Genomic DNA, 71,813 nt, shown 5'->3' with positions numbered 1-71,813 from the left:
AGTCAGCATCTCACCATGCGGTGTCGCTAACGGCACGCCCAGCGTGAACAGGTGCCTGGAAGTAAGGCCCTGATTTGCCGTGCAGAAGCGGAGGCGTGCAGCAGTTTCCATGAGGCGGTGGCCTCTGCTCTGGGTAACTTCCACGGCAGCACAGTTTTCTGGACACCTAGGAGGCTAGCGTGGGCACCCTGCTCCCGGCAGGAACACTGAGTACCCCCAGGCCCACCTGGGTCTGCTAAGCAACATCCAGACCCGTAGTCCTTTAGAGCCCCTCTGTGTATGCCGAGCGTAGGGAAACGCACTGCACTCTCTTTGGGAGCAGCTTAATTTCCTCAGCACTCGCACACGTTCACGAACACCGTTGTGGCACGTCCCTCATGGCGTCGAAGTCTGACGCATTGCCCGAGTCTGAGCTGAACTCAGAGTAACCCTCGGCTTCGCATTCCACCCAGGAGCTCCTTCATGAACTCACCGTGCCTCCCAGAGATAGTGGGTGTGTGTTCTTACTGCCATTTAAGACAGTCCTGCTCTTCCTGTGACACTGCAGGCTTTTGGGTAGCCACAGGCCCAGAGGAGCAGCTGCGGCGTTCCTTGGTTGAGGCAGTTCGCTTGATGCAGAACACCCTACTTGGAGAAGTTGATTCAGGGGAGGAAACACAGGGTACCCCGTGTGTCTTTAGACTTGTTAGAAACCACAGGGGTGTATGCTGCGTGTGCCCATGGAAACGGGGGCCTGGTGGAACTAGCCTTGCTGTCCCATTTTGAAGGCTGCATTCATGCTGCCTTGAAGCTACCTGACATTCCCTGCTCTTGACAGGCCTGTCAACCCTGTAAGAATGCTTCGCGGAAAAGTATGAGTCTGTTCTGTCTGAACCAGGTGCTTCCGTGGCCGCGGTTATGGTCCGCCTGACAAGCTCTAGCGCTATACGGAATCTCAACGTGAAAACTTGCCTCCAGGTTAGGCCCCTAGTAGCCGTGCAGAAAGGGAAGCGGGCAGCTGTTTCCATGAGTTCTTAGTCGCTTATATGCTTTATGTGAAAGGAAGTACACTTTTGAGGACTCGTAGGCCTCTCGGGTATGCATTACTTTCCCTCCAAGTTCACTGAGTACCTCCAGACCCCCGTGGGCCGGCTGAGCCACTTCGAGACCCATTGCTTGATCCCGCCGAGACCCTCTGTGCCTGCCGAGGGATGGGCAGCACACTGTACGTTCCTTGAGGAGAGCTACATTTCCAGAGTCCTCGAACAGCCTCAGGACAACATTTCTGGTGAGTCCGACTGTGTCATGGCCCTTGTGTGAGCTGCCATGAGAAAACAGTGTGCTTTGAATACTTCGAGGTCCTCGTACCCGAACTCCCTCTGCTCGAGGAGAAAGTCAGCATCTTACCGTGCGGTAGTCGCTAACGGCACACCCAGCAGTGAACAGATGCCTGGAAGTAAGGCCCTGACATTGCCGTGCAGAAGCGGAGGCGTGCAGCAGTTTCCATGAGGCGGTGGCCTCTGCTCTGGGTAACTTCCACGGCAGCACAGTTTTCTGGACACCTAGGAGGCTAGCGTGGGCACCCTGCTCCCGGCAGGAACACTGAGTACCCCCAGGCCCACCTGGGACTGCTAAGCAACATCCAGACCCGTAGTCATTTAGAGCCCCTCTGTGTATGCCGAGCGTAGGGAAAGGCACTGCACTCTCTTTGGGAGCAGCTTAATTTCCTCAGCACTCGCACACGTTCACGAACACCGTTGTGGCACGTCCCTCATGGCGTCGAAGTCTGACGCATTGCCCGAGTCTGAGCTGAACTCAGAGTAACCCTCGGCTTCGCATTCCACCCAGGAGCTCCTTCATGAACTCACCGTGCCTCCCAGAGATAGTGGGCGTGTGTTCTTACTGCCATTTAAGACAGTCCTGCTCTTCCTGTGACACTGCAGGCTTTTGGGTAGCCACAGGCCCAGAGGAGCAGCTGCGGCGTTCCTTGGTTGAGGCAGTTCGCTTGATGCAGAACACCCTACTTGGAGAAGTTGATTCAGGGGAGGAAACACAGGGTACCCCGTGTGTCTTTAGACTTGTTAGAAACCACAGGGGTGTATGCTGCGTGTGCCCATGGAAACGGGGGCCTGGTGGAACTAGCCTTGCTGTCCCATTTTGAAGGCTGCATTCATGCTGCCTTGAAGCTACCTGACATTCCCTGCTCTTGACAGGCCTGTCAACCCTGTAAGAATGCTTCGCGGAAAAGTATGAGTCTGTTCTGTCTGAACCAGGTGCTTCCGTGGCCGCGGTTGTGGTCCGCCTGACAAGCTCTAGAGCTAAAGGGAATCTCAACGTGAAAACTTGCCTCCAGCTTAGGCCCCTAGTAGCCGTGCAGAAAGGGAGGCAGGCAGCTGTTTCCATGAGTTCTTAGTCGCTTATATGCTTGATGTGAAAGGAAGTACACTTTTGAGGACTCGTAGGCCTCTCGGGTATGCATCACTTTCCCTCCAAGTTCACTGAGTACCTCCAGACCCCCGTGGGCCTGCTGAGCCACTTCGAAACCCGTGGGTTGCTCCCTCGGAGGCCCTCTGTGCATGCCGAGTGATGGGCAACACCCTGTACGTTCCTTGAGGAGAGCTACATTTCCAGAGTCCTCGAACAGCCTCAGGACAACATTTCTGGTGAGTCCGACTTTGTCATGGCCCTTGTGTGAGCTTCCGTGAGAAAAGAGTGTGCTTTGAATACTTCGAGGACCTCGTACCAGAAGTCACTCTGCCTGAGGAGAAAGTCAGCATCTCACCATGCGGTGTCGCTAACGGCACACCCAGCGTGAACAGATGCCTGGAAGTAAGGCCCTGATTTGCCGTGCAGAAGCGGAGGCGTGCAGCAGTTTCCATGAGGCGGTGGCCACTGCTCTGGGTAACTTCCACGGCAGCACAGTTTTCTGGACACCTAGGAGGCTAGCGTGGGCACCCTGCTCCCGGCAGGAACCCTGAGTACCCCCAGGCCCACCTGGGTCTGCTAAGCAACATCCAGACCCGTAGTCCTTTAGAGCCCCTCTGTGTATGCCGAGCGTAGGGAAACGCACTGCACTCTCTTTGGGAGCAGCTTAATTTCCTCAGCACTCGCACACGTTCACGAACACCGTTGTGGCACGTCCCTCATGGCGTCGAAGTCTGACGCATTGCCCGAGTCTGAGCTGAACTCAGAGTAACCCTCGGCTTCGCATTCCACCCAGGAGCTCCTTCCTGAAGTCACCGTGCCTCCCAGAGATAGTGGGCGTGTGTTCTTACTGCCATTTAAGACAGTCCTGCTCTTCCTGTGACACTGCAGGCTTTTGGGTAGCCACAGGCCCAGAGGAGCAGCTGCGGCGTTCCTTGGTTGAGGCAGTTCGCTTGATGCAGAACACCCTACTTGGAGAAGTTGATTCAGGGGAGGAAACACAGGGTACCCCGTGTGTCTTTAGACTTGTTAGAAACCACAGGGGTGTATGCTGCGTGTGCCCATGGAAACGGGGGCCTGGTGGAACTAGCCTTGCTGTCCCATTTTGAAGGCTGCATTCATGCTGCCTTGAAGCTACCTGACATTCCCTGCTCTTGACAGGCCTGTCAACCCTGTAAGAATGCTTCGCGGAAAAGTATGAGTCTGTTCTGTCTGAACCAGGTGCTTCCGTGGCCGCGGTTGTGGTCCGCCTGACAAGCTCTAGAGCTAAAGGGAATCTCAACGTGAAAACTTGCCTCCAGGTTAGGCCCCTAGTAGCCGTGCAGAAAGGGAGGCAGGCAGCTGTTTCCATGAGTTCTTAGTCGCTTATATGCTTTATGTGAAAGGAAGTACACTTTTGAGGACTCGTAGGCCTCTCGGGTATGCATCACTTTCCCTCCAAGTTCACTGAGTACCTCCAGACCCCCGTGGGCCTGCTGAGCCACTTCGAAACCCGTGGGTTGCTCCCTCGGAGGCCCTCTGTGCATGCCGAGTGATGGGCAACACCCTGTACGTTCCTTGAGGAGAGCTACATTTCCAGAGTCCTCGAACAGCCTCAGGACAACATTTCTGGTGAGTCCGACTTTGTCATGGCCCTTGTGTGAGCTTCCGTGAGAAAAGAGTGTGCTTTGAATACTTCGAGGACCTCGTACCCGAAGTCACTCTGCCTGAGGAGAAAGTCAGCATCTCACCATGCGGTGTCGCTAACGGCACGCCCAGCATGAACAGATGCCTGGAAGTAAGGCCCTGATTTGCCGTGCAGAAGCGGAGGCGTGCAGCAGTTTCCATGAGGCGGTGGCCACTGCTCTGGGTAACTTCCACGGCAGCACAGTTTTCTGGACACCTAGGAGGCTAGCGTGAGCACCCTGCTCCCGGCAGGAACACTGAGTACCCCCAGGCCCACCTGGGTCTGCTAAGCAACATCCAGACCCGTAGTCCTTTAGAGCCCCTCTGTGTATGCCGAGCGTAGGGAAACGCACTGCACTCTCTTTGGGAGCAGCTTAATTTCCTCAGCACTCGCACACGTTCACGAACACCGTTGTGGCACGTCCCTCATGGCGTCGAAGTCTGACGCATTGCCCGAGTCTGAGCTGAACTCAGAGTAACCCTCGGCTTCGCATTCCACCCAGGAGCTCCTTCCTGAAGTCACCGTGCCTCCCAGAGATAGTGGGCGTGTGTTCTTACTGCCATTTAAGACAGTCCTGCTCTTCCTGTGACACTGCAGGCTTTTGGGTAGCCACAGGCCCAGAGGAGCAGCTGCGGCGTTCCTTGGTTGAGGCAGTTCGCTTGATGCAGAACACCCTACTTGGAGAAGTTGATTCAGGGGAGGAAACACAGGGTACCCCGTGTGTCTTTAGACTTGTTAGAAACCACAGGGGTGTATGCTGCGTGTGCCCATGGAAACGGGGGCCTGGTGGAACTAGCCTTGCTGTCCCATTTTGAAGGCTGCATTCATGCTGCCTTGAAGCTACCTGACATTCCCTGCTCTTGACAGGCCTGTCAACCCTGTAAGAATGCTTCGCGGAAAAGTATGAGTCTGTTCTGTCTGAACCAGGTGCTTCCGTGGCCGCGGTTATGGTCCGCCTGACAAGCTCTAGCGCTATACGGAATCTCAACGTGAAAACTTGCCTCCAGGTTAGGCCCCTAGTAGCCGTGCAGAAAGGGAAGCGGGCAGCTGTTTCCATGAGTTCTTAGTCGCTTATATGCTTTATGTGAAAGGAAGTACACTTTTGAGGACTCGTAGGCCTCTCGGGTATGCATTACTTTCCCTCCAAGTTCACTGAGTACCTCCAGACCCCCGTGGGCCGGCTGAGCCACTTCGAGACCCATTGCTTGATCCCGCCGAGACCCTCTGTGCCTGCCGAGGGATGGGCAGCACACTGTACGTTCCTTGAGGAGAGCTACATTTCCAGAGTCCTCGAACAGCCTCAGGACAACATTTCTGGTGAGTCCGACTGTGTCATGGCCCTTGTGTGAGCTGCCATGAGAAAACAGTGTGCTTTGAATACTTCGAGGTCCTCGTACCCGAACTCCCTCTGCTCGAGGAGAAAGTCAGCATCTCTACCAGTGCGGTATCGCTAACGGCACACCCAGCAGTGAACAGATGCCTGGAAGTAAGGCCCTGACATTGCCGTGCAGAAGCGGAGGCGTGCAGCAGTTTCCATGAGGCGGTGGCCACTGCTCTGGGTAACTTCCACGGCAGCACAGTTTTCTGGACACCTAGGAGGCTAGCGTGAGCACCCTGCTCCCGGCAGGAACACTGAGTACCCCCAGGCCCACCTGGGTCTGCTAAGCAACATCAAGACCCGTAGTCCTTTAGAGCCCCTCTGTGTATGCCGAGCGTAGGGAAACGCACTGCACTCTCTTTGGGAGCAGCTTAATTTCCTCAACACTCGCACACGTTCACGAACACCGTTGTGGCACGTCCCTCATGGCGTCGAAGTCTGACGCATTGCCCGAGTCTGAGCTGAACTCAGAGTAACCCTCGGCTTCGCATTCCACCCAGGAGCTCCTTCCTGAAGTCACCGTGCCTCCCAGAGATAGTGGGCGTGTGTTCTTACTGCCATTTAAGACAGTCCTGCTCTTCCTGTGACACTGCAGGCTTTTGGGTAGCCACAGGCCCAGAGGAGCAGCTGCGGCGTTCCTTGGTTGAGGCAGTTCGCTTGATGCAGAACACCCTACTTGGAGAAGTTGATTCAGGGGAGGAAACACAGGGTACCCCGTGTGTCTTTAGACTTGTTAGAAACCACAGGGGTGTATGCTGCGTGTGCCCATGGAAACGGGGGCCTGGTGGAACTAGCCTTGCTGTCCCATTTTGAAGGCTGCATTCATGCTGCCTTGAAGCTACCTGACATTCCCTGCTCTTGACAGGCCTGTCAACCCTGTAAGAATGCTTCGCGGAAAAGTATGAGTCTGTTCTGTCTGAACCAGGTGCTTCCGTGGCCGCGGTTGTGGTCCGCCTGACAAGCTCTAGAGCTAAAGGGAATCTCAACGTGAAAACTTGCCTCCAGGTTAGGCCCCTAGTAGCCGTGCAGAAAGGGAGGCAGGCAGCTGTTTCCATGAGTTCTTAGTCGCTTATATGCTTGATGTGAAAGGAAGTACACTTTTGAGGACTCGTAGGCCTCTCGGGTATGCATCACTTTCCCTCCAAGTTCACTGAGTACCTCCAGACCCCCGTGGGCCTGCTGAGCCACTTCGAAATCCGTGGGTTGCTCCCTCAGAGGCCCTCTGGGCATGCCGAGTGATGGGCAACACCCTGTAAGTTCCTTGAGGAGAGCTACATTTCCACAGTCCTCGAACAGCCTCAGGACAACATTTCTGGTGAGTCCGACTTTGTCATGGCCCTTGTGTGAGCTTCCGTGAGAAAAGAGTGTGCTTTGAATACTTCGAGAACCTCGTACCCGAAGTCACTCTGCCTGAGGAGAAAGTCAGCATCTCACCATGCGCTTTCGCTAACGGCACACCCAGCGTGAACAGATGCCTGGAAGTAAGGCCCTGATTTGCCGTGCAGAAGCGGAGGCGTGCAGCAGTTTCCATGAGGCGGTGGCCACTGCTCTGGGTAACTTCCACGGCAGCACAGTTTTCTGGACACCTAGGAGGCTAGCGTGGGCACCCTGCTCCCGGCAGGAACCCTGAGTACCCCCAGGCCCACCTGGGTCTGCTAAGCAACATCCAGACCCGTAGTCCTTTAGAGCCCCTCTGTGTATGCCGAGCGTAGGGAAACGCACTGCTCTCTCTTTGGGAGCAGCTTAATTTCCTCAGCACTCGCACACGTTCACGAACACCGTTGTGGCACGTCCCTCATGGCGTCGAAGTCTGACGCATTGCCCGAGTCTGAGCTGAACTCAGAGTAACCCTCGGCTTCGCATTCCACCCAGGAGCTCCTTCCTGAAGTCACCGTGCCTCCCAGAGATAGTGGGCGTGTGTTCTTACTGCCATTTAAGACAGTCCTGCTCTTCCTGTGACACTGCAGGCTTTTGGGTAGCCACAGGCCCAGAGGAGCAGCTGCGGCGTTCCTTGGTTGAGGCAGTTCGCTTGATGCAGAACACCCTACTTGGAGAAGTTGATTCAGGGGAGGAAACACAGGGTACCCCGTGTGTCTTTAGACTTGTTAGAAACCACAGGGGTGTATGCTGCGTGTGCCCATGGAAACGGGGGCCTGGTGGAACTAGCCTTGCTGTCCCATTTTGAAGGCTGCATTCATGCTGCCTTGAAGCTACCTGACATTCCCTGCTCTTGACAGGCCTGTCAACCCTGTAAGAATGCTTCGCGGAAAAGTATGAGTCTGTTCTGTCTGAACCAGGTGCTTCCGTGGCCGCGGTTGTGGTCCGCCTGACAAGCTCTAGCGCTATACGGAATCTCAACGTGAAAACTTGCCTCCAGGTTAGGCCCCTAGTAGCCGTGCAGAAAGGGAGGCAGGCAGCTGTTTCCATGAGTTCTTAGTCGCTTATATGCTTTATGTGAAAGGAAGTACACTTTTGAGGACTCGTAGGCCTCTCGGGTATGCATTACTTTCCCTCCAAGTTCACTGAGTACCTCCAGACCCCCGTGGGCCGGCTGAGCCACTTCGAGACCCATTGCTTGATCCCGCCGAGACCCTCTGTGCCTGCCGAGGGATGGGCAGCACACTGTACGTTCCTTGAGGAGAGCTACATTTCCAGAGTCCTCGAACAGCCTCAGGACAACATTTCTGGTGAGTCCGACTGTGTCATGGCCCTTGTGTGAGCTTCCGTGAGAAAACAGTGTGCTTTGAATACTTCGAGGACCTCGTACCCGAAGTCACTCTGCCTGAGGAGAAAGTCAGCATCTCACCATGCGGTAGTCGCTAACGGCACACCCAGCAGTGAACAGATGCCTGGAAGTAAGGCCCTGATTTGCCGTGCAGAAGCGGAGGCGTGCAGCAGTTTCCATGAGGCGGTGGCCTCTGCTCTGGGTAACTTCCACGGCAGCACAGTTTTCTGGACACCTAGGAGGCTAGCGTGGGCACCCTGCTCCCGGCAGGAACCCTGAGTACCCCCAGGCCCACCTGGGTCTGCTAAGCAACATCCAGACCCGTAGTCCTTTAGAGCCCCTCTGTGTATGCCGAGCATAGGGAAACGCACTGCACTCTCTTTGGGAGCAGCTTAATTTCCTCAGCACTCGCACACGTTCACGAACACCGTTGTGGCACGTCCCTCATGGCGTCGAAGTCTGACGCATTGCCCGAGTCTGAGCTGAACTCAGAGTAACCCTCGGCTTCGCATTCCACCCAGGAGCTCCTTCCTGAAGTCACCGTGCCTCCCAGAGATAGTGGGCGTGTGTTCTTACTGCCATTTAAGACAGTCCTGCTCTTCCTGTGACACTGCAGGCTTTTGGGTAGCCACAGGCCCAGAGGAGCAGCTGCGGCGTTCCTTGGTTGAGGCAGTTCGCTTGATGCAGAACACCCTACTTGGAGAAGCTGATTCAGGGGAGGAAACACAGGGTACCCCGTGTGTCTTTAGACTTGTTAGAAACCACAGGGGTGTATGCTGCGTGTGCCCATGGAAACGGGGGCCTGGTGGAACTAGCCTTGCTGTCCCATTTTGAAGGCTGCATTCATGCTGCCTTGAAGCTACCTGACATTCCCTGCTCTTGACAGGCCTGTCAACCCTGTAAGAATGCTTCGCGGAAAAGTATGAGTCTGTTCTGTCTGAACCAGGTGCTTCCGTGGCCGCGGTTGTGGTCCGCCTGACAAGCTCTAGAGCTAAAGGGAATCTCAACGTGAAAACTTGCCTCCAGGTTAGGACCCTAGTAGCCGTGCAGAAAGGGAGGCAGGCAGCTGTTTCCATGAGTTCTTAGTCGCTTATATGCTTTATGTGAAAGGAAGTACACTTTTGAGGACTCGTAGGCCTCTCGGGTATGCATCACTTTCCCTCCAAGTTCACTGAGTACCTCCAGACCCCCGTGGGCCTGCTGAGCCACTTCGAAACCCGTGGGTTGCTCCCTCGGAGGCCCTCTGTGCATGCCGAGTGATGGGCAACACCCTGTACGTTCCTTGAGGAGAGCTACATTTCCAGAGTCCTCGAACAGCCTCAGGACAACATTTCTGGTGAGTCCGACTTTGTCATGGCCCTTGTGTGAGCTTCCGTGAGAAAAGAGTGTGCTTTGAATACTTCGAGGACCTCGTACCCGAAGTCACTCTGCCTGAGGAGAAAGTCAGCATCTCACCATGCGGTGTCGCTAACGGCACACCCAGCGTGAACAGATGCCTGGAAGTAAGGCCCTGATTTGCCGTGCAGAAGCGGAGGCGTGCAGCAGTTTCCATGAGGCGGTGGCCTCTGCTCTGGGTAACTTCCACGGCAGCACAGTTTTCTGGACACCTAGGAGGCTAGCGTGGGCACCCTGCTCCCGGCAGGAACCCTGAGTACCCCCAGGCCCACCTGGGTCTGCTAAGCAACATCCAGACCCGTAGTCCTTTAGAGCCCCTCTGTGTATGCCGAGCGTAGGGAAACGCACTGCACTCTCTTTGGGAGCAGCTTAATTTCCTCAGCACTCGCACACGTTCACGAACACCGTTGTGGCACGTCCCTCATGGCGTCGAAGTCTGACGCATTGCCCGAGTCTGAGCTGAACTCAGAGTAACCCTCGGCTTCGCATTCCACCCAGGAGCTCCTTCATGAACTCACCGTGCCTCCCAGAGATAGTGGGCGTGTGTTCTTACTGCCATTTAAGACAGTCCTGCTCTTCCTGTGACACTGCAGGCTTTTGGATAGCCACAGGCCCAGAGGAGCAGCTGCGGCGTTCCTTGGTTGAGGCAGTTCGCTTGATGCAGAACACCCTACTTGGAGAAGTTGATTCAGGGGAGGAAACACAGGGTACCCCGTGTGTCTTTAGACTTGTTAGAAACCACAGGGGTGTATGCTGCGTGTGCCCATGGAAACGGGGGCCTGGTGGAACTAGCCTTGCTGTCCCATTTTGAAGGCTGCATTCATGCTGCCTTGAAGCTACCTGACATTCCCTGCTCTTGACAGGCCTGTCAACCCTGTAAGAATGCTTCGCGGAAAAGTATGAGTCTGTTCTGTCTGAACCAGGTGCTTCCGTGGCCGCGGTTATGGTCCGCCTGACAAGCTCTAGCGCTATACGGAATCTCAACGTGAAAACTTGCCTCCAGGTTAGGCCCCTAGTAGCCGTGCAGAAAGGGAAGCGGGCAGCTGTTTCCATGAGTTCTTAGTCGCTTATATGCTTTATGTGAAAGGAAGTACACTTTTGAGGACTCCTAGGCCTCTCGGGTATGCATTACTTTCCCTCCAAGTTCACTGAGTACCTCCAGACCCCCGTGGGCCGGCTGAGCCACTTCGAGACCCATTGCTTGATCCCGCCGAGACCCTCTGTGCCTGCCGAGGGATGGGCAGCACACTGTACGTTCCTTGAGGAGAGCTACATTTCCAGAGTCCTCGAACAGCCTCAGGACAACATTTCTGGTGAGTCCGACTGTGTCATGGCCCTTGTGTGAGCTGCCATGAGAAAACAGTGTGCTTTGAATACTTCGAGGTCCTCGTACCCGAACTCCCTCTGCTCGAGGAGAAAGTCAGCATCTTACCGTGCGGTATCGCTAACGGCACACCCAGCATGAACAGATGCCTGGAAGTAAGGCCCTGACATGCCGTGCAGAAGCGGAGGCGTGCAGCAGTTTCCATGAGGCGGTGGCCTCTGCTCTGGGTAACTTCCACGGCAGCACAGTTTTCTGGACACCTAGGAGGCTAGCGTGGGCACCCTGCTCCCGGCAGGAACCCTGAGTACCCCCAGGCCCACCTGGGTCTGCTAAGCAACATCCAGACCCGTAGTCCTTTAGAGCCCCTCTGTGTATGCCGAGCGTAGGGAAAGGCACTGCACTCTCTTTGGGAGCAGCTTAATTTCCTCAGCACTCGCACACGTTCACGAACACCGTTGTGGCACGTCCCTCATGGCGTCGAAGTCTGACGCATTGCCCGAGTCTGAGCTGAACTCAGAGTAACCCTCGGCTTCGCATTCCACCCAGGAGCTCCTTCCTGAAGTCACCGTGCCTCCCAGAGATAGTGGGCGTGTGTTCTTACTGCCATTTAAGACAGTCCTGCTCTGCCTGTGACACTGCAGGCTTTTGGGTAGCCACAGGCCCAGAGGAGCAGCTGCGGCGTTCCTTGGTTGAGGCAGTTCGCTTGATGCAGAACACCCTACTTGGAGAAGTTGATTCAGGGGAGGAAACACAGGGTACCCCGTGTGTCTTTAGACTTGTTAGAAACCACAGGGGTGTATGCTGCGTGTGCCCATGGAAACGGGGGCCTGGTGGAACTAGCCTTGCTGTCCCATTTTGAAGGCTGCATTCATGCTGCCTTGAAGCTACCTGACATTCCCTGCTCTTGACAGGCCTGTCAACCCTGTAAGAATGCTTCGCGGAAAAGTATGAGTCTGTTCTGTCTGAACCAGGTGCTTCCGTGGCCGCGGTTATGGTCCGCCTGACAAGCTCTAGCGCTATACGGAATCTCAACGTGAAAACTTGCCTCCAGGTTAGGCCCCTAGTAGCCGTGCAGAAAGGGAAGCGGGCAGCTGTTTCCATGAGTTCTTAGTCGCTTATATGCTTTATGTGAAAGGAAGTACACTTTTGAGGACTCGTAGGCCTCTCGGGTATGCATTACTTTCCCTCCAAGTTCACTGAGTACCTCCAGACCCCCGTGGGCCGGCTGAGCCACTTCGAGACCCATTGCTTGATCCCGCCGAGACCCTCTGTGCCTGCCGAGGGATGGGCAGCACACTGTACGTTCCTTGAGGAGAGCTACATTTCCAGAGTCCTCGAACAGCCTCAGGACAACATTTCTGGTGAGTCCGACTGTGTCATGGCCCTTGTGTGAGCTGCCATGAGAAAACAGTGTGCTTTGAATACTTCGAGGTCCTCGTACCCGAACTCCCTCTGCTCGAGGAGAAAGTCAGCACCTACCGTGCGGTATCGCTAACGGCACACCCAGCATGAACAGATGCCTGGAAGTAAGGCCCTGACATGCCGTGCAGAAGCGGAGGCGTGCAGCAGTTTCCATGAGGCGGTGGCCTCTGCTCTGGGTAACTTCCACGGCAGCACAGTTTTCTGGACACCTAGGAGGCTAGCGTGGGCACCCTGCTCCCGGCAGGAACACTGAGTACCCCCAGGCCCACCTGGGTCTGCTAAGCAACATCCAGACCTGTAGTCCTTTAGAGCCCCTCTGTGTATACCGAGTGTAGGGAAACGCACTGCACTCTCTTTGGGAGCAGCTTAATTTCCTCAGCACTCGCACACGTTCACGAACACCGTTGTGGCACGTCCCTCATGGCGTCGAAGTCTGACGCATTGCCCGAGTCTGAGCTGAACTCAGAGTAACCCTCGGCTTCGCATTCCACCCAGGAGCTCCTTCATGAACTCACCGTGCCTCCCAGAGATAGTGGGCGTGTGTTCTTACTGCCATTTAAGACAGTCCTGCTCTGCCTGTGACACTGCAGGCTTTTGGGTAGCCACAGGCCCAGAGGAGCAGCTGCGGCGTTCCTTGGTTGAGGCAGTTCGCTTGATGCAGAACACCCTACTTGGAGAAGTTGATTCAGGGGAGGAAACACAGGGTACCCCGAGTGTCTTTAGACTTGTTAGAAACCACAGGGGTGTATGCTGCGTGTGCCCATGGAAACGGGGGCCTGGTGGAACTAGCCTTGCTGTCCCATTTTGAAGGCTGCATTCATGCTGCCTTGAAGCTACCTGACATTCCCTGCTCTTGACAGGCCTGTCAACCCTGTAAGAATGCTTCGCGGAAAAGTATGAGTCTGTTCTGTCTGAATCAGGTGCTTCCGTGGCCGCGGTTATGGTCCGCCTGACAAGCTCTAGCGCTATACGGAATCTCAACGTGAAAACTTGCCTCCAGGTTAGGCCCCTAGTAGCCGTGCAGAAAGGGAAGCGGGCAGCTGTTTCCATGAGTTCTTAGTCGCTTATATGCTTTATGTGAAAGGAAGTACACTTTTGAGGACTCGTAGGCCTCTCGGGTATGCATTACTTTCCCTCCAAGTTCACTGAGTACCTCCAGACCCCCGTGGGCCGGCTGAGCCACTTCGAGACCCATTGCTTGATCCCGCCGAGACCCTCTGTGCCTGCCGAGGGATGGGCAGCACACTGTACGTTCCTTGAGGAGAGCTACATTTCCAGAGTCCTCGAACAGCCTCAGGACAACATTTCTGGTGAGTCCGACTGTGTCATGGCCGTTGTGTGAGCTGCCATGAGAAAACAGTGTGCTTTGAATACTTCGAGGTCCTCGTACCCGAACTCACTCTGCTCGAGGAGAAAGTCAGCATCTTACCAGTGCGGTATCGCTAACGGCACACCCAGCGTGAACAGATGCCTGGAAGTAAGGCCCTGATTTGCCGTGCAGAAGCGGAGGCGTGCAGCAGTTTCCATGAGGCGGTGGCCTCTGCTCTGGGTAACTTCCACGGCAGCACAGTTTTCTGGACACCTAGGAGGCTAGCGTGGGCACCCTGCTCCCGGCAGGAACCCTGAGTACCCCCAGGCCCACCTGGGTCTGCTAAGCAACATCCAGACCCGTAGTCCTTTAGAGCCCCTCTGTGTATGCCGAGCGTAGGGAAACGCACTGCACTCTCTTTGGGAGCAGCTTAATTTCCTCAGCACTCGCACACGTTCACGAACACCGTTGTGGCACGTCCCTCATGGCGTCGAAGTCTGACGCATTGCCCGAGTCTGAGCTGAACTCAGAGTAACCCTCGGCTTCGCATTCCACCCAGGAGCTCCTTCATGAACTCACCGTGCCTCCCAGAGATAGTGGGCGTGTGTTCTTACTGCCATTTAAGACAGTCCTGCTCTTCCTGTGACACTGCAGGCTTTTGGGTAGCCACAGGCCCAGAGGAGCAGCTGCGGCGTTCCTTGGTTGAGGCAGTTCGCTTGATGCAGAACACCCTACTTGGAGAAGTTGATTCAGGGGAGGAAACACAGGGTACCCCGTGTGTCTTTAGACTTGTTAGAAACCACAGGGGTGTATGCTGCGTGTGCCCATGGAAACGGGTTCCTGCTGGAACTAGCCTTGCTGTCCCATTTTGAAGGCTGCATTCATGCTGCCTTGAAGCTACCTGACATTCCCTGCTCTTGACAGGCCTGTCAACCCTGTAAGAATGCTTCGCGGAAAAGTATGAGTCTGTTCTGTCTGAACCAGGTGCTTCCGTGGCCGCGGTTGTGATCCGCCTGACAAGCTCTAGAGCTAAAGGGAATCTCAACGTGAAAACTTGCCTCCAGGTTAGGCCCCTAGTAGCCGTGCAGAAAGGGAGGCAGGCAGCTGTTTCCATGAGTTCTTAGTCGCTTATATGCTTGATGTGAAAGGAAGTACACTTTTGAGGACTCGTAGGCCTCTCGGGTATGCATCACTTTCCCTCCAAGTTCACTGAGTACCTCCAGACCCCCGTGGGCCTGCTGAGCCACTTCGAAACCCGTGGGTTGCTCCCTCGGAGGCCCTCTGTGCATGCCGAGTGATGGGCAACACCCTGTACGTTCCTTGAGGAGAGCTACATTTCCAGAGTCCTCGAACAGCCTCAGGACAACATTTCTGGTGAGTCCGACTTTGTCATGGCCCTTGTGTGAGCTTCCTGTGAGAAAAGAGTGTGCTTTGAATACTTCGAGGACCTCGTACCCGAAGTCACTCTGCCTGAGGAGAAAGTCAGCATCTCACCATGCGGTGTCGCTAACGGCACACCCAGCGTGAACAGATGCCTGGAAGTAAGGCCCTGATTTGCCGTGCAGAAGCGGAGGCGTGCAGCAGTTTCCATGAGGCGGTGGCCTCTGCTCTGGGTAACTTCCACGGCAGCACAGTTTTCTGGACACCTAGGAGGCTAGCGTGGGCACCCTGCTCCCGGCAGGAACCCTGAGTACCCCCAGGCCCACCTGGGTCTGCTAAGCAACATCCAGACCCGTAGTCCTTTAGAGCCCCTCTGTGTATGCCGAGCGTAGGGAAACGCACTGCACTCTCTTTGGGAGCAGCTTAATTTCCTCAGCACTCGCACACGTTCACGAACACCGTTGTGGCACGTCCCTCATGGCGTCGAAGTCTGACGCATTGCCCGAGTCTGAGCTGAACTCAGAGTAACCCTCGGCTTCGCATTCCACCCAGGAGCTCCTTCCTGAAGTCACCGTGCCTCCCAGAGATAGTGGGCGTGTGTTCTTACTGCCATTTAAGACAGTCCTGCTCTTCCTGTGACACTGCAGGCTTTTGGGTAGCCACAGGCCCAGAGGAGCAGCTGCGGCGTTCCTTGGTTGAGGCAGTTCGCTTGATGCAGAACACCCTACTTCGAGAAGTTGATTCAGGGGAGGAAACACAGGGTAACCCTGTGTCTCTTTAGACTTGTTAGAAACCACAGGGGTGTATGCTGCGTGTGTCCATGGAAACGGGGGCCTTGTGGAACTAGCCTTGCTGTCCCATTTTGAAGGCTGCATTCATGCTGCCTTGAAGCTACCTGACATTCCCTGCTCTTGACAGGCCTGTCAACCCTGTAAGAATGCTTCGCGGAAAAGTATGAGTCTGTTCTGTCTGAACCAGGTGCTTCCGTGGCCGCGGTTGTGGTCCGCCTGACAAGCTCTAGAGCTAAAGGGAATCTCAACGTGAAAACTTGCCTCCAGGTTAGGACCCTAGTAGCCGTGCAGAAAGGGAGGCAGGCAGCTGTTTCCTTGAGTTCTTAGTCGCTTATATGCTTTATGTGAAAGGAAGTACACTTTTGAGGACTCGTAGGCCTCTCGGGTATGCATCACTTTCCCTCCAAGTTCACTGAGTACCTCCAGACCCCCGTGGGCCTGCTGAGCCACTTCGAAACCCGTGGGTTGCTCCCTCGGAGGCCCTCTGTGCATGCCGAGTGATGGGCAACACCCTGTACGTTCCTTGAGGAGAGCTACATTTCCAGAGTCCTCGAACAGCCTCAGGACAACATTTCTGGTGAGTCCGACTGTGTCATGGCCCTTGTGTGAGCTTCCGTGAGAAAAGAGTGTGCTTTGAATACTTCGAGGACCTCGTACCCGAAGTCACTCTGCCTGAGGAGAAAGTCAGCATCTCACCATGCGGTGTCGCTAACGGCACGCCCAGCGTGAACAGATGCCTGGAAGTAAGGCCCTGATTTGCCGTGCAGAAGCGGAGGCGTGCAGCAGTTTCCATGAGGCGGTGGCCTCTGCTCTGGGTAACTTCCACGGCAGCACAGTTTTCTGGACACCTAGGAGGCTAGCGTGGGCACCCTGCTCCCGGCAGGAACCCTGAGTACCCCCAGGCCCACCTGGGTCTGCTAAGCAACATCCAGACCCGTAGTCCTTTAGAGCCCCTCTGTGTATGCCGAGCAAAGGGAAAGGCACTGCACTCTCTTTGGGAGCAGCTTAATTTCCTCAGCACTCGCACACGTTCACGAACACCGTTGTGGCACGTCCCTCATGGCGTCGAAGTCTGACGCATTGCCCGAGTCTGAGCTGAACTCAGAGTAACCCTCGGCTTCGCATTCCACCCAGGAGCTCCTTCCTGAAGTCACCGTGCCTCCCAGAGATAGTGGGCGTGTGTTCTTACTGCCATTTAAGACAGTCCTGCTCTTCCTGTGACACTGCAGGCTTTTGGGTAGCCACAGGCCCAGAGGAGCAGCTGCGGCGTTCCTTGGTTGAGGCAGTTCGCTTGATGCAGAACACCCTACTTCGAGAAGTTGATTCAGGGGAGGAAACACAGGGTACCCCGTGTGTCTTTAGACTTGTCAGAAACCACAGGGGTGTATGCTGCGTGTGCCCATGGAAACGGGGGCCTGCTGGAACTAGCCTTGCTGTCCCATTTTGAAGGCTGCATTCATGCTGCCTTGAAGCTACCTGACATTCCCTGCTCTTGACAGGCCTGTCAACCCTGTAAGAATGCTTCGCGGAAAAGTATGAGTCTGTTCTGTCTGAACCAGGTGTTTCCGTGGCCGCGGTTGTGGTCCGCCTGACAAGCTCTAGAGCTAAAGGGAATCTCAACGTGAAAACTTGCCTCCAGGTTAGGACCCTAGTAGCCGTGCAGAAAGGGAGGCAGGCAGCTGTTTCCATGAGTTCTTAGTCGCTTATATGCTTGATGTGAAAGGAAGTACACTTTTGAGGACTCGTAGGCCTCTCGGGTATGCATCACTTTCCCTCCAAGTTCACTGAGTACCTCCAGACCCCCGTGGGCCTGCTGAGCCACTTCGAAACCCGTGGGTTGCTCCCTCGGAGGCCCTCTGTGCATGCCGAGTGATGGGCAACACCCTGTACGTTCCTTGAGGAGAGCTACATTTCCAGAGTCCTCGAACAGCCTCAGGACAACATTTCTGGTGAGTCCGACTTTGTCATGGCCCTTGTGTGAGCTTCCGTGAGAAAAGAGTGTGCTTTGAATACTTCGAGGACCTCGTACCCGAAGTCACTCTGCCTGAGGAGAAAGTCAGCATCTCACCATGCGGTTTCGCTAACGGCACACCCAGCGTGAACCGATGCCTGGAAGTAAGGCCCTGATTTGCCGTGCAGAAGCGGAGGCGTGCAGCAGTTTCCATGAGGCGGTGGCCTCTGCTCTGGGTAACTTCCACGGCAGCACAGTTTTCTGGACACCTAGGAGGCTAGCGTGGGCACCCTGCTCCCGGCAGGAACCCTGAGTACCCCCAGGCCCACCTGGGTCTGCTAAGCAACATCCAGACCCGTAGTCCTTTAGAGCCCCTCTGTGTATGCCGAGCGTAGGGAAACGCACTGCACTCTCTTTGGGAGCAGCTTAATTTCCTCGGCACTCGCACACGTTCACGAACACCGTTGTGGCACGTCCCTCATGGCGTCGAAGTCTGACGCACTGCCCGAGTCTGAGCTGAACTCAGAGTAACCCTCGGCTTCGCATTCCACCCAGGAGCTCCTTCCTGAAGTCACCGTGCCTCCCAGAGATAGTGGGCGTGTGTTCTTACTGCCATTTAAGACAGTCCTGCTCTTCCTGTGACACTGCAGGCTTTTGGGTAGCCACAGGCCCAGAGGAGCAGCTGCGGCGTTCCTTGGTTGAGGCAGTTCGCTTGATGCAGAACACCCTACTTCGAGAAGTTGATTCAGGGGAGGAAACACAGGGTAACCTGTGTCTCTTTAGACTTGTTAGAAACCACAGGGGTGTATGCTGCGTGTGTCCATGGAAACGGGGGCCTGGTGGAACTAGCCTTGCTGTCCCATTTTGAAGGCTGCATTCATGCTGCCTTGAAGCTACCTGACATTCCCTGCTCTTGACAGGCCTGTCAACCCTGTAAGAATGCTTCGCGGAAAAGTATGAGTCTGTTCTGTCTGAACCAGGTGCTTCCGTGGCCGCGGTTGTGGTCCGCCTGACAAGCTCTAGAGCTAAAGGGAATCTCAATGTGAAAACTTGCCTCCAGGTTAGGACCCTAGTAGCCGTGCAGAAAGGGAGGCAGGCAGCTGTTTCCATCAGTTCTTAGTCGCTTATATGCTTTATGTGAAAGGAAGTACACTTTTGAGGACTCGTAGGCCTCTCGGGTATGCATCACTTTCCCTCCAAGTTCACTGAGTACCTCCAGACCCCCGTGGGCCTGCTGAGCCACTTCGAAACCCGTGGGTTGCTCCCTCGGAGGCCCTCTGTGCATGCCGAGTGATGGGCAACACCCTGTACGTTCCTTGAGGAGAGCTACATTTCCAGAGTCCTCGAACAGCCTCAGGACAACATTTCTGGTGAGTCCGACTTTGTCTTGGCCCTTGTGTGAGCTTCCGTGAGAAAAGAGTGTGCTTTGAATACTTCGAGGACCTCGTACCCGAAGTCACTCTGCCTGAGGAGAAAGTCAGCATCTCACCATGCGGTGTCGCTAACGGCACACCCAGCGTGAACAGATGCCTGGAAGTAAGGCCCTGATTTGCCGTGCAGAAGCGGAGGCGTGCAGCAGTTTCCATGAGGCGGTGGCCTCTGCTCTGGGTAACTTCCACGGCAGCACAGTTTTCTGGACACCTAGGAGGCTAGCGTGGGCACCCTGCTCCCGGCAGGAACCCTGAGTACCCCCAGGCCCACCTGGGTCTGCTAAGCAACATCCAGACCCGTAGTCCTTTAGAGCCCCTCTGTGTATGCCGAGCGTAGGGAAACGCACTGCACTCTCTTTGGGAGCAGCTTAATTTCCTCGGCACTCGCACACGTTCACGAACACCGTTGTGGCACGTCCCTCATGGCGTCGAAGTCTGACGCACTGCCCGAGTCTGAGCTGAACTCAGAGTAACCCTCGGCTTCGCATTCCACCCAGGAGCTCCTTCCTGAAGTCACCGTGCCTCCCAGAGATAGTGGGCGTGTGTTCTTACTGCCATTTAAGACAGTCCTGCTCTTCCTGTGACACTGCAGACTTTTGGGTAGCCACAGGCCCAGAGGAGCAGCTGCGGCGTTCCTTGGTTGAGGCAGTTCGCTTGATGCAGAACACCCTACTTGGAGAAGTTGATTCAGGGGAGGAAACACAGGGTAACCTGTGTCTCTTTAGACTTGTTAGAAACCACAGGGGTGTATGCTGCGTGTGTCCATGGAAACGGGTTCCTGCTGGAACTAGCCTTGCTGTCCCATTTTGAAGGCTGCATTCATGCTGCCTTGAAGCTACCTGACATTCCCTGCTCTTGACAGGCCTGTCAACCCTGTAAGAATGCTTCGCGGAAAAGTATGAGTCTGTTCTGTCTGAACCAGGTGCTTCCGTGGCCGCGGTTGTGGTCCGCCTGACAAGCTCTAGAGCTAAAGGGAATCTCAACGTGAAAACTTGCCTCCAGGTTAGGACCCTAGTAGCCGTGCAGAAAGGGAGGCAGGCAGCTGTTTCCATCAGTTCTTAGTTGCTTATATGCTTTATGTGAAAGGAAGTACACTTTTGAGGACTCGTAGGCCTCTCGGGTATGCATCACTTTCCCTCCAAGTTCACTGAGTACCTCCAGACCCCCGTGGGCCTGCTGAGCCACTTCGAAACCCGTGGGTTGCTCCCTCGGAGGCCCTCTGTGCATGCCGAGTGATGGGCAACACCCTGTACGTTCCTTGAGGAGAGCTACATTTCCAGAGTCCTCGAACAGCCTCAGGACAACATTTCTGGTGAGTCCGACTTTGTCTTGGCCCTTGTGTGAGCTTCCGTGAGAAAAGAGTGTGCTTTGAATACTTCTAAGACCTCGTACCCGAAGTCACTCTGCCTGAGGAGAAAGTCAGCATCTCACCATGCGGTGTCGCTAACGGCACACCCAGCGTGAACAGATGCCTGGAAGTAAGGCCCTGATTTGCCGTGCAGAAGCGGAGGCGTGCAGCAGTTTCCATGAGGCGGTGGCCTCTGCTCTGGGTAACTTCCACGGCAGCACAGTTTTCTGGACACCCAGGAGGCTAGCGTGGGCACCCTGCTCCCGGCAGGAACACTGAGTACCCCCAGGCCCACCTGGGTCTGCTAAGCAACATCCAGACCCGTAGTCCTTTAGAGCCCCTCTGTGTATGCCGAGCGTAGGGAAACGCACTGCACTCTCTTTGGGAGCAGCTTAATTTCCTCGGCACTCGCACACGTTCACGAACACCGTTGTGGCACGTCCCTCATGGCGTCGAAGTCTGACGCATTGCCCGAGTCTGAGCTGAACTCAGAGTAACCCTCGGCTTCGCATTCCACCCAGGAGCTCCTTCCTGAAGTCACCTTCCTGAAGTCATCAAAAACTTTCCGTTTTGATTTTCCTATATTCAGATTTTGTACTTTTCCTTAAGTGGATTGGAAATTTATATTTTCCTCAATAATTTTCTGTAATAATTTTCAAGAATTTTTTACTAGAATTACTAGAGTAACAATTCTATTGACTCTTTTCTATCTGATAATAAATATACTGTCTAATGGTACATCTTTTTAATGTTGTTGTGTTTCCTCATATATTTCGTGTTCATCAGTAGTGGGTCCATCTTAGACTCTCCCCTGAGTCTGCTGTGAATGACTGCTTGGAGGTTGAGATATAATGTGTCACAGATGATATTCTGGCTCGTTTACAGTGAGAGCGAAGAATGGAGGAGAGAGGCATGTTCTCGGGGGAATGCCTGGGTGGCTATTCCTCTGGGTGTGGGTTCTTCCTAGACATCATTAGCATCCCAGGCCACGGTCTCTTGTTCCACACAGTCTCACAGGAGACTGCCTTGTCTGATCTTCCTGGTCATTGGTGTGTGTGCGTGTGTGCGTGTGCGCGCACGTGTGCCTACATATGTGCCTGTGCACGCATACCCACAAAAGACTACCCACAGAGTTTTCTCTGCTGTTGGACTGTATCTCATATTCATGTTAATTGCCCCTGAATTCTTTTTTTGTGCTCAGACTCCATCACCTTTAGGCAAGCATCCTCTTTTTACAACATTGTTTTCCCATGAATCTACGAACAATCAGTGGCATAAACTGGATGGTAAAGGGCACAATCAGAATCCAAGTGTGTGAATTTGTGAATTCTCCCAGTAACTTCCCCTTCAGATCCGCTCAGTGGACTAACTCAGTCCTGCCTCTCATATGAAATCTCAATGAGGTTCAACAGCATTTTTTTGTTATTTTTGCCTAATAAAATAATTCTTTGATTCCAGGTAACTAAAAACCTAAACTGAACTAATAATGAGATGACCACTATCAAACTCTAAACCAATTAAATTTTCTGTTATGCTCTAACCTAGATTGTCTTGGATGCTACAGATACACGTTCTAGCAATGAAATCTTCTGATTTTTTTTTAAAGGAGCAAATTTTTGTTTTAATATTTATTTTTTATTTATAATATTTATTTATAATATTTATTATTTATAAAAAATAAATATTTATTTATTTTGGCTGCTCTGGTTGTGGCTTGTGGGATCTTTGCTGTGGCATGCGGGCGCTTAGTTGCAGCGTGTGGGGAGTCCCACCTTCTGGGTGTTATACAGTTCCCAAAATGACCTTTCCTTTTCTAACTAGCATTTGCACATTCTTTAGAGACCTTGACCTGCAATTCCTAGGACTATGGGACAGAAATCTCCTTTAGCTGGCCTCTTGAAACTTCTCCCCTCCCCTGGGCTTTTGACAACCTATCCTTTTGTTTGGGATCGTTTATACTTTTCAAGTGGTTCTTCTTGGGCAATTTCCCTTTGAGGGCAACTCTAGAAACTCCCTCATCAGCCCACATCTGGTTCCCAGGGAAACAGGTCATCTGTAGACAGTAGCTTTCTCTTAACCTTCTTTCTCTTTTCTCTGCCAACTCGGTCAATCGTCATGAAAATTCTATTGTAGAAGTTAAACACCTGTCTGCACATCTCAAGTTCCAGAGAACGTCAATCCAATCTTTCTGAGTGCTTTAGAGATTGCTTTTGGTGTGTACTGTGCTCTTCCTTCCAAAACCCCTCCTTCTCTCATAGAGACCTTGATCAGTATTTCCAAGGGATTCTCCTCTAGAGGCCTCTTCCACATCAATTCTCACTGTAGGACGGTGACAAGCAACAGATGGCAGAACACATTTTATAATTTCTTAGTATGCTCTTCATGCAAGATCTAACATCACATTTTAGATTGTAAATATTTTTGACAATTATTTTCTCTTTGTCTCTATTTGAAAGAGACTGGTTTTCAACTTTTATTACATTTGTCTAAAGTTTCAATCTGATCTTGTCTTCTACATACCTAGTAGGAATCTTCATACTATTTTCTATTAAATTAAGAGGTACTTTTCTTATTTTTCTGCCCAGTTATGATTCATAAACTAAGTACCATATCAAACATTTCTAAAGATCTAGAACACAAATGAAAAACTAAAAGCATGGATTCAGTCCACAATTTGAAAATGGAAGTTTTTGAGTAGTTTTATTGCTCACAGAACGTGTTACTTTAGCTGCCATCCAGCTACATCTTTTAACCAGACCAGCCATATCTCAAAACATTCAACTGTATAGATAAAACCCCTTTGTTAAACGTACAATATTCTTTATAGAGTTTCTGTGATGCTCCAGGCACTCTTCCAATGTTCTAATGGTCAAGGAAATGGCAAAATATCATGGATATAGATAGATAGATGATAGATAGATGATAGATGAACAGAGATAGAGCTGCAGACAAACATGGATATCATTAAATAAGGGAGGATTAATGAAATAATATGGAATCACAACATAAGGAAACCAAAGGGCATATACGTGTGTTTGTGTGTGAGCAGCGTGAAGTATAATATGTCTGCCTAAGACATTACTCTTCAGTTCTTGACACTTGGTCTTGGGTCAAGTGTTCATCCAGGTCATTTTATTTCTAGTTGAATCAGAATTCTGTAAGCACTGCCAAGTTTGGAAAGGTGCCATAACTTGAAGCTGTCAGAGTCAGTGCTATAGATTGTCCTTTAGCCATGGCAGTGAAATCTGCTGCCATATGGCATTCTCATATTTTCAGATGGTCATTCAAGACATTAAGTGAAGACCTTGATATTTTGTCTATTTTCTAAAGAACCAGATATCTTACAACCATGTCACGTATACTTTAATTGTCCCTGAGCATTCTGTAAAATTTCTTCATCATTTTCCTTTTTCAGTTGATGCTTTGTTCTGCTTTGTTCTGCTGGTGTTGTTTCAATATTATATCACAGGTGATGTAATATCTAATAGGCTGCAGTGCTTCCTATTGTATTATTATGTTATGCACAAAGGGGCTGCCCAATTAAAGCATAGTGATTCCATTAAAAAATATTGCCTACTTGCCCAACCATTTGAAAACATTTCTTGGAAATAGTGTGAAGGTTAGAACTAAGGCAGAAATTGGTTCTCCAGAAGCTATTTTTGGCTTCAAAATTTCTTTTTTAAATGGAAAGCAAGCTTTTAGTGACTCAGCCTCATCTTTATGCTTAGAATTAGGAAAATAATCCTCACCTTTCCAGTCTGACAGCTGTAATCAGTTGCCAGGTATCTGTACCATAGAAAGTTGGTATGTGAAGACCTACATGTCAATGAGGGCCCAAAGAAACCACTTACCCATTCCGGAATAAGGGCACTCCAGGAAAGCTGGTGAGTGGCTATTTCCAATTCTAAGTCTCTTTTCATATAAAACAATAATGATAGTACTAAATTAAGCATCTCAAGTCCCCTTGCTATAGTGCTGAATTGCAATGAACCTGGCTTCGGTGCCTGTGGAGTGATGGCATTCCCCAATCTCATTACTGGAAACTCTGCCTTTTCAGTCAACATTTAGTGGAGCATGCAATGTTGCAGGTAGAATTTTCTTTCTGTTTAAATAATGACTAACAGCAAACTGGAGTCCTCTTTATCTGGAGGAGGATGGATAGGGACATTCATTCATTTTTGCATATATTGGACAAATTTTCCTAAGTACCTGTTCTATGCCAACATGACACCCTTTGCTAAGGGAGACAAGAACAGTATCACTCATGATCCCAAGAGTAGAGATGCTTGTATTGAAAGGTTCAATTTTATCTGAAGTTTCCCTTAGCTTCATTTCTTATTAAGCAACAGTAATACCAGACACCATTTTTGATTACTTACTATGTTCCAGGCACTGTGTTAAGCACTTCCTAAATCAGCTCATTGATTGCATTATTATTTTTGCATAAAAACACCATTTTACATATTCAGAAACTCTGAGAGTGGTTAATATCTTGCTCAAAGTAACATAGCCAACAAGTGAAATAATATCGTAAAGCAATATCACAGTTAGCAAGTAAAATAATAGATCCAGGACCTCAATTCAGATTCATTTCACTCCACTGTCACTTATCTTAATTTCTATTCTATACTGCCTTCAAAGCACTATATCGAAATTGAAGTTCTTGCATCTTCAAAGTAAAGCAGAAGTCAAAGTAAGTAAGGGAAAGGATCAGTTAGAAACACCATAAAGCCAGCTTCTACATCAGAAGCCCAGGAAACATCGTACATTATTCTCTCCTCATTCCTCACATGTAGCTCTTTTGCAAGTGTTTGTGCTCTTACACCTGCTTCCTGACATGTTTCTCTGTCTCAGATTTTGTCCCAATAATCTATCCCCTGAATTATCACATGATGATCAACCTAATATCCAAATCTGACATGTCACCCTTATATGGAGAACTTGGTAAAGGCCTTCCATCATCTGATCCGATGCCCCACATAAAGCATGGGATGTAGCCCCTTATGCTTCATCTCCTGCCATACCCTTGCTTCCCAGTAGAGTCCTTGGTGGTACAAGAGTATGTATATTTTTCTGCACACATCATTCTGTTCCATACATCCTTTTTTTTTTAATCAAATATGTGCTTCCTTTCTCCTTGGATGCTTAAGTACCTCTCTACATTTCTAATAACCCAGCACACATTTCTATCTTAGCACTTCCCATATGAGATTAAATATAACTATTTTTGTGTTCTTTCTCTCCCATCAACCTGGGCTACTTCAGTGCTCAGGCCATGTCTTTTTCATATTTGAACTTTCAGTGCTTAGTCAAGGGTCTAACAATAGATGTTTATTAAATGAAGTAAGTCAAACTGACAACAAAAGCAAGCAAGCAACAAAAAATCAAGAGATATTCCTCGTTTTTCTAGTGGAACATAGGAACTGCTTTGGCAAATAAATTTGGTGAAAAATCAAAAGATCCAGGTATTTCTCTCAGGTTTCCCACAGCTTTACATTCATTCGTTATGTAATTTCAGACCAACCACTTCATGATTTGAGGTGAATCTCAATTTCTTAATTAGTTAAATGGTTGCACTGGCTCACCCTTGGGCATCATTCCAGATGTAAATTCTATGGCTACCATTCTAACTTCCCTGCAAACTAGAAATGACATTTCAGATGCCTGGAAGTAAGGCCCTGACACGCCGTGCAGAAGCGGAGGCGTGCAGCAGTTTCCATGAGGCGGTGGCCTCTGCTCTGGGTAACTTCCACGGCAGCACAGTTTTCTGGACACCCAGGAGGCTAGCGTGGGCACCCTGCTCCCGGCAGGAACACTGAGTACCCCCAGGCCCACCTGGGTCTGCTAAGCAACATCCAGACCCGTAGTCCTTTAGAGCCCCTCTGTGTATGCCGAGCAAAGGGAAAGGCACTGCACTCTCTTTGGGAGCAGCTTAATTTCCTCAGCACTCGCACACGTTCACGAACACCGTTGTGGCACGTCCCTCATGGCGTCGAAGTCTGACGCATTGCCCGAGTCTGAGCTGAACTCAGAGTAACCCTCGGCTTCGCATTCCACCCAGGAGCTCCTTCCTGAAGTCACCGTGCCTCCCAGAGATAGTGGGCGTGTGTTCTTACTGCCATTTAAGACAGTCCTGCTCTGCCTGTGACACTGCAGGCTTTTGGGTAGCCACAGGCCCAGAGGAGCAGCTGCGGCGTTCCTTGGTTGAGGCAGTTCGCTTGATGCAGAACACCCTACTTCGAGAAGTTGATTCAGGGGAGGAAACACAGGGTACCCCGTGTGTCTTTAGACTTGTCAGAAACCACAGGGGTGTATGCTGCGTGTGCCCATGGAAACGGGGGCCTGCTGGAACTAGCCTTGCTGTCCCATTTTGAAGGCTGCATTCATGCTGCCTTGAAGCTACCTGACATTCCCTGCTCTTGACAGGCCTGTCAACCCTGTAAGAATGCTTCGCGGAAAAGTATGAGTCTGTTCTGTCTGAACCAGGTGCTTCCGTGGCCGCGGTTATGGTCCGCCTGACAAGCTTTAGCGCTATACGGAATCTCAACGTGAAAACTTGCCTCCAGGTTAGGCCCCTAGTAGCCGTGCAGAAAGGGAAGCGGGCAGCTGTTTCCATGAGTTCTTAGTCGCTTATATGCTTTATGTGAAAGGAAGTACACTTTTGAGGACTCGTAGGCCTCTCGGGTATGCATTACTTTCCCTCCAAGTTCACTGAGTACCTCCAGACCCCCGTGGGCCGGCTGAGCCACTTCGAGACCCATTGCTTGATCCCGCCGAGACCCTCTGTGCCTGCCGAGGGATGGGCAGCACACTGTACGTTCCTTGAGGAGAGCTACATTTCCAGAGTCCTCGAACAGCCTCAGAACAACATTTCTGGTGAGTCCGACTGTGTCATGGCCCTTGTGTGAGCTGCCATGAGAAAACAGTGTGCTTTGAATACTTCGAGGTCCTCGTACCCGAACTCCCTCTGCTCGAGGAGAAAGTCAGCATCTTACCGTGCGGTATCGCTAACGGCACACCCAGCGTGAACAGATGCCTGGAAGTAAGGCCCTGATTTGCCGTGCAGAAGCGGAGGCGTGCAGCAGTTTCCATGAGGCGGTGGCCTCTGCTCTGGGTAACTTCCACGGCAGCACAGTTTTCTGGACACCTAGGAGGCTAGCGTGGGCACCCTGCTCCCGGCAGGAACCCTGAGTACCCCCAGGCCCACCTGGGTCTGCTAAGCAACATCCAGACCCGTAGTCCTTTAGAGCCCCTCTGTGTATGCCGAGCGTAGGGAAACGCACTGCACTCTCTTTGGGAGCAGCTTAATTTCCTCAGCACTCGCACACGTTCACGAACACCGTTGTGGCACGTCCCTCATGGCGTCGAAGTCTGACGCATTGCCCGAGTCTGAGCTGAACTCAGAGTAACCCTCGGCTTCGCATTCCACCCAGGAGCTCCTTCCTGAAGTCACCGTGCCTCCCAGAGATAGTGGGCGTGTGTTCTTACTGCCATTTAAGACAGTCCTGCTCTTCCTGTGACACTGCAGGCTTTTGGGTAGCCACAGGCCCAGAGGAGCAGCTGCGGCGTTCCTTGGTTGAGGCAGTTCGCTTGATGCAGAACACCCTACTTGGAGAAGTTGATTCAGGGGAGGAAACACAGGGTACCCCGTGTGTCTTTAGACTTGTTAGAAACCACAGGGGTGTATGCTGCGTGTGCCCATGGAAACGGGGGTCTGGTGGAACTAGCCTTGCTGTCCCATTTTGAAGGCTGCATTCATGCTGCCTTGAAGCTACCTGACATTCCCTGCTCTTGACAGGCCTGTCAACCCTGTAAGAATGCTTCGCGGAAAAGTATGAGTCTGTTCTGTCTGAACCAGGTGCTTCCGTGCCCACGGTTGTGATCCGCCTGACAAGCTCTAGAGCTAAAGGGAATCTCAACGTGAAAACTTGCCTCCAGGTTAGGCCCCTAGTAGCCGTGCAGAAAGGGAGGCAGGCAGCTGTTTCCATGAGTTCTTAGTCGCTTATATGCTTGATGTGAAAGGAAGTACACTTTTGAGGACTCGTAGGCCTCTCGGGTATGCATCACTTTCCCTCCAAGTTCACTGAGTACCTCCAGACCCCCGTGGGCCTGCTGAGCCACTTCGAAACCCGTGGGTTGCTCCCTCGGAGGCCCTCTGTGCATGCCGAGTGATGGGCAACACCCTGTACGTTCCTTGAGGAGAGCTACATTTCCAGAGTCCTCGAACAGCCTCAGGACAACATTTCTGGTGAGTCCGACTTTGTCATGGCCCTTGTGTGAGCTTCTGTGAGAAAAGAGTGTGCTTTGAATACTTCGAGGACCTCGTACCCGAAGTCACTCTGCCTGAGGAGAAAGTCAGCATCTCACCATGCGGTGTCGCTAACGGCACACCAAGCATGAACAGATGCCTGGAAGTAAGGCCCTGATTTGCCGTGCAGAAGCGGAGGCGTGCAGCAGTTTCCATGAGGCGGTGGCCTCTGCTCTGGGTAACTTCCACGGCAGCACAGTTTTCTGGACACCTAGGAGGCTAGCGTGGGCACCCTGCTCCCGGCAGGAACCCTGAGTACCCCCAGGCCCACCTGGGTCTGCTAAGCAACATCCAGACCCGTAGTCCTTTAGAGCCCCTCTGTGTATGCCGAGCATAGGGAAACGCACTGCACTCTCTTTGGGAGCAGCTTAATTTCCTCAGCACTCGCACACGTTCACGAACACCGTTGTGGCACGTCCCTCATGGCGTCGAAGTCTGACGCATTGCCCGAGTCTGAGCTGAACTCAGAGTAACCCTCGGCTTCGCATTCCACCCAGGAGCTCCTTCCTGAAGTCACCGTGCCTCCCAGAGATAGTGGGCGTGTGTTCTTACTGCCATTTAAGACAGTCCTGCTCTTCCTGTGACACTGCAGGCTTTTGGGTAGCCACAGGCCCAGAGGAGCAGCTGCGGCGTTCCTTGGTTGAGGCAGTTCGCTTGATGCAGAACACCCTACTTCGAGAAGTTGATTCAGGGGAGGAAACACAGGGTAACCTGTGTCTCTTTAGACTTGTTAGAAACCACAGGGGTGTATGCTGCGTGTGTCCATGGAAACGGGGGCCTGGTGGAACTAGCCTTGCTGTCCCATTTTGAAGGCTGCATTCATGCTGCCTTGAAGCTACCTGACATTCCCTGCTCTTGACAGGCCTGTCAACCCTGTAAGAATGCTTCGCGGAAAAGTATGAGTCTGTTCTGTCTGAACCAGGTGCTTCCGTGGCCGCGGTTGTGGTCCGCCTGACAAGCTCTAGAGCTAAAGGGAATCTCAACGTGAAAACTTGCCTCCAGGTTAGGACCCTAGTAGCCGTGCAGAAAGGGAGGCAGGCAGCTGTTTCCATCAGTTCTTAGTCGCCTATATGCTTTATGTGAAAGGAAGTACACTTTTGAGGACTCGTAGGCCTCTCGGGTATGCATCACTTTCCCTCCAAGTTCACTGAGTACCTCCAGACCCCCGTGGGCCTGCTGAGCCACTTCGAAACCCGTGGGTTGCTCCCTCGGAGGCCCTCTGTGCATGCCGAGTGATGGGCAACACCCTGTACGTTCCTTGAGGAGAGCTACATTTCCAGAGTCCTCGAACAGCCTCAGGACAACATTTCTGGTGAGTCCGACTTTGTCATGGCCCTTGTGTGAGCTTCTGTGAGAAAAGAGTGTGCTTTGAATACTTCGAGGACCTCGTACCCGAAGTCACTCTGCCTGAGGAGAAAGTCAGCATCTCACCATGCGGTGTCGCTAACGGCACACCAAGCATGAACAGATGCCTGGAAGTAAGGCCCTGATTTGCCGTGCAGAAGCGGAGGCGTGCAGCAGTTTCCATGAGGCGGTGGCCTCTGCTCTGGGTAACTTCCACGGCAGCACAGTTTTCTGGACACCTAGGAGGCTAGCGTGGGCACCCTGCTCCCGGCAGGAACCCTGAGTACCCCCAGGCCCACCTGGGTCTGCTAAGCAACATCCAGACCCGTAGTCCTTTAGAGCCCCTCTGTGTATGCCGAGCATAGGGAAACGCACTGCACTCTCTTTGGGAGCAGCTTAATTTCCTCAGCACTCGCACACGTTCACGAACACCGTTGTGGCACGTCCCTCATGGCGTCGAAGTCTGACGCATTGCCCGAGTCTGAGCTGAACTCAGAGTAACCCTCGGCTTCGCATTCCACCCAGGAGCTCCTTCCTGAAGTCACCGTGCCTCCCAGAGATAGTGGGCGTGTGTTCTTACTGCCATTTAAGACAGTCCTGCTCTTCCTGTGACACTGCAGGCTTTTGGGTAGCCACAGGCCCAGAGGAGCAGCTGCGGCGTTCCTTGGTTGAGGCAGTTCGCTTGATGCAGAACACCCTACTTGGAGAAGTTGATTCAGGGGAGGAAACACAGGGTAACCTGTGTCTCTTTAGACTTGTTAGAAACCACAGGGGTGTATGCTGCGTGTGTCCATGGAAACGGGTTCCTGCTGGAACTAGCCTTGCTGTCCCATTTTGAAGGCTGCATTCATGCTGCCTTGAAGCTACCTGACATTCCCTGCTCTTGACAGGCCTGTCAACCCTGTAAGAATGCTTCGCGGAAAAGTATGAGTCTGTTCTGTCTGAACCAGGTGCTTCCGTGGCCGCGGTTGTGGTCCGCCTGACAAGCTCTAGAGCTAAAGGGAATCTCAACGTGAAAACTTGCCTCCAGGTTAGGACCCTAGTAGCCGTGCAGAAAGGGAGGCAGGCAGCTGTTTCCATCAGTTCTTAGTCGCTTATATGCTTGATGTGAAAGGAAGTACACTTTTGAGGACTCGTAGGCCTCTCGGGTATGCATCACTTTCCCTCCAAGTTCACTGAGTACCTCCAGACCCCCGTGGGCCTGCTGAGCCACTTCGAAACCCGTGGGTTGCTCCCTCGGAGGCCCTCTGTGCATGCCGAGTGATGGGCAACACCCTGTACGTTCCTTGAGGAGAGCTACATTTCCAGAGTCCTCGAACAGCCTCAGGACAACATTTCTGGTGAGTCCGACTTTGTCTTGGCCCTTGTGTGAGCTTCCGTGAGAAAAGAGTGTGCTTTGAATACTTCTAAGACCTCGTACCCGAAGTCACTCTGCCTGAGGAGAAAGTCAGCATCTCACCATGCGGTGTCGCTAACGGCACACCCAGCGTGAACAGATGCCTGGAAGTAAGGCCCTGATTTGCCGTGCAGAAGCGGAGGCGTGCAGCAGTTTCCATGAGGCGGTGGCCTCTGCTCTGGGTAACTTCCACGGCAGCACAGTTTTCTGGACACCCAGGAGGCTAGCGTGGGCACCCTGCTCCCGGCAGGAACACTGAGTACCCCCAGGCCCACCTGGGTCTGCTAAGCAACATCCAGACCCGTAGTCCTTTAGAGCCCCTCTGTGTATGCCGAGCGTAGGGAAACGCACTGCACTCTCTTTGGGAGCAGCTTAATTTCCTCGGCACTCGCACACGTTCACGAACACCGTTGTGGCACGTCCCTCATGGCGTCGAAGTCTGACGCATTGCCCGAGTCTGAGCTGAACTCAGAGTAACCCTCGGCTTCGCATTCCACCCAGGAGCTCCTTCCTGAAGTCACCTTCCTGAAGTCATCAAAAACTTTCCGTTTTGATTTTCCTATATTCAGATTTTGTACTTTTCCTTAAGTGGATTGGAAATTTATATTTTCCTCAATAATTTTCTGTAATAATTTTCAAGAATTTTTTACTAGAATTACTAGAGTAACAATTCTATTGACTCTTTTCTATCTGATAATAAATATACTGTCTAATGGTACATCTTTTTAATGTTGTTGTGTTTCCTCATATATTTCGTGTTCATCAGTAGTGGGTCCATCTTAGACTCTCCCCTGAGTCTGCTGTGAATGACTGCTTGGAGGTTGAGATATAATGTGTCACAGATGATATTCTGGCTCGTTTACAGTGAGAGCGAAGAATGGAGGAGAGAGGCATGTTCTCGGGGGAATGCCTGGGTGGCTATTCCTCTGGGTGTGGGTTCTTCCTAGACATCATTAGCATCCCAGGCCACGGTCTCTTGTTCCACACAGTCTCACAGGAGACTGCCTTGTCTGATCTTCCTGGTCATTGGTGTGTGTGCGTGTGTGCGTGTGCGCGCACGTGTGCCTACATATGTGCCTGTGCACGCATACCCACAAAAGACTACCCACAGAGTTTTCTCTGCTGTTGGACTGTATCTCATATTCATGTTAATTGCCCCTGAATTCTTTTTTTGTGCTCAGACTCCATCACCTTTAGGCAAGCATCCTCTTTTTACAACATTGTTTTCCCATGAATCTACGAACAATCAGTGGCATAAACTGGATGGTAAAGGGCACAATCAGAATCCAAGTGTGTGAATTTGTGAATTCTCCCAGTAACTTCCCCTTCAGATCCGCTCAGTGGACTAACTCAGTCCTGCCTCTCATATGAAATCTCAATGAGGTTCAACAGCATTTTTTTGTTATTTTTGCCTAATAAAATAATTCTTTGATTCCAGGTAACTAAAAACCTAAACTGAACTAATAATGAGATGACCACTATCAAACTCTAAACCAATTAAATTTTCTGTTATGCTCTAACCTAGATTGTCTTGGATGCTACAGATACACGTTCTAGCAATGAAATCTTCTGATTTTTTTTTAAAGGAGCAAATTTTTGTTTTAATATTTATTTTTTATTTATAATATTTATTTATAATATTTATTATTTATAAAAAATAAATATTTATTTATTTTGGCTGCTCTGGTTGTGGCTTGTGGGATCTTTGCTGTGGCATGCGGGCGCTTAGTTGCAGCGTGTGGGGAGTCCCACCTTCTGGGTGTTATACAGTTCCCAAAATGACCTTTCCTTTTCTAACTAGCATTTGCACATTCTTTAGAGACCTTGACCTGCAATTCCTAGGACTATGGGACAGAAATCTCCTTTAGCTGGCCTCTTGAAACTTCTCCCCTCCCCTGGGCTTTTGACAACCTATCCTTTTGTTTGGGATCGTTTATACTTTTCAAGTGGTTCTTCTTGGGCAATTTCCCTTTGAGGGCAACTCTAGAAACTCCCTCATCAGCCCACATCTGGTTCCCAGGGAAACAGGTCATCTGTAGACAGTAGCTTTCTCTTAACCTTCTTTCTCTTTTCTCTGCCAACTCGGTCAATCGTCATGAAAATTCTATTGTAGAAGTTAAACACCTGTCTGCACATCTCAAGTTCCAGAGAACGTCAATCCAATCTTTCTGAGTGCTTTAGAGATTGCTTTTGGTGTGTACTGTGCTCTTCCTTCCAAAACCCCTCCTTCTCTCATAGAGACCTTGATCAGTATTTCCAAGGGATTCTCCTCTAGAGGCCTCTTCCACATCAATTCTCACTGTAGGACGGTGACAAGCAACAGATGGCAGAACACATTTTATAATTTCTTAGTATGCTCTTCATGCAAGATCTAACATCACATTTTAGATTGTAAATATTTTTGACAATTATTTTCTCTTTGTCTCTATTTGAAAGAGACTGGTTTTCAACTTTTATTACATTTGTCTAAAGTTTCAATCTGATCTTGTCTTCTACATACCTAGTAGGAATCTTCATACTATTTTCTATTAAATTAAGAGGTACTTTTCTTATTTTTCTGCCCAGTTATGATTCATAAACTAAGTACCATATCAAACATTTCTAAAGATCTAGAACACAAATGAAAAACTAAAAGCATGGATTCAGTCCACAATTTGAAAATGGAAGTTTTTGAGTAGTTTTATTGCTCACAGAACGTGTTACTTTAGCTGCCATCCAGCTACATCTTTTAACCAGACCAGCCATATCTCAAAACATTCAACTGTATAGATAAAACCCCTTTGTTAAACGTACAATATTCTTTATAGAGTTTCTGTGATGCTCCAGGCACTCTTCCAATGTTCTAATGGTCAAGGAAATGGCAAAATATCATGGATATAGATAGATAGATGATAGATAGATGATAGATGAACAGAGATAGAGCTGCAGACAAACATGGATATCATTAAATAAGGGAGGATTAATGAAATAATATGGAATCACAACATAAGGAAACCAAAGGGCATATACGTGTGTTTGTGTGTGAGCAGCGTGAAGTATAATATGTCTGCCTAAGACATTACTCTTCAGTTCTTGACACTTGGTCTTGGGTCAAGTGTTCATCCAGGTCATTTTATTTCTAGTTGAATCAGAATTCTGTAAGCACTGCCAAGTTTGGAAAGGTGCCATAACTTGAAGCTGTCAGAGTCAGTGCTATAGATTGTCCTTTAGCCATGGCAGTGAAATCTGCTGCCATATGGCATTCTCATATTTTCAGATGGTCATTCAAGACATTAAGTGAAGACCTTGATATTTTGTCTATTTTCTAAAGAACCAGATATCTTACAACCATGTCACGTATACTTTAATTGTCCCTGAGCATTCTGTAAAATTTCTTCATCATTTTCCTTTTTCAGTTGATGCTTTGTTCTGCTTTGTTCTGCTGGTGTTGTTTCAATATTATATCACAGGTGATGTAATATCTAATAGGCTGCAGTGCTTCCTATTGTATTATTATGTTATGCACAAAGGGGCTGCCCAATTAAAGCATAGTGATTCCATTAAAAAATATTGCCTACTTGCCCAACCATTTGAAAACATTTCTTGGAAATAGTGTGAAGGTTAGAACTAAGGCAGAAATTGGTTCTCCAGAAGCTATTTTTGGCTTCAAAATTTCTTTTTTAAATGGAAAGCAAGCTTTTAGTGACTCAGCCTCATCTTTATGCTTAGAATTAGGAAAATAATCCTCACCTTTCCAGTCTGACAGCTGTAATCAGTTGCCAGGTATCTGTACCATAGAAAGTTGGTATGTGAAGACCTACATGTCAATGAGGGCCCAAAGAAACCACTTACCCATTCCGGAATAAGGGCACTCCAGGAAAGCTGGTGAGTGGCTATTTCCAATTCTAAGTCTCTTTTCATATAAAACAATAATGATAGTACTAAATTAAGCATCTCAAGTCCCCTTGCTATAGTGCTGAATTGCAATGAACCTGGCTTCGGTGCCTGTGGAGTGATGGCATTCCCCAATCTCATTACTGGAAACTCTGCCTTTTCAGTCAACATTTAGTGGAGCATGCAATGTTGCAGGTAGAATTTTCTTTCTGTTTAAATAATGACTAACAGCAAACTGGAGTCCTCTTTATCTGGAGGAGGATGGATAGGGACATTCATTCATTTTTGCATATATTGGACAAATTTTCCTAAGTACCTGTTCTATGCCAACATGACACCCTTTGCTAAGGGAGACAAGAACAGTATCACTCATGATCCCAAGAGTAGAGATGCTTGTATTGAAAGGTTCAATTTTATCTGAAGTTTCCCTTAGCTTCATTTCTTATTAAGCAACAGTAATACCAGACACCATTTTTGATTACTTACTATGTTCCAGGCACTGTGTTAAGCACTTCCTAAATCAGCTCATTGATTGCATTATTATTTTTGCATAAAAACACCATTTTACATATTCAGAAACTCTGAGAGTGGTTAATATCTTGCTCAAAGTAACATAGCCAACAAGTGAAATAATATCGTAAAGCAATATCACAGTTAGCAAGTAAAATAATAGATCCAGGACCTCAATTCAGATTCATTTCACTCCACTGTCACTTATCTTAATTTCTATTCTATACTGCCTTCAAAGCACTATATCGAAATTGAAGTTCTTGCATCTTCAAAGTAAAGCAGAAGTCAAAGTAAGTAAGGGAAAGGATCAGTTAGAAACACCATAAAGCCAGCTTCTACATCAGAAGCCCAGGAAACATCGTACATTATTCTCTCCTCATTCCTCACATGTAGCTCTTTTGCAAGTGTTTGTGCTCTTACACCTGCTTCCTGACATGTTTCTCTGTCTCAGATTTTGTCCCAATAATCTATCCCCTGAATTATCACATGATGATCAACCTAATATCCAAATCTGACATGTCACCCTTATATGGAGAACTTGGTAAAGGCCTTCCATCATCTGATCCGATGCCCCACATAAAGCATGGGATGTAGCCCCTTATGCTTCATCTCCTGCCATACCCTTGCTTCCCAGTAGAGTCCTTGGTGGTACAAGAGTATGTATATTTTTCTGCACACATCATTCTGTTCCATACATCCTTTTTTTTTTAATCAAATATGTGCTTCCTTTCTCCTTGGATGCTTAAGTACCTCTCTACATTTCTAATAACCCAGCACACATTTCTATCTTAGCACTTCCCATATGAGATTAAATATAACTATTTTTGTGTTCTTTCTCTCCCATCAACCTGGGCTACTTCAGTGCTCAGGCCATGTCTTTTTCATATTTGAACTTTCAGTGCTTAGTCAAGGGTCTAACAATAGATGTTTATTAAATGAAGTAAGTCAAACTGACAACAAAAGCAAGCAAGCAACAAAAAATCAAGAGATATTCCTCGTTTTTCTAGTGGAACATAGGAACTGCTTTGGCAAATAAATTTGGTGAAAAATCAAAAGATCCAGGTATTTCTCTCAGGTTTCCCACAGCTTTACATTCATTCGTTATGTAATTTCAGACCAACCACTTCATGATTTGAGGTGAATCTCAATTTCTTAATTAGTTAAATGGTTGCACTGGCTCACCCTTGGGCATCATTCCAGATGTAAATTCTATGGCTACCATTCTAACTTCCCTGCAAACTAGAAATGACATTTCAGTAGATATAATTCTTCTAGAGGTCACAGATATGAATCAAACCAAGATCTACACATAAAGAACAAGAGAAACATTAAAAAAAATTTTGTTTTGTAGGTAGAAACTGCTTCCCCAACCCAACTATCCACCCTGAAATGACATGTCAGTAGTTTAAAGGAACTAAGTAAGAAAATGTGGAGAGAAAATTGCAACAAAGCACCTCAAGTAGAAATCAAGCCCTAATCATTGGGACAGTATCACAGCCTTAATGCATTTTTAATGTCTTATCTTATTCTACCTGAAAATCTGCCAGAATTGGCCTGCTTTCTACCTTTACACCTGAGGAACATATTGAAAGCTACAGGGCTGAAGATTCAGGGGCAGTCATCCTTGGCTCCAAGAAGCCCTGCTTCCTCAGTGAAACAAAGGTTTAGCTTGAGAAACAATATCAGCTATGGCACGGGACTCCACATGAAAAATCCCTCATTAGTGTGGCTGGGCTGTCGGTTTTCTGGGGCAGGCACAGCATTCATTTCTGTAGCTGTAACATACTCAAGTTACTGGTGTTGGAAAGCTGTCCAAGCAGTTTATGAAAATATCAATGCAGAGCCTGCCAGAGTCATACACACTGTATTTCAGTCAATTCCCTCTACTTAGAAGGCTCAAATTTTAATTCTAGAAGTTGGGGACTTTATGGGTTGGTTGAACAAAAGGACATAAAAATTTATTGTCAATTTGTACATTGTTGAAGGTTTAAGGCTTTGGTAAAGTGGTATTTGGTCACAGTTGGCTGGTTCCTAAAACTAGAATCCTTTTGAGGTTATTAAGAATCAATTAAGCATTGTTCTCCTAGGTATTGCCATGGCCCCTTGGCGATTTATACAGGGTTTGAACATTCATAGCTTCTTTGTAGGTGCAGTATAAATGGGTCTGATTTAGATCAAGCATAGTCTTAAAACTAAAGAGTGGATCTCAGGGATAGACTAATGAAAAGCTTTACAAGAAAATTTCTCAACTATCTTCTCTGCATGTGCCCAATTTTAAAGCATTTAGCAGTTTCCACCGACCTTCTCTAAAACAAAGCAACAAAATTAAGGACCATATTTATTAAAGACCCAATAAAAATTGCACTGAATTAGAGAAATGGACTAAAAGTACCCAGTTTATAGTAGCATGGAGACTACTGAAATTTGTCTTCAGAAAAGGAGACAGTTTTACTTGAAGACATTATAAAAGTCATAATTTTAAAAAATCATGGTTGGGCTTCCCTGGTGGCGCAGTGGTTGAGAGTCCGCCTGCCAATGCAGGGGACACGGGTTCGTGCCCCGGTCCGGGAAGATCCCACATGCCGCGGAGCGGCTGGGCCCGTGAGCCATGGCCGCTGGGCCTGCGCGTCCGGAGCCTGTGCTCCGCAACGGGAGAGGCCACAACAGTGAGAGGCCCGCGTACCACAAAAAAAAAGCTTTTAAAAAAATCATGGTTGAGGGATACATTAAATGCAGATCATAGGTCTCAGCTTTTAGTGAATTTATTTTGAACCTCATGAAGCAGACACTGCAAATTTTTACATTCTAATGAATGAACTAAAAACATATATTTCAAAGCAAATAGCACTCATAAATTACATTTATGACACATGAGGTTGCTGACTGCTGTGCAGGGAGCACAGAGTAATGGTTCTAATATGCACTCTAGCTTGATTTTCTCAGTTCCCAACATGTTCTAATTCCACACTACAAACATTTAAATGGCAATTATATTTTAATTAATGTGATTATGTGCTGCCATTAGCAAACCCTCCCCCAGCACATTTCTCCTGCCAGGCCCATGAATGCCCATAAGCCATTAACATAAAAGGGCTGTTTGCTTATTAAATTCATCTATACAAATAGGCAAGGGTTGCAATTGTTGATTTTCCACTGAAAGAACAGAATGAGAAGGAGCTTCCCCGTGCCTGGCAGTTGCAATTATCTGGTGTAATTAAGTCTAATTTATAAAGCCCCCCTCAAATGAGAAAGTAACAATCTTTGTTAATTAACAAGAGCATTTGTAAAGCTCGTTAAGTACATCATTCACAGTCTCCTGGAAAAAGGGGAGCATATGCCTATTGCAATGGAACATGTTGCATACGTGTATTTGTGCATTAATCCGTTTAGAAGGTCTAATGATTGAAATGCGAGATAGAAGTGGATGTTATATTACTGAGTGGATGTTATATTACATTTATCTTTACAGCAGTGTGAGTGCTTTGTCGTTATCTTCTGCACATGGTTTCATTATTCTGATACAGCGCTGTGCATTGCCTCATACCATCAGGCCCATAAGCCTGCAGGGTACAAGAGCACTTATCTTTCCTGATGACTTTTGAATCATTTAAAACAAGTTATTAGTGAAACAATTAAAATGATATTAGTTCACAATTGTATTTACAGCTGGCAGGCATAATGGAATATTCTGAATAGCAGTCGGGGGTTCTCAGAATGGATGGAAAATGCTGTTAATCAGAGACAAGAGAAACCTCTAAAGAAAACCGAAATTGCAAGAACACATTAATTGTATTGGAGCATTTCATTTAATTGAGAACAAAGGGAAGGTAAAAATCATATTATCAATGTTTTATGAACATGAAGAAATAGAAAAATTACTATGTCATCTGTCACACCTATTCTACTGGAAGTGAAAATTAAAAAGGCAGTATTTAACTTTAACCAGAGCAGGCCAAATGCATCATGTTGTTATACATTTTCATTTTCAAAGGGAGCGCCAAAATAAAATATAACAAATTAATTAACTCATAAATACAGAGGAAGACTGTTGGGCAGGACACCCACCCACATGGGAAGATTCCAGTGAAGTTTCGAGGTGGTTAAATGACTATAAAAGACAATGAAGGTTGTCCCTGCTCCATTCCATTCATGATTCTTAAGAAATTACTGTGATTCGATTTTCTGCCAGGAGACAGAAAATATAAGACATTTATATAATGTATTATTTCTTTATTACCTTCGGTGGTAGAAGTCCCTGGAACTTATCAGACATGGTTGACAATATATAGGCAGATGACTAGCCAACTTCTCCTCTCACATAAACCAATCTGAAACATGCCCTGACTGGTATTGTGAATGGGAACCATTGATCACACCACACTCTATGTGTGGAGGGTGTTGATATGTGTTTGAAGGAGGTAGAAGTGAAAGACTAAAGTGGGGGTAGGTGACAGTTAGAATGAGGTTGATTGGAAGAAACAAGACTCATATTTGGGAACTCAGAATTTGTCAGCAGCTCTTTGCAGGAAGCAACTCTTTGCAGGAGGCCCTTTGTTCTGTCACTTTAGCAAAGCTATATTTTAACTTAACATTTACACCAAGTACCCCCATGCTTCACTAATCTCCAACCTAAGCATACCTCTCAAATCTTTTGATCACACAATGCCTTGTCTAACCTGTTGATTCTTTTCTTAGGTTGAAGAAGTAGGAATGAAGAATAAACAGTTAATGGGTGGCTAGATCTCTTCCCCAGTTTCCCCTTCAGTAATCCCATGGGCAGACTGTGTGAACAAGATAGCATCTAAAGAAAGATCACAAGAAGTCAACAAACCTGCGCACAAGTGAAGATGGCAAAGAATCTGGTCCCCTACCTCAATAATTAACTAAGATTATTCCCCACTTTTCCCTTAAAAAACGTTCGTGGCCAAGCAGAATCACTGGAGTTGGTTCTTGGACATGAGTCCACCTTCTCCCCAGGTTGCTGGTCTCCTGAATGAGCAAACTTTCCTTTTCCAACCAACAGCTGTCTCTTGAGTATTGGCTTTTGAGTGGTGAGCAGCCAAATCTGAGGTCGGTAACAATTTCTTCAGTGAAATCTAGTTCATTAAACCAGTGAGCTGGTCTCTAGTTCAAATAAGTTTATTTGTGGGTTGTATTCAAAATATGGACCCTGACATAGGTTGTTGTATTGCTATCAACAATGTAAAATCTTTAGGTTGGACAAAAATATAGACAGTCCAAAGAGCATAGAAATAGCACTAGCTATCAACATAACCACTATGACTCCAAGACGGCAGCTGTGTGGATAAGCATGCCACAGATTGGGAACACAAAACAAGTTTTTATATACAAAAATAATTTAAAATGGATATTAAAATAGTGAGATAGGTTTCCAAATGAGGAAATATTTTATTGACCGAGAAAGTCTGAACCCATTGAAATAATGGCATCACAGTATCATTAGACAATTTAAGGATACTTGTAGAATTGTGAATCTCAAAGGAATAGATTATAATAGTAACAGTTAATCCTACTGAGTTCTTATTGCAGAACAAATATTATTCTAAATTTGTGAATTGACTTTACAAAAACTATATAACATTTCTCAAAAACTATGAAATATTAACTATTAACATTAACTATGAAATATCTTCATTTTATAGATGAGGAAATTTAGGTACAGAAATTTATGTAACATGCCTGAGGACACACAGTCAGTCACTGGGAGAAATCCTTCCCAATTGGTTAGATAGGTTATAATCCATTTAACTGAATATTTGAACATATATATTGTTCTTAATCATGTATCCTCTTCCACTGAGAAAAATATTTAAAAATAAATACCCTATGACAATTTCACTATATTAATTTCTCTAGTTCTGAAATTACAAGCTATATATATTTATTTATATAAAAATAAAATAATTTTTGGTCTTAATAGATCAGATAATTAAAATAACATTTTTCTGGCTGTATTTTATTGTCTGCTGACTCGTAAAGTGGGGTGGTGGAAGCTGGAGAGGTAAAGGGTAGTGAAAATGTGATGGAGTACAAAAGTTAACTGTCCTTCAGTTTTTTTCTCCTTCTGGTTTTCTCCTATTCCCACTCCCCACCCCAGGTACGTGGAGTTCTCTGGTCCTAGTACTATTCCAGTTTGTGGGGAAAATGGCATAACTATGACTGACTGAAGTGACTACCTAGTTATTCTGCCAGTAGATCTGAACTGGTTTAAGCTCACTCTTATGGCAAATTTGCCTAGAACATTATGTATACACTTGATCTTACAATAAGTAAAGTTTATGAATGGCTGTTTCTTGGCTTAGTGTTTTTAAACTGCAACTGGTACCAAGTAATAGACTGATGGTTTAGGGAAATACTTCATAATCTGTAATACAGTACTTTAAAATTTTCACCTGAAAACATATAAAAACAAAAATATAACACTGTTAACTTTTTGTTCAGTTGTTTTCAATCAAAATTCCAGAGTGTTTATTATTTTACATGAGACACTAGGAAAAATATTTCATACATGATATGTAAATCATGATGACAGGATAAGGCATAAGATGATATTTATTGGGTCTATATAAGAAAACAAAATGGGATATAAATATTATGATGAGTCTCATCCTCTTGCAATTCTATCTTATTTTGAAGTACTAGGATCCACTATTTGACGAAGAGAGAAAAATTAGTTATACGTGAGCTTCTTATCTATGTGTACCATTCCATTCCATTTGTTTTACTTAAATCTTTCTTAGGTATAATGGAGCCTCTTTAGAGAAGGAAATCTCAAATGACAAAGAATCATTACAAAGAATTTAATGAGACACAGCAAGTGTGAAGTTCAGTGTGAAGGAAAGATGGAGTTGCCTTTATTTGTCTGTCTTGTTATTCACAACATCCATAGTGAAATAAGCAACAAGATACAGATTTAGTTAAACATGCTGACTAAAGAAAATACATAAATACTCAATACACATGCTGTTAAACACTGAAATCGGCTATCCTGAGAGCTTGTTGGATTTCCTAGTCTGAGAATGTTAGTAATTGTGAGAATTACTTGTTTAGTCTCTTATGAATCCCAGAAGAGGAAATTAGATAAAGGAGACCTCTTCTAAACTGAAGAGTTTAAGTAATGTTTATTAAACTATATATATATATATATATATATATATAATCATTAGATTAAAAGTTGTAACCCAAATATATAGTTCAGCACCTACTTACACATTAGAAGTTCCTTAAATATTACTCTATTACAGCTTAAAGTGCTTTTTAACTCTTAAAATGCTCTCATTATAATTGCTTCAATGGACAAAAGCTTCTAGCATTGAAAGGCAGAATTGTGTGCCATTGCTATTCTCATTGTATAAAGATCAATTTAGGACTTCCCTGGTGGTCCAGTGGTTAAGAATCCACCTGCCAATGCAGGGGACACAGGTTCGATCCCTGGTCCGGGGAAGATCTCATATGCTGCGGGGCAATTAAGCACTTGCGCCACAACTACTGATCCCACGTGCTGCAACTACTGAAGCCTGTGTGCCTAGAGCCCATGCTCTGCAACAAGAGGAGCCACCGCAATGAGAAGCCCACTCTCCACAAGGAAGAGTAGCCCCCGCTCACCACAACTAGAGAAAGCCCGGGCGCAGCAACCGAGACCCAGCGCGGCCAAAAAAAAAAAGAAAGGTCAATTTACAGAAGATGTTTAATGAAAAAAAAGAGCCACTGACAGACATTGTTGTTCTACATAATCAAATGCAATGTTTTAATTTAATGGCAAAACGTAGCCACCATTAGAAGGGGGGAAGGTGTTCTTGCTTTGTGATAATGTCATTAAAAATTTGACTTGCAAGATATACGGTAGAACTACCTTCAATGTTCCCATACTCACAAGGATACCCATATACATGTACGCTTACTACAAAACTTAATTTCAGAATAAAGCAAATTTTAGTGAAAATTATGCTTCTCAAGACAGGTAATCAAGATAAACTGAATATGTCATTGCCCTACAGCATCCTTCCAGCTAGTGGTGCTGTGTGCTCAGGACTAAATTCTACTTAGCACACTTTTTTCTTGGAGTTGGTCCTGGCTGCAGTCTGCTTCCCAGCCTTACCACCCTTAAGACAACTGGGAGCCAGGGATGCATACTAGGCAATAAAAATAATAACAGTAAGAATATTTTTTCATATTATCTTTCCTTTAAGCATCCCCAGCTTATGGTTAAATATTTATTAGCAAAAAATTATTAAAATTCACTCAAATAGGTTGTTTTTCACATTCTAGGGGTCTTTAAGAACAGATCACAGGCTGATTTTCAGTTCCTTCTATTGATTCTTCAGAATTACTGAATAAGGAGAATAGGGATGGAAAAGAAGACATAACTTCCCTAATAAAACACTTCATTCTGCTTTCTTTTTCACTCTTTATTTACAGAGAGAGAGAGAACAGAGCAAATGGTGGGAAGCTGAAACGGAGTCTGAGACCAGGACTGCAGTTTTCCCTCACTTTGCCCAAATTCCAACATTCTTAAATATTCCTCTAGTTTCTCCATGGCCATAAAAAAGCAGGAAAAAATGAGGAAGTCAGGAAAATTATTGTTTGGTTACACTAGTAATAGGTCTTTCCTTATTGATGATGGAATTCAGTGTGGTTTCATAATGGGTCCAGTTAAATTTAATTTATGTTTTCTAAGTAATGTGAAAGCAATGTCAGACTCTCCTCTGTGTTTTGAGAACAGTCTTTCAAGTTTCTCTGGTGTGCTGGTATGTTGCTAGAATAGCGAGTTACCAAGTAAAACATTCTCTTTGACGGAACTCCCTTAATTCCTTTGTTTGACTAACTTCAAACACTATTTTCTGATTGCGTTTAATCTAATTACATCACATCTCCTGTTCCTTTAATCCCTGGTCACTACTGAAACTTCTAGGCTCTGGAGTTATTGCCTGTCCTTTTTATTCTCCTGTGTTTCTTTGCTTCATCTCTCCCTGCTTCTGCTTTCCTCCCTCTCAGTCCTTCACAAGGAATATTTTGAAACTTTATGCAACAGTAAACACTCTTATACTCATTGTTAACTAATTATTTATCACAGGATCCAAAGTTAGGAAAGGCTTTCTCTCACTTCCTAATCACGGGTTTCAGACCACACGTGCTATCCCGCACAACACACTACTTTCCCTCATAGCTGCCGCCTACTGTTTTCCTGGTAACTGCTCTCTGGTTAAGGATTTGTGTTGCCTTTTGCGATACCCAGACACCATGTTCTGTGACATCACTCCTCATACAGGCTGTCCATACAACCGTCCACATTTATGGTTCTTAACATTTTTATTTTAACTTGATAGAAACAATCCTTTATTAACACAAAATTGTCCTCTTCTTTGACGGATAACTACCTCTTTATGCAAATGGCCCAAACAGCTATTCCAGAGAGGGGACCTACAGAAAATTTGATTTGCAGTCGGAGGCCACAGAATCTTATTAGTTCATTGGAGGAATATCACACACAGAGAGAAATACACCTGCCTTCCCTGGGTGGTGTTTAGAAAATCTGATTCCTATTCCTCTACATTTGCAAAAGTACAAATTTTATAAAACACTATCTAGACACATCCACACCCACACAGAAAATCTCAAATGCTTAGGTTTTGATCTTCCCTGAGAACCCCACCCACCCATCCACTCATGCACTTACAGATGCACAGATTATACACTCAGTTCAGCCCTCCATTCCCATGAAAATATCATGGATTTGTCATCTAGAAATGCGATCAGATCAAAAAAATCAGACTCTAATTCCTTCATCTTTATTCAAAACTATATAATCATTCTGATTCTCACATGCTCTCACTTAGTGGTACCTCTAATTATTTCCATTTTCTACTTACCCCTCCCACAACTTTCTCCACATACCTCACCCCACTCATCAGCAATCGCTTTTGCTCTCACATCTCTACTGAGTTTATATTGTAGTGTTCAGGAGTTCAGGGACCATAAACTACCCATTTCTCCATCTATGTGAAGGGTGCCAGATGGTAGTACAACTAGGCAGAGCCGTCCTTAATCACTATGAAATCTTAATGTAGCTTCACGCTGCTAACTTGCTTTTATCTCCAGCCCCGCCATGTATTTGAGTTTGTTCCTGGCACAGGTTGTCATGAGAACCATACACCTATCAATCCCCTACGTCTTCGATCTCTTCTGTCCTCCACTTGTAGAACACAATTCTAAATCAAGTACAGAGTCACCCTTTTCATCTTAGATACCTGTGCAACTAAGTGAACTGTTGGAAAAAATACAACAGCTTTGAAGACTGCTCTTGCTTCAAACCCACATTTTCTAATCTACCTCATCTTTTAACTTTATTTAACACTTAACTCTCTTGGTGTATTATAATAGCTCTTTGTTGAGAAGATAGAGGCCCTCAGGTATTGACTTGAGTATCTCTGTACATTCTTATCTCTGCCATCCACTGCCAGACTATAGGATGTCCCGCTTCCTGTGTAAACTTGAGATTTCTTCCTTCCCTATAGTTCCATCTTCAGCAAGACCAGGGTTATTTTGCTTTCCTTATCTCTGTCTTGCCTTCCTCCTGTCTGTTACACACACACACACCTGTCAAAGTGATTTTCCTAAAACACAAATCCTATCACATCACCACTCTCCTAAAATCCTCTTCAGTAGCTCTCCATTGCTCTTAACTGAAGTCTAAATATTTCAACTTAGCTTTTCAGACCCTGAATTATTTGATTCCAGATGTCTCATCTCTTGCACTTAGTTCCTGTTGTGTTAGGGCATTTTGCTGAATCTTTTGCCTACAGCACTACCCTATCGTCTACTGTACCCTTCACTTTATAACCAGGCTGCTCTACCCTCCAATGAGTCACTCCCCTTTCACCCCACCTCAGGGTTCATTTGATCCTTCAGACTTCAAATTAGACTTCTACTTTCTCTAACAAGATATTGCTGAGCCTCCAGATTTCTACTGGGTGACGTGCTCCCATGAAATCCTGTTATCCCCAACAGCTTTTATCACAGTGTGTTTTATTTTTTGTTTCCTTGTCTGTTTCTCGCTAGACCCTAAGTACTATAAAGTCAAGTACTCCATTCATCTTTTTCACTGATTTTTCTTAGAAGCCAAGCATTAGGATGTGACACATAAATATTTTGTGAACTAAACAGCACTAGAATTGACCCAAGATCATAAAACTAAGAGCACACATAGATAAGCAATTCAAATCTGAAAGGACTCACAAGAGGATATGACCTATTTTGCAAAGACAACAAGGCAGAATGGATGTGTTATTTAATAAATAAATAAATAAATAAGGTCATTTAGCGAAAAAAAAAAAGGACATAAAAGAATCAAGGTATATGTTCTTTGGTAAATGTTACCAAAATTCCTAACTCTTTAGGAATTACCTAATGGTTTACTCCAGAGTGAATATGGAATACTCAGATTAAAAAGACAGCATTTGCTTACACAACCTTACTATAGCCTGACCTCAAGTTCCAGAGCAAGTTGAGGGCTTTCTACAGAGAATACCATTAATCTCTTTAGATTACCAGACGCATCAGAGGATCTGGAGAACCTATGTGCTGTGTGAGAATTCCAGTGCACAGACTGGAACTATTTCGAAAAATGGTTGACCATCAGAAATAAGTCCCTATACAAATTTTCTACACTGAGGTACAAGAGACATGGAAATTGTGTATTATTATTTTTGATTGCTTGACTGTTTTTATTGAATATACCCAGTGCACTCACACTGGTTGAAAAAGATTTCTTCTGTTTTTGTTTAATACATTTACATTGTTTACATGAGGTGATCTCCCTGTATTAATTTTAATTATAGATTTTATTTATTAAGTGCCAATCATACTAGGCCCAAGGTTGGAGTGAGAGAAGACAAAGATAGAACCTTGCATTTGGACTGGTTCTTTCAGAGAGAGAATGGGCCAGCAAACTGTCAGCAGGGCCATGACTATTTTGGCCAAAAATTATCACAGATAAAACTAGTGCTATCTCAAGGTTATTTGAGAAATAACTATTCAGTTATATAGACTAATTAATGGTCATAAATAAAGTCAGTGCTGTTTATACTTTGCCTTATTCTGGATTCTGTGATTTGAAGAGAAACAGAAAATTCTTTCAGGACCTACAGAATTGCAATTAACATGTAGAAATATTTGAAAAAGAATACATCTGAAAGCATAAAGATATTTGAGTTATTTTAAATTATTTAATTATAACATATTAATATCAAATATAAAATTATTTATTAATATAACATGTCAACCTATTTAAATTTTAACGTAGTCTAATAGACTATGTTAAGAGACTATAGTCTCTTGTATAAGAAAGGTCTTGAGGTTAATGGGTCTTAATTTCAGTGAAAACAAAAAAAAGAAGAAATTAAACTACACTATGAATAAAAATGTCCTCATAGTAAGAGTGGCTAAAATTAATACACATTATTTAAAATAGAGTATTCATATAAAACACAAATTTTATGAAAAAGATTAGTAAATTCTCAAAGATTGCAGAAAAATTATATTTACTTACTTCATGCCGCCAAATTGGAATAATTCCCTATAGCCTTTCTCAGAGCTATTTTGAAAATTAACTCCTGGTAGTAACAGAGAAACAATGAAACCTAACATATACATCAGTCTATATACTCCATGGGAGTGATTATTAAAGTTTTATTTTCAACCTGAGTTTTAAAAGACCAATCTATGACCTGCTGACCTGTAGTCATTGAATAAAGTTCTGTCAGTAAGTATTTTAAGGTAATGTTGCTGAGCTATTTCATATATATATATATATATATATATATATATATATATATATATACACACACACACACACACACTCTGACTCAGTTTTCCAATAACTGGAAGGCTTTGCCATGAAAATTCTAATAGCAAAGAATTATCCAGCTGTTACCATGAGTCAGAAACTGACCAGTGTTTTTCACATATATAACACTGTGGTTCCTTAATTGTGAACTCCTTTTTACTTTTAAAGATTATTTTTTGCACAAGTGTTTTTCAGGGAAATACATTCAGCTTTGATATTTGCAAAAGCTATGGATGGAAGAGCCATCAGGGGTTTCAGAAGTACTTTGACATGTCAAACTTATTTTACTTTTTCATTGGTAAAGTTAAATTTGGTAGGTAGGAGTTCGAGGCCCAATAGTAAGACAAAATTTTCAAACTCAGTCTATCATGAAAGGAAAACTAAAAGAACTTCTTACCTAAGACTTATTTATGTAATAGACTATTTTACTTCCATTCTCAATAACAATGGTCCTGGAGACCCTTTTATTTTGAAATGGTTCTTGGAATCGAGATCCGTCAGACTCATCTGTGAATCTCGTTAAATATCTAATGCTATTACATGTTACAGGTGGCCAAACTGTCAAAGGCAGGAGCTCCAACTTTGTTAAATGTTCTACGTAAGATATTTCAGAGCTTTTATAGAGATTAGGATTAAAAAAAAAAAAAACAGGGCTTCCCTGGTGGCGCAGTGGTTGAGAGTCCGCCTGCCGATGCAGGGGACACGGGTTCGTGCCCCGGTCCGGGAAGATCCCACATGCCGTGGAGTGGCAGGGCCTGTGAGCCATGGCCGCTGGGCCTGCGCGTCCGGAGCCTGTGCTCTGCAACGGGAGAGGCCACAACAGTGAAAGGCCGGCGAACCGCAAAAAAAAAAAAAAAACAAACTCGTGTTTTATTGATTGCATTAGTAAAATCAGATTAAGGATTCTGCATTTGAGTGGGAAACCCTGTAAGATGCAGTCATTGAAAACAGAGTGGGAGTGATTAAGAGATTAGTACCTGCCTTTTATCTTGCCTTAGACTGTTTATAACTTTCTATTCAGTTACTTTCAAAGGTGTTTTTTCATGGTTTAATCCTACTTAGCAAAGTGCTGCAAATCATTTCATGTTCATAGAGATGGATGTCAAACGACTCACCTGTCTTGTTGATATCAAGACCTGCTAATTTCAAGGCTAATTCATTGCTGTTACCACTTGCAGAGGAAACCAGGATATCATGTATTGCATTTCTTCTACCCGTTCTTTCTGAAGCAATAAAATCTGCATATGTAGTTTCCACATCAGTCATTGCTAACAAATATTCACATAGCAGGAGCTACAAAACAGAGAAAAATTAAAAGGTAAATATAATGTTGGTCAATGGTAAACATTTAACAAAGATACTTGTTAAATTACTGACCTATAATATGGATGTGAAATAACTGTCTTGCTTACATGTCCACAAAGCAAGTAATGCTTTGATTCTTGATCAAGGGTCAGGGAACATTGTTTGTAAAGGGCCTGATAGTAAATAGTTTAGGCTTTGAGGGTATATAGTCTTTATCCAACTCTATGGTTGTAGGACAAAAGTACTCAAAGAGAATACATTAAATAAAAGTAATAAACTAAACTTATAAAAATAGGCATAAGGCCAGATTTGGCCTGCATGCCATAGTTTGTGGACACCCAGTTTAGATCATAAAATTCTCCTTCTCTAATACCATTTTAGTCAGTCTTCAACTCCAGAAAGAAGAACTTGAGCTCAGTAGCATACCAAAGTGGTGGGAGGTGGAGTAGAAGTGCTCCACCGTAGAGATAAGCAGTAAGCAAGGGCATTGTTTGCAGAGAACCTAAGAACAATAATGAAATTGACCAAAATCCAGTTTACTTGTTATTATCCTCACGCACCAGCAATTCTAAACAATGCCAGTGACCAAACACCGCTCCCAGTCCAGGAGCACAGCTCCCTTGTTGCCTCCTTGGTAAGTCATTCCTTGGGAGGAATAATAAATTTTCTTGACTGAAACTTTGAAATAAAATCTTCAAAATTACAAAGGACTCAATCAAAGTGAGTTTCCCCAAACAGGCCTGGTAACAAAAATACTTAATTAAAGACTTAATGAAGAAAATATTTGCAAGGTAGAATAAGAGATACATGTAATAACAAAAGATCATCAAATGTAAATCTTTCATTTCTTTTTTTTTTACATCTTTATTGGAGTATAATTGCTTTACAATGGTGTGTTAGTTTCTGCTTTATAACAAAGTGAATCAGTTATACATATACATATGTTCCCATACCTCTTCCCTCTCGCGTCTCCCGCCCTCCCACCCTCCCTATCCCACCCCTCTAGGTGGTCACAAAGCACCAAGCTGATCTCCCTGTGCTATTCAGCTGCTTCCCACTAGCTATCTATTTTACGTATATATGTCCATGCCACTCTCTCACTTTGTCACAGCTTGCCCTTCCCCCTCCCCATATCCTCAAGTCCATTCTCTAGTAGGTCTGTGTCTATTCCTGTCTTATCCCTAGGTTCTTCATGACATTTTTTTTTCTTAGATTCCATATATATGTGTTAGCATATGGTACTTGTCTTTCTCTTTCTGACTTACTTCACTCTGTATGACAGACTCTAGGTCCATCCACCTCACTACAAATAACTCAATTTTGTTTCTTTTTATGGCTGAGTAATATTCCATTGTATATATGTGCCACATCTTCTTTATCCATTCATCCGATGATGGACACTTAGGTTGTTTCCATCTCTGGGCTATTGTAAATAGAGCTGCAATGAACATTTTGGTACATGACGCTTTCTGAATTATGGTTTTCTCAGGGTATATGCCCAGTAGTGGGATTGCTGGGTCATATGGTAGTTCTATTTGTAGTTTTTTAAGGAACCTCCATACTGTTCTCCATAGTGGCTGTACCAATTCACATTCCCAACAGCAGTGAAAGAGTGTTCCCTTTTCTCCACACCCTCTCCAGCATTTATTGTTTCTAGATTTTTTCATGATGGCCATTCTGACTGGTGTGAGATGATATCTCATTGTAGTTTTGATTTGCATTTCCTTAATGATTAATGATGTTGAGCATTCTTTCATGTGCTTGTTGGCACTCTATATCTTCTTTGGAGAAATGTCTATTTAGGTCTTCTGCCCATTTTTGGATTGGGTTGTTTGTTTTTTTGTTATTGAGCTGCATGAGCTGCTTGTCAATTTTGGAGATTAATCCTTTGTCAGTTGCTTCATTTGTAAATATGTTCTCCCATTCTGAGGGAGAAAAATGTAAATCTTTCATGTCTTTTTCTATGTTAAAAACTCATATTCTTTCCTGAAGGTCATAAAAGGGATGAATACTAAGATATGAATAATGAATTTCTGTTGGATTAATTTTGTTTAAACAGGACTTTAAAGTAACACAATTTCCCTCCTATTCCTAAACATTCCAATTACATTTTACTATAGTTTAAGATTAAAAACCCATGCCAATAATCAAGAGAAAGGAGTCTTTTCAAAATATACAAAATGTGGAAGAAACTAAAATGGTAGAACCCATACACTATCATGGACATGCACACTGTCACTCTGAAATAAATTGATGCCATTTACAGTGAAATCCATGATGGCAGTCAGTAGCACTTTCCTTAAAGCTTAGTTCTTCTCCCAGTGCATAATGAGGGAGCTATTAATTTAATCTGGGGGAAACTTTTACACTCTCTCTTCTGTAAGAGGAAGCTAAAAGAGGAGAAGGAGGAATAGCACAATACAAGTTTTGAAATAGGAAATATATGAATACTGCATGCTTTACTGTGACTATAGTATGGTTCCAATCACTTGACTATATCCACCATTCTTTTTTATGGGAATATGATTTAATAGTTGTTACCATTCTACCATAATCATAAGAAATAATAATTAAAATTACTTATAGCCTGGTCAGTGAGACCTTGAGTACATTTTGGAAGCATCCATGTTTCATACAGTTTCAGGGGATGGATATTTCCTGTTATTAACTCTATAACTTCTTCAACTGGAACAGATAGACCTTTCTCTGTTGAAGCAGTTTTGTCTTTTTCCTGGGCCTTTTCAGTTTTCTCTTATTACAGACTTGTAAAGCTTACATACACAAACTTACACATACATGTATAAAGCAAAGAAGGGATAGAGTAGTCTTGAGAGGACACTGTTTTGTAGCAGGCACACAAGACAGATATAATTCCCTGATTGCATTTGCCTCCCTAGTCCCAACTCCTTTGTGGAAAGCATCAGCATTCTGACTGGTCTCTGCACCCCACTGACTGGACAGAACACTGCATTGGCATTCTTAGGGAGCACTGATGGTCTCTCCAGAAACTGGTTAGAGCTTGTGCAGCCAAAGTGCACAGGAAAGAAACAAATATACTTAATATAACATACTTACTCTGTTTTTCTAAATTAGCATTTATTCCCTGTAAGAGGTTGATTTCTGCTTTGACAGGGAGTAATCGAAATCTATATTCACCCAAACCATAAAATTAAAGTTAACATACCTCAGCTTATCATCCTACTGGAAGAAATGTATGAAATTTAAAGTATTTTTTAATTGCTGCTGTTTAGAATGGCTGAAGCCCATTCGCTGAACTTGTTAAAGAGCAGTGTTAACGAGGGTACTTTTCATTTCTTTTTTTTCCTACCACAGCATGAATTCTCAGCCCAAAGTGTGCCCTGTTTCCCACAATAGAGACAGGGGAAAAAGTGCGAGTCTCTCACCACAAAGCATGAGACAACTACAAATACTTCTCTCCCAGAGTTCACACTGATGAGAGTCTTTGTGGAAAAGAACTTCCTCTTTTTGTGGGAATACAGTAAAAATGCAAGTTGTATTCTCCACAATTTCACTACTAGAAAAATAATATTTTTATTTATTTTATTTATTTTTATAAATAAAATAAATTTTATTTATTTTTATTTATTTTATTTTTATTTATTTTTTATTGGTCTTCTTAAAAACATATACAGTGTTTACAATAAGGAGTAAAAGAGATTTTCAGTGCGATATTTCAAGGAGCATTTTCTAAAGGCAGGATCCAGTCCCAACTTTGGAAAATTAACAAACACCTATGAGATCAAAGAGTCACCTGCAAAAAATTTTATTTGTTTTTCTTTCATACTAGTTTCCTAAAGATGCATTGTTACTTCTTGATAATGTAATAGTCAGACATGACTATATGGTGGCCATTTGAGGAAGAAGTAGCTCTTACATAAGTGTCTAGTTTCCTTATCTCTTTTGATACAACACCTCTTGGTTTCAGAGGTTTGCACAGATTTCCTCTAAATGAATAAACTTAGTAATATTTTTCTAACTATCAATTAGTCTAAAAGTAGATTTAGAAATCTACTTCTGAAGCAGTTTTGTTAAGTAATTATTGGTCAGTTCTCTTTCTGATTGGTACTTCTTTCTGCAAAACAAATCCCTGTACTTAGAACAATTAATACCACCATCCCTGTCTCCTTGATTATTACACAGTGATGTTTCTTGAGAAAAAAAGCTTACCCTTTCTTTGGGGAAACTTTAGCCCATGAAATAAAACTTCATTAAAACTAGATCTGCTTCTAATGCCAGTGTGATGCAGATCAGTATCCCCTTTCTTTTGACTTTCCAGGCTGTGTGAAGAGAATGGTATGGTTTGGTTTAGGAAGGGTTGTAGCTTAAGAGGATTGCATTATGTTTCTGTGTCACTTTGGGGGGTTTTATTTCAATATTATATCCTGTTCTGTAAAAACACCATAGTCATTCTCTTACTTATTATTAAATAATTAAACGCTGCCCTTTGTTTACTTTCTCCTTCTGATCAGAGGATTCCTCTCCACTCTAGGCCTTGATCTGAGTTCCAATTCATCAGCTTGTAGTAGCTACACTTCTGATTTCTGAAGTCAGACAGATATGGGTCCCATTTCTGTCTTCATCAGTTATAATTTAGCCTGATATATGCATACCAGAGCTGGCAGTGACAAACATTTTGCTTCTCCTTATTTTCCCAGGGTTCCTTGCATTTTAATAGAGGATCACAATATTTTAAGTAGAGTTGGAATGGGGTGGAAAGAAAGAGCAGGAAAACATGCTTTTAGGAAGGTCTGAAGTACAAATCACATGGAGGTAACTGCTTGAGAGAAAACCACCCTTATTTGAGTATTGTCAATAACGTAGCACAGGGAGGCAAACGAATAAATTGTTCACTAAAAATATTCTTCTTTAGAAGAATAAAATTCACAAGAAAGCGTCATTGCAAATAAAATATATTTGTTTTCCTAAAGGAAGATATTTGAAAAGTAGTAGTAAATACCTACTTTGACCTTCTGTGTCCCTAGTGTTCTATCTCCACTAAGTTTTAGGAACATTACATAGAGGAGGAGCCTGAGTCTCAAAGGCCGTAAGTAAGAGATGGATTCCAGAGCCTTTGCAAGGTCCATTATGCCCCATGGCTTCCCATTGCTTATGCTGTTCATCCAGATACGTGCTTAGGATACCAGAATGAATACATCTCTTTCAAGAGGTTTTTAACAGACATTAGATAATAAACAAGTACAACACCTAACAAATAGAACAGAATGCCTTATTTAAAGCAGAAACAGAATAAATGCTCACCTAGTATCATTTAAGTCCCCTTTCAATTATTTTTTGAATCAACATGTTTATATTTGAGGGTATTTTCTTATTTTTTCCTTGTTCCCTTTACTTGCACCTCCTTTCTTTATCTCTTTTCCCAACTGAAATGTTTATGGTTTCAAAAGTAATTACTTCTTGAAGAAAGTTTTCGTGTATACTAAGTGCTACCTAATGGAAGCCATAAGCATAGAGTCTGCTGGCATTTGAGTGGTATAATACATAGCCAGGTTGAATCAAGTGGGAGAGAAGGTTAATCATTCTTTTAAACTGGCAGTGTTGCCGGAGGTGGATTAATATGCTTTTTGAATCTCTTATGTGCTGTAAGTCTCCTTGATCACAATCACTATGTTAATGGTTTAGGTTTTGAATTAGAGGTGTCTCCTGGGGTCAGCTGGGTCAACTCCCTTAATCTCTCTGGCCATATTAGGTGATAGTTTTCTCATTTCTATACATGATCTATGTTAGAGGGAGTGTTGACTATACCAGACTCTTAACGTGGGTGCCCAGAAAGTGGAAGAATCTCTCTACTGGTGATTAATCATAACTCTTTTCATTGTGAATATAGTCCTTCCCTTAGGTAAGGCAGGAACACCATGAAAAACAGAAGGTTCTCAGGTGTCTGTGGAAGCTGGAGTGCTCTCGACCTGTCAGCTCACTGGCAGAGCAGGCTTCGCCCAGACACTAGAGAACAAAATGTGAAATTGGCACCAGCCAGCCTCTCCATTGCACAGGATATCCCTATTTAAATTTGACAACCAGGATATTTTACAATTTGAAATTCTTGTCATCTGGTTTTCTTTAGTTTCTTCTTTGGGATGAAAAGACTGAGAAGCTTGTTAAAAAATCTGGAATTCTGACGGTGAGGCTTAACCAGATCTATTGAGTCATCAATCAGCAAACATTGACCAATGCTTACCATTCCCCCAGTTACTATACTAAGGACCCAGACACGTCTCAGATAGTGGCCTTGCTCATTCACTGTCTTTACAGTACTTTTTTCTAAATGTAACCAGAGCTCAGGTTAAGACAAGACATTGATTTGAGTCTGAAGTAAACAAAGCTGACTGGTCTGATCCCTTCAGTTCCCAGAATTATTTTGTTTCAGGTACTAATTTTCCCAGACCAATAGAACAAAGTCCTATCATCTATTTATTTAATATTTTATCACAATAGCCCTTGCCCCTTTGACCTCTAGTGAGGAAACTTGCATAAGAAACTGAAATATGCTTAGGTTCTATGGGTAAGTGCAGATAATGATATGAATGAAATTGAAAATGAAAGCCAAAGGTAGAAAAGGCAGTTCTGAATAGATTAAGTAAGACAGAGGTATTTAAAAAATCAACTAGAAAAGATACAATAAGGAATGGAGAGCTTCTGGACGTTTTCCAATAGGTGAGGGGTTGGTACATCTGTTGTTTTTTTTTTTAAGAACATGTCTGGCAGTTGTATGCCAGAGAAAGTTATAAGGGGGCTGACTATAGGCATGAAGTCCACTGAGAACACTGTTTCTCTAGGCCACTGACAGTATTCTCAGTGTACATTCTATAGTACTGGAAATTAAGTTCGGAAAGAAAGGGTAATCTGATGTCATTTTAAATGAAATTTCACAAATGATTAGAGCTAAAAGGTGTCTTTTTTCACTCAGCCAACACGTTGAGCACGTACTATGGGGCAAGCACTGTGCTTATGGGTAAGAGATAAAAGAAAAAATAAAGACCAGAGGAACTCAAAAGAGAGTGTGAGAGATGCATGAACAACTCATTACAATCGAATAGGGATAGGCTATTAAATAAATAGATCATAAAAATGTAACTTTGTAAAACAGAACTTGGAGTCAATAATCCTGCTAGGGGATATTGAAGAGGATGCCAACAATGAGGGGGTCTTGGAATTAGGTTTTGAATGTCAGTAGGAGTTTTCCACATGGAGAGAAGGTCAGGGGCATACCAGGCAAAGGAACATCCTGGACTTGAGAACCAATACAGTATATTCAAGTGATTGTAAATGAGTTTTTTTTTGACTAAAGCATAAGGTATAAGTTGCCAAATGGTAGAAAATAAAGTATAAAAGTTAGGCTGGAATAAAAGTATAAAGTGTCATAATTCTTATGATGAAAGATAGGTGTTTTCCTACAAAATGGGTTACTTATAAATATTTTAAAATTAGAGACTTCTGTGTAAAGCTTGAAAAAACAGTAAATCAGAGTTGTACTGAGCTCAGGCTTAGTGGTGAAAATTTCTGTATTTTGTTTGCCAGGTTGGATAGTGTTACAATTCTTTAACATTTGTTTTTCCTAAGTAAAGGCATCTGGTGAAAATATGGGATCCATTTTATCCTGGGGAAGTTTTGTCTTAACCTTTCTTCTATGCATTTTTTCTATTTAAAATGCTTTTGCAGAATCTAATCATAGGAAGTTTGGATACTTGAAGTACCTGCTCATATTCTCTCTTTGACATAATGGGAATAATTAGGAAGTCTTCTCTAATTTTGAGACTACCATGACTGCTCTCTTATGTTGGTTATTCCTGTAGGTGAACCAATTTTAGGTTCGTCTGAGTGATTAGTTAAACTTAATCCTCACAGATTGACTCAGCAGGTCTGAAAAGATATCTCAGAATATGTATATGGAGAGATAAACAATAAGAAATTACAGTAAGCACAAAAACAGATAAATATTATTCATACTTTTTCATAAGATCTTATTTTCTCTCATTTCTCTCTTATTTTTTTCATAACTTTTCTTTAATCATATGAAAAAGAAGGGAATTCACATGGCATAACAAAAGCTATGCAAAACTTAAGGAAACACAATTTTCTGAAATTTCTCAAACTTATTTGTATAGGATTCAGAATGCATTTAAAATGATTAAATGACTTAAGCTAATTTTTTTTTATTGCAAACTGTTTTAACCCCAATTAACCAAACAAGAAACTGAGAGTCATTCTTTACTCTTCTCCCCTCCCTTAAACTCTGATTGGAACAATCCCTAAGAGTTGTCATAATTATACTATATATATATAAAAATATATATGTATAAATATAAATACACACACACACACGTCCATTGTTCTCTATGTCCATTGTCATATCTTTTACATTTCTTACTCGGATGTAACATCCCAGTTCACTTTTTCCCTGACTCCAGTATTATTTCTGTCTTGTTTATTCTCTGCATCACAACCTAAATTTCATTCAACGGCTTAGAGCTCTTTGATAGCTTCTCTTTAATTTTGGGGAAAAGGCTTCAAGCACTGTGCTCTTGCCTACTAGTCCACCCTTATCTGGTTTCTCTATCCTTACTTAGCATCTCCTTCTTCCATAAATTTTCAGCAGTACTCAATAGATTTCAGGGTTAGACTTCTCTTAATGCTGAACTTTCTCCAGGTTATGTCATCAATTTGTATCATTCTTTACTCATTCAATCCTTGGTTAATGCACTCTCATCATATAAGTTTCAGAATAAACATTGACTCTCTGGCTTTTCATGACTTCCGTTAGAGATTAAATTCCCTTTCTATGTGTTCTTATAAAACTTGGCTGTCCAGTTACCTGTGAGAGGTATAGTTATATTTTAGAGTTCATTTCCCCTATTACATTGTAAACTGTATGTGAACAATGTCCTTATTTACCAGTGTTGTAGGTACTCAGTGAATTCTGTTAAAAGATTTATTCTGTTAAAAGTTAAGAGACTGTTTATGTTCCATAAATAAGAGAAAATGTAGCTCAGAACCAAGTAGTGGCAAGAGACTTGCATAATAGTATACAATATTGAGAGACAGTAGGAATTTAGGTTAGATAGTACTTGGTTACTGAATTAATTGTGAAGGTGAGGGATGATTATACAGAGTCCAGAGTTTTATTATTTTTTAAATTAATTTTTATTAAAGTATAGTTGCTTTACAATGTTGTGTTAGTTTCTGCTGTACAGCAAAGTGAACCAGTTATACCTATACATATATTCCCTCTTTTTTATATTTCTACCCATTTAGGTCACCAGAGAGCATTGAGTAGAGTTCCCTGTGCTATACCATAGTTTCTCATTAGTTATCTATTTTATACATAGTGGTGTATATGTCAATCCAAATCTCCTAATTCATCCCCCCCTTCCCCCCCTTGGTATCCATGTGTTTGTTCTCTACATCTGTGTCTCTATTTCTGCTTTGCGAATAAGTTCATCTGTACCATTTTTCTAGATTCCACATATAAGTGATATTATACGATATTTGTTTTTCTCTTTCTGACTTACTTCACTCTGTATGACAGTCTCTAAGTCCATCCATGTCTCTGCAAATGGCACTATTTCATTCCTTATTATGGCTGAGTAATATTCCATTGTATATATGTACCACATTCTCTTTATTCATTTCTCTGTTGATGGACATTTAGGTTGCTTCAATATCCTGGCTAGTGTAAATAGTGCTGCAATGAATATTAGGGTGCAAGCATCTTTTTGAATTATGCTTTTCTCCAGGTATATGCCCAGAAGTGGGATTGCTGAGTCACATGGTAGTTCTATGTTTAGTTTTCTAAGGAGCCTCCATACTGTACTCCATAGTGGCTGCACCAATTTACATTCCCACCAACAGTGTAGGAGGGTTCCGTTTTCTCCACATCCTCTCCAGCATTTATTGTTTGTAGATTTTTTGATGATGACCATTCTGACCAGTGTGAGGTGATACCTCCTTGTAGTTTTGATTTGCATTTCTCTCATAATTAGTGATGTTGAGCATCTTTTCATGTGCTTGTTGGCCATCTTTGGAGAAATGTCTATTTAGGTCTTCCATCCATTTTTTCACTGGGTTGTGTTTTTTTGATATTGATCTGCATGAGTCGCTTATATATTTTACAAATTTATTTATGTTTATATATTTTGGAAATTAATCCCTTGTCAGTTGCTTCGTTTGCAAATATTTTCTCCCATTCTGAGGGTTGTCAGAGTCCAGAGTCTTCAGTGTTTCCTCAGTATCTAACTTGGGCAACTGTACAAATAGTGGTGGTATAAATGATGTAGAGAGATGAATAGTGGAAGTAAGTATTGAAGGTAAAATTAATCGTTCAGTAATATCACATAATTAATTTTAAGTGTCCATGTTATATTTGGGCAGAGTTTTTCACTTTGCAATTAGTTAGGTTTGTAAGAGACTCAGGAGAGAGATATGTACGTTTTAGGTCAAGATCTGTGATATATATGGTGGCTGGAATCACAAGAGTAGATGAGACCATCTATCAAGGGCAGAAGAGAGCTTCTGAGAAATACACATCTCTTGGGAGAGGGCAAAGTGAGAGTGCCCAGTGAAAGAGATAAGGATGTCCAGAGGCAGGAGGAAGAAGTAGCAAATTAAGATGCTACTGTTGTTAAGGTGAAAGATTTTTCTGAGATGACAAACTTGATCAACAAAATCAAATATTGCTGAAAGGTGATATAATGACCAAACAATATTCATTCAATTTAATCACAAATTAAATGTCGGTGAATGCAATTCCAGTGCAGATAAGTAAGAAGAAAATAGCAAAATTGTGTGAGTCACGAGGTACATAAAGATAAGAAAATACAGACAGTGAGAATAAATACAAATTTTTGATAAACTGTACTGTGAAATTAGGAGGAGAGGAAAGGTAGCTAGAGAATTACTTGGCATCAAGCAAGAGTAATTTTTAATGGGAAGGGGGCAGCTTTCTAATGGGAGGGGGCCAAAATAAAATTGCTAAAGAGGAAAACCTTAACAATACCAATGAGATGGGAAAATGAATGGAAGTTACTGAGGAAGTGAGAATAGGTGAACTATGTAGAAAAGCTATCCTTGTATGTAAAGAGAAAAAGTTATTTAGGGGTGTTTTTGCTTTATAGTCTGTGTTTTCTCTGTGAAGTAAAAGTTTGATGGGAGGTGATGTCACCTCGAGATAGTGCTCATCAAATATCCTATGTGCTTATCTACATTTTTCATCCTCCTTTGTAGTTAGACTCTTTTCCTTTGATTAGTTGTGGCCAGTGGCAAAGAAGCAGAATAAAGTGTATCACTTCTGAGCTGAGGTCATTAGGAGCCAATGTCCCTCTGGTCTGGTCCTCTGCTATTGTGACATCGGAGGTCACATAGTCCAGATGATGTGGCTGCAAGATGGATCAGGACCATGTGATCTGTAAGGGCTTTACTTAGTAGAGAAATAACTTACTAGTATTTTCCACTGAGATTCCTGTGTTAAATAGATCTCCCTGTGAGAGCTCAGAGAGCATAGCGAAGACTGAAATGACAAAGACAGAGGGAGAGATGTTGGTAACATATGGAAGGTGCCTGGCAGATAATATATTTAATGGTAAACAAAGCTGCTGGAGTAACAGAGAGAGTATATAAGAGATGAGAAGAAAACCAACTGTATGTAGTATCTAGCGCTAAGGAGTGAGGAGAGAAACAACTGAAAAAAAAAATAAAAAGAATGATCAGAAAGAAGCTAGGTGGTATGTCAACAGAAATCATAAGATTGCTATAAAACATAAAGGAAGGTAGTTTTAAAAGAAGCACCATTTAAAGGAGTCAGCTAACGGGTTGCACTGCAGCACCCGCACGGACAAAGACAGCATCACGATGCCACCGTTCTTCTTCTGCAGGGGCGAACCGGTGGACCGTCAGCTTGGCCCCCAGCACAGTCACCTGCCTGTTCACTCTCTTGGCCCCTGTGAGGAAGGTGTTCAGCCCCGGCTTTGAGGTCAGAGTCGTCTCCTCTCTGGGTTCGTGTGAATGGGGGAGCCGCAGCCCTGGTCTGGGTGGTGTCTTGGCCCTGGGTTTCCGGGTTTGGAGGCGTATCTTACCACCTAGACCCCCACCTAGGGCTCAAGGGTTCAGGGGCTGTGTACCGTGGGTTTTGGGGGCAGAAGATATTTAACCTGGCGTTTGAGGAAATTGAGGGAGAAGAGACTCAGGTTCAAGGGCTCCTGGTTTGAATTTCTCGCTTTAGGTTTGAAGGCCAGGGCAGTCTCTCACCAGAAGCTGCCGGATATCATCAGGAACATTCCGAGTGTTCTTGCACATACCCTGGGCAGCTGAGTTGGAGAAGATGACAGGTGCCTGTGACACTTCTAGGGCTTGCCGTGCCACAGCATCCGAGACATGGGACAAGTCCACCATCATGCCCAGGCGGTTCATTTCTGCCACCACCTTCTGCAGGGACAGGATGGGGAGAGGGCATCAGGGCTGCATTTACCTTGTGTGCATTTATCTGTAGGGAAGAGGCGGGGCTGTACATTCATGTGGGGCAGGGTATGAAACCCGGGTCCTTACCTCGCCAAAGCATGTCAGCCGACTGACATTGCTGGAGAAGGGGTGGATACCCTTTGCTGAGCTCTGCGTCCTGCAGGATGCCCAGGAGGCAGTCTGACTGGTGGCTGTGACTTGGCTACAAGAGCCTAGAAAGAGGTTCTGTCGAACTGTCTACACCTGCAACTACCTGGTGCAAGAGGAGGGACCCAAACTGGGCTGTGCCTGGCAGTAGCAGGGCCCTTCTGGGGATTCAGTCTTCTTCTGCAAACCTCCATTCCCCTCCCCACCCAGGTTCAGGGCCGGATCCCAGGGGTAAACTTGCTTTGGGCCCCAGCGTGATCTTGGGCAGATCCCTGCCTCACTGGGCCCTCACCATCTGCACTGTGTTTACCAGGGCACGTTGCAGGTGTGGGTGAGTGTCACGTAGTGCACACCCAGCGCATAGAAGGTACGCAAGATGGAGAGGCTACTGTCCAGTGAGTGGCCGTCCTCCACACCAATGAGGCAAGCCCACTTCCGGCTATTGTTGAGAGCTGAGGGCAGGTAGGTCAGATGATCATTTTCAGAGGCAGGGGAAGCTTACTGAAGTCCCTAACACCTACCACCACCAGTCTGTTTACCTTTTTTTGTTTGTTTTTTTGGCCGTGCCGCGCAGCATGAGGGCTCTAAGTTCCCCCACAAGGGATCAAACCCGAGCCCCCTGCAGTGGAAGCGTGGAGTCTTAACCTCTGGATTACCAGGGAAGTCCCCCTTCTACCTTTAACTGAGGTCACAAGCTCCAGCTCAGAATAGGAAGCACACATGAGGCGGATGAGGTGAATTTTCTCCAGGGTGAGGCGCACAGCATCCCGTTCGTGGGTCTGGCATGGGACGTAGGCTGACCAGAACTGAGGGAAGCCCAGGGCTTAGTTTGGGCTTTGGAACTCCTTGGGGCTCAGCTGGCACAGCACTCACTGTGCCCAGAAGTCACATATAATGCGTTGCTTTCTCTGTGGTACTTGGATGCCCGTCAGGCTGGCTCACTGTGACCCCTGTAGCCCCCAGCATCCATGGCATGGCACTTTCTAGGTCACTGTGGTAACTTAGTTCCAATGTGACTAACCTGTGGTCTCTGAGGCCCCCAAAGGGCCCCACATTCCCCAGCAGCCATGGTGGCACCTTGTGTGTCCCTTTGGTACCTGGGCACCTCTGAGACCATCGTTCAGCCTGTCCAACCTGTCTGGCCATGGCTGAAATTGTGCAGATTAACATCCTGTAGCCCACTGTGGTAAAACTGCCTCAGGACCAGGGGCATCTCGTTGCGGCTGGAGGGAGGTCAAGGCAAACGGGTGGGCTCCTTAGGTCTTGGGATCAGGCAGGACACATTGCCAGGCCTGGGCCAGCCTGGGGGTCCCCACCTCACACTGTCACACAGACTATACTAGGAGCAGCTGCGGCCTGGGCTGAGGGGTTCCCACCAGGGAGGGGATGACAGAGAAGGGGGAAGGGCATCTGTAGATGATGGACAGGACATCCAGGGGTGGTGTGAGGGAGCCTCCCCACTAGCTCTGCATGCTCCGGACCTCCTCCTCTGCCCAGGGCCAGGCTAGGCCCCCACCGGCCCCCAGCAGCCCGCACACACTGCAGCCACCCCTCCACAAGCGGGAAGTCCCGCATCAGGGCCCTCGTGCGCTCCCGCGGACTTGGGGTGCTGGAGGTGCCCGGTGTGGTCTGCACGGGTTACCAGCCGCAGCAGCAGACCCAGCAGGAGCAGCAGACACAGCAGAGGCCGCTGACTGAGTGCGCGGGGACCTTCGAGGTCCCCGGGCCGCAAGCTGCGCAGGGCCAGGCAGGCGGGCAGAGGCGGGTCTGAGAGGGGCGGGCGATGGGGTTCTGCCCGTGGACTCAGGCCACCCAGCGGCGCGGCCTCGCGAGGGGGGCGGGGTGAAGGAGGGGATACAGCGTCACAGGACCCTGCGACCCGTGTGCGGAGAGCCGCGATCCGCGAAGCCCGGCAGCCACAGGGAGGCACTGCCCTCCCGCCGCCTGCTCAGACGCAGCTCCCGCGGGCTAACCTGGCCTCTGCTGAGAGCCCACTCGCCTCCCATCGCGGGTTCCCTCCACCCCCGCCCCTCTTCCCACTCCCACTGCTCCGAGGGGGCGCCCTAGGTTGCTCTCCCCACCTCTAACCTTCCTGTCCAAGCTGGGGCCACCTTCAGCCTGAGGTCTCCCGGGAGCACACCTCGTCCCCATCTGCCTGCAGCCGGCCCCGCCCACCCCGAGGGCTGCGTGCGAGTGTCTCTGTGGCCACAAGTGCTCTGGGCTCCCGGTTTCCCGTTACTGGGCCATGGGGGCTGGTGTGGGGGAAGAGATAGTTTCTGGAAATGGGGGGGGGTAACGTTGTGAGCTCTGGATTCAGGAAGGGGCCCTCTGCCCCCGACCTTCTCTCTCCACCTACTTGACTCCCCAACCTGCATGACCATTCTCTGGGCACTTCAACCAGCACCTGGGAACTATCAGGAACCCCCCCCCACTTCTGTCACCCAGCCTCAGGAAAGAGCGCCCTCAGGAGTCACTACACCTCCCCAGGGCCTGAATAGAGGGACTTCTGGGATGTGAACTGAACAACCTTCTGGGGAGAGTCAGCGACCCTTTTACTCAACAGAGCAGGAAGTCAGTCAGCAGGCTATTTGAGTGGAAGGAAATGAAGTCGTTTCCATGGCAGCAGAGCCCCCACCGCAGCAACCTTCCTCCCAGAGCTGCTGGCTGACCTTCTGGCCAGGATCCCTTTACCTCAGCGTGGAAGGCCCGGCCTCGTGGAGAAGTATAGGTTCTGAGGAAGACCTGGCACCTGGGTTCTGCTGCTACACTTGCCTTATCTCGTGGCCCTTTTGGCTCTAGCTTTCCCAGAAACCTCAAGGGCTAAGTGCTTGTGCATGCTCAAAGGCCGCACGCCATTCCCCATTTCCAGCCTCAGGCCCTCCCCCAGCTGCCTCCTCTAGGGACCCCCTCCCACCAGCGCGCGCGCGCACACACACACACACACACACACACACACACACACTGGGGATGTGCCTTCTCACAGAAGCTCAACCACTAAGATGCTTTAGGGGCTGTGCCCAAACTCCTTCATCCCCAGCCTCTCAAGATTTGGCTCTGATCCCTGGCACCCCCTGGAGCTGTTCCACCTTTGGAACCTTTCCCGCATGGCAGGAGTGCCTAGCGCAGGGGTAGTGACCTAAGTCTGAGCACTGGCGACCCTAAAAATCTGTTACACAAAAACATTTTATTGAGCATTAAAGGGACCCCACTGGGGACAGAAAGGGCTGGCAATAAGGGAGCATGTGAACCTCGGGGCAGGGTGCGTGCTGCTTGATTCTCCATCCTGTTCTTGTTTCAGGGAGCAGGTCTTCCTGGGTCTCTCTATCCTGCCTCCTGACACCCCAGGCAGGAGGCTCTTTGGGAAGCCACAGATTGCTGCTTTCCGTTTCAAAAATCCCAGCTCCCCCCTGGTTTGTGGTGGTGGCCGCTGACAACGGCTCAGGGCAGGAGCACATGTGGTAGACTGCTAAGGCTTCTCTGCACCCTGTCTCTGCTCCTGCATCCTCCTTGGCTCGAAGAGTGTAGACTTTTCTTTCTTCAACTCACAAAGGGGCCCCTGAGGACTGAGCAGAGGAACGGCAGGTTTTCTTCCAGGCCAGCTTTAGCCCTCGGATGTTCAGGGCAGACTCTCAAAACAAACCTCAGTTTCTGAGGCTCCTGGCTTATGGACATTTAGTGTAGAAGGAGGCTCCTGGCTGGGGAAGGCAGAGACAAAATGACACAGGTTCTAATCTGTGTCAGTGGGCAGTAGGGGGGGGCAGGGTCACTGCAGGAAGAGGCATTCGCTGGCTTAGGCAGTTAAACCGTCGCACTCTCTTCAGGATGGCTCACCTGCAAGATTCTGAGGAGTCCGCCTCCTGGCACCAAGCTACAATCGCCGGACTGTGGGTCTGGAGAAACGCAGGACGCAATCCGACCTTTTTGGAGCGTGCTTACCCTTGGGAGCACGTCTGGCAACTGGCTTCTCTGCCTCCACATTTGCTGGCGTGGCCAAAGGTACATCTCCGTAGACCCGGTAACCACCAACCAGGCAGGATGTCTCCACATGCCGGCCCAACTGCTTTTCTCCACACCCTCGATAGAGGACATGGTAGAGACCAGGTGTAGGAGGAGAAACGGGAGCAACTGCTGCTGCAAAGAAAATCAGAACTGATCAGTCACTTCTGCTGTGCACAGTCTCCTGCCAGAATGGACCTCTGCCATTTTTCTCTGTTTCTAGCTGAAGACGTTTAATCTACTTAACGTGCAAAACACAGCCTTGGCTCATCACCTGTATGAGTCCCTAGAGAAGGGACACTGGCTGCAAAAGCAATCCCTAGAGCCTAGGGCTGTAGCAGATGAGGAAGTCTCTTCACCGTTTCCAGGGAAAATAGTAGAACCTGAAAGTAATTGCAATCATGATCCTCTCCATCTCTCCCTTCCACAACAGAGAAAACCTTTCTTGCAGTCTGTCACTTCTGAGGCTTTCATGGAAATGTCTTTCAAGTTTTGAAAAAAATAATCCAATATATATTGGTTAAGAACCCAGGCCACCTTGGCAACCCCTCTTGGGTCCAATTTATACTGCCTGTTTCAACCACACTGAACTCTAGCCCTCTGATACTTTTATGTAGATTAGAACAAGGCCAAATCCTGAGGCAGAGTGAGCAGGAGACTCAGAACCGGGTTCTGGGTCCCAGCTCTAGGCTCACATCAACCCAGCCTCCTGGGACACCATGTCCTCAGCCCTCCAGTCTCATTAGTACTGCATCAACCCCTCTTCGTTCTTTTGGTCTTCCCATCAATATGGCACCACCCTCTCCCCTAGTACTCAGCAACTCAGGATGGGATGTGTCTTAGGGGACCGATAGAGACGCCTACATGACAGCACAGATGTGCCTGCGTTGGCAGGTGCGGTTCAAGAGTGGCCCTCTTCCTCAAACTGCTCCTTTTACCATTTGCCAACAAAAATGCACTTGTCTTTTGCTAAGAGGCCAATAAGTAAAGGGTCTGAATGGAAGCATCCTCTAGCCCCCATGGGAAGGCTACAATTATAAAAATCAGAGACTTCCTGCACACTTGTCCTGGGATGACCTTTCACTTCTCCTCAGCAGTGAGCACTGTGGGTCTCTGAAGGTGTCCCTGGTCCCTGGTATTACTTAGAGCTGGGAAAGTGCTTAGGTGTATGTGGTGGGCAAACCCCACAGGAAAATGTGGCAGCCAGGGCAGGTTGTGTGTACACCATGCCTCTTGTACAGATGGCCGGACTCGGTGTACCTGTTGCACTGCCCTCCCAGGGAACAGAGGACAGGTTTGAGTAAATATAGAAGATATGGTCAGACATTCTCTCTCAGACAACCAAAGAGATTTGTATCTGCTGGAGAACTTTCTCCAAGGAAAGAAGTTCCCTCCAGGGTAGGGAAGTTTCTCTGAGGGCAGCAAGTTTGCATAGTTACCCTGCCAAGGTAACTGTGAGAAGGCCTGTGAGGGCATCACTACCCAGTGAGGTCCTATGAGGAAACTGTGTCTTGAGGGGCAGGCTTCAGGAGGAGGGGCAGTCTTGTAGAGGAGAGAAGGGTGGAGGCAGGGGTACTCTGCCGGGCCCCTCACACCTGGGCCCTCCCACCCATGCCCTAGTCTAGTAGACAGCCCACGTCGGGAATGCCGGTGGGGTGGCCCAGCCCCAGGGGCCCCAGGAGGGCAAGAGAGACCCACATTCTGAGATTTGCTTGAGACGCAAGATTAACGTAAGAGACAGCTTGCTTGTATGGCACTGACCCTAAGAGGCAGAGCTTTGTATGGACTGGGGAATCAGGAAAGGCTCCATGGCAGTGGGCCCGAAAGACATGTGAGATTTGGACCCACGGGGAAGAGACGGAAGATATTCCAGTTTGGAAGAATAAAAGCAAAGACACACTTCTCGACCTTGTCCTGCCCCAAATATTAATTCATAGCACCCTCACATTTTTACAACTGAGGACTTAAAAAACCAAGAGGTTAAGGGGCCTACCCAGTGTTACACGGGTATTGGAGAGGTGTTCTGCTCAATGGTTATGTTCATGTCGGGCCTCCCGATATACAGTTGATAGGAATGTGATGACAAGCTCATGCCATTTCAAACATTTCCAAGTGACAATGACAGAGCTGTTAAAGGTGCAAAACTTGGTTGCTGAATGACCACACAGAGAGGGTACGGTGGGTCCATTTTAACATGAAATGGAAAACAAATTCATGAAAAAAGCGACATAGTACAGGATGACAACGTCATCATTCCACTGCCCTCTCCCCTAGACGTAAAAATCATTAGAATCCTCTCTCCCTGCACCATGAAAGGATGAGATGAACTCTCAGCTCAGGTCCCTTTGAAAAACATGGTCAACAGTGCGAAGAGGTGTTACTGAGACGATTTGGTCCGACTCAGAGAAGGAAAGAGACAACTCTGCCCTTAGCCTGATCAGACCCACAGGAAGGAACCACCTTTGGGGCAGCCTTTCATAGGGTGGCAATGAGAGAGAACCTTCTTTAGGAGGGGACTCCCTGTTGCCGACCTTGAAAAAGCAAAGATGGGACACTCGTTCACTGGGGTTGTTGCAGAGGGGATGTGACCAGAGGTTGGGCCACCCTGCTTTAGAATCAAAGCACCTTGTATTCCTGAGCTGCTTGAATGCTGCAATCGCTGGGTTTTGGTTCTGGAGCAACCCAGGTCTTTGTCCGACTTTTCCGGATTGTGCTTTCTCTTGGGACAACGTCTGGAGACTGGCGTCTCTGCTTCCACCTTTGCTGGCTTGGCCAAAGGAACATCCCCGTAGGCCCCGTAGCCACCAACTAGGCAGTATGTCTCCCCATGCCGGCCCAACTGCGTTTTTCCACACCCTCGGTAGAGGACATGGTAGTGACCAGGTGTAGGAGGAGAAACGGGAGCAACTGCTGCTGCAAAGAAAATCAGAACTGATCAGTCACTTCTGCTGTGCACAGTCTCCTGCCAGAATGGACCTCTGCCATTTTTCTCTGTTTCTAGCTGAAGACGTTTAATCTACTTAACGTGCAAAACACAGCCTTGGCTCATCACCTGTATGAGTCCCTAGAGAAGGGACACTGGCTGCAAAAGCAATCCCTAGAGCCTAGGGCTGTAGCAGATGAGGAAGTCTCTTCACCGTTTCCAGGGAAAATAGTAGAACCTGAAAGTAATTGCAGTCATGATCCTCTCCATCTCTCCCTTCCACAACAGAGAAAACCTTTCTTGCAGTCTGTCACTTCTGAGGCTTTCATGGAAATGTCCTTCAAGTTTTGAAAAAAATAATCCAATATATATTGGTTAAGAACCCAGGCCACCTTGGCAACCCCTCTTGGGTCCAATTTATACTGCCTGTTTCAACCACACTGAACTCTAGCCCTCTGATACTTTTATGTAGATTAGAACAAGGCTAAATCCTGAGGCAGAGTGATCAGGAGCCTCAGAACCGGGTTCTGGGTCTCAAGTCTAGGCTGACATCAACCCAGCCTCCTGGGACACCATCTCCTCAGCCCTCCAGTCTCATTAGTACTGCATCAACCCCCCTTCGTTCTTTTGGTCTTCCCATCAATATGGCACCACCCTCTCCCCTAGTACTCAGCAACTCAGGATGGGATGTGTCTGAGGGGACCGATAGAGACGCCTACATGACAGCACAGATGTGCCTGCATTGGCAGGTGCAGTTCAAGAGTGGCCCTCTTCCTCAAACTGCTCCTTTTACCATTTGCCAACAAAAATGCATTTGTCTTTTGCTAAGAGGCCAATAAGTAAAGGGTCTGAATGGAAGCATCCCCTAGCCCCCATGGGAAGGCTACAGTTATAAAAATCAGAGACTTCCTGCACACTTGTCCTGGGATGACCTTTCACTTCTCCTCAGCAGTGAGCACTGTGGGTCTCTGAAGGTGTCCCTGGTCACTGGTACTACTTAGAGCTGGGAAAGTGCTTAGGTGTATGTGGTGGGCAAACCCCACAGGAAAATGTGGCAGCCAGGGCAGGTTGTGTGTACACCATGCCTCTTGTACAGATGGCCGGACTCAGTGTACCTGTTGCACTGCCCTCCCAGGGAACAGAGGACAGGTTTGAGTAAATATAGAAGATATGGTCAGACATTCTCTCTCAGACAACCAAAGAGATTTGTATCTGCTGGAGAACTTTCTCCAAGGAAAGAAGTTCCCTCCAGGGTAGGGAAGTTTCTCTAAGGGCAGCAAGTTTGCATAGTTACCCTGCCAAGGTAACTGTGAGAAGGCCTGTGAGGGCATCACTACCCAGTGAGGTCCTATGAGGAAACTGTGTCTTGAGGGGCAGGCTTCAGGAGGAGGGGCAGTCTTGTAGAGGAGAGAAGGGTGGAGGCAGGGGTACTCTGCCGGGCCCCTCACACCTGGGCCCTCCCACCCATGCCCTAGTCTAGTAGACAGCCCACGTCGGGAATGCCGGTGGGCTGGCCCAGCCCCAAGGGCCCCAGGAGGGCAAGAGAGACCCACATTCTGAGATTTGCTTGAGACGCAAGATTAACGTAAGAGACAGCTTGCTTGTATGGCACTGACCCTAAGAGGCAGAGCTTTGTGTGGACTGGGGAATCAGGGAAGGCTCCATGGCAGTGGGCCCGAAGGACATGTGAGATTTGGACCCACGGGGAAGAGACGGAAGATATTCCAGTTTGGAAGAATAAAAGCAAAGACACACTTCTCGACCTTGTCCTGCCCCAAATATTAATTCATAGCACCCTCACATTTTTACAACTGAGGACTTAAAAAAACCAAGAGGTTAAGGGGCCTACCAAGTGTTACACGGGTATTGGAGAGGTGTTCTGCTCAATGGTTATGTTCATGTCGGGGCTCCCGATATACAGTTGATAGGAATGTGATGACAAGCTCATGCCATTTCAAACATGTCCAAGTGGTAATGACAGAGCTGTTGCAGGTGGAAAACGTTTTTGCTGAATGACCACACAGAGAGGGAACGGTGGGCCCATTTTAACATGAAATGGAAAACAAATTCATGAAAAAAGCGACATAGTACAGGATGACAACGTCATCATTCCACTGCCCTCTCCCCCAGACGTA

The 71,813-nt window shown here is 46.1% G+C and overlaps 1 protein-coding gene and 1 pseudogene across 1 annotated transcript; both read right to left on the bottom strand.

Moving 5' to 3' along the window:
* Nucleotides 1-61,930: 61,930 nt before the first annotated feature.
* On the bottom strand, nucleotides 61,931-64,765 carry LOC117310898 (dipeptidase 2-like; annotated as a pseudogene).
* Nucleotides 64,766-65,917: 1,152 nt separating this feature from the next.
* Nucleotides 65,918-68,082, bottom strand: LOC117310902 (DPEP2 neighbor protein-like). Its single transcript, XM_033850445.1, has 3 exons — nucleotides 68,016-68,082; nucleotides 66,696-66,890; nucleotides 65,918-65,925 (listed from the first exon to the last, which is right to left on the bottom strand). The coding sequence occupies exons 1-3, from the start codon at nucleotides 68,080-68,082 to the stop codon at nucleotides 65,918-65,920; spliced, it is 270 nt and encodes an 89-aa protein (XP_033706336.1).
* Between the last annotated feature and the right edge of the window lie 3,731 nt (nucleotides 68,083-71,813).

This window comes from Tursiops truncatus, unplaced genomic scaffold (assembly GCF_011762595.2).
Source record: "Tursiops truncatus isolate mTurTru1 unplaced genomic scaffold, mTurTru1.mat.Y mat_scaffold_47_arrow_ctg1, whole genome shotgun sequence".
NCBI classification, from domain to species: domain Eukaryota; kingdom Metazoa; phylum Chordata; class Mammalia; order Artiodactyla; family Delphinidae; genus Tursiops; species Tursiops truncatus.
This window is presented reverse-complemented; position numbering and strand designations above follow the sequence as displayed.

What these genes read in the sequence shown, in the direction of transcription:
- LOC117310902 (XM_033850445.1), bottom strand. Translation starts at nt 68,082, where the DNA reads ATGTCTGACCATATCTTCTATATTTACTCAAACCTGTCCTCTGTTCCC. An exon ending in CTGGGAGGGCAGTGCAACAG is followed by an intron (nt 66,891 to 68,015) that starts GTACACCGAGTC and finishes TTTTCTTTGCAG; the next exon opens with CAGCAGTTGCTCCCGTTTCT.